We start from the raw sequence: 64,531 nt of genomic DNA, 5'->3' as shown, positions 1-64,531 counted from the left end.
ATACTCTATCTTCATATATGTTTTAAACTGGAAGGTACACAAAAGGACAACAACACCAACAACCCAGAATAAACCCTAAATGTTATTTACACTCACTTTTTTCATCTTTGTTTACCAATCCTAAATAGCATTGTTAACTCGCCGGATGACCCCATTCCAATTGACAGAATCCTAAATATCTTCAGCAAAAAAAAGAGCATGTCAAAAATATACGCAATCTTAAACCAGTCCGACACCTCGGTGTCATTACCGATATCAAAATGGGAATCAGATCTCTCAATAACAACTAACTGTGACTTCTGGAATCGAATCTGTATATACAACTTCAATAAAAGCATTAGCAAAAACTTACAACTTATCCAGTATAAAACCATCCATAGGACACACTACACTGTGGCAAAACTACACAAAATGGGATGATCAGAAACAGACAAATGCACCAACTGTATTCAAGATACAACAGACACATATCTCCATGCATTTTGGACCTGCACACCGGTCCGCCAATTCTGGCAACAAGTCATCGACAGATTGTCAACCATGCTCAACTGCAACATCCAGCTGTGCCCAACAACTTGCATCCTTGGCGACATATCGGAAATAACACAACATAATAAACATTCCACCATTCTCTTAACGGCCCTAATCATAGCAAAGAAGACTATCCTCTTAAATTGGAAATCAAAGAGAAATCTAAACATTAAGATTTGGGAGAATCTACTAATGGACCAAATATCAATAGAGAAATGTTGTGCGACAGTTAATAATACACTGGACTCATTTGAAAGCAGCTGGCTACCAATCATCACCAAATTAACAGCTTTAACTAACTGATCTCCAAACAACCACAAAACAAAACAAAACAAAATAGTAGACTGCCAAATATTTCCATGACTTGAGTTTTCCCATATACTTCTCTCCAACCTATTGACTTACACCCACATTCACAAACACATGGACACCCTCTTACCAGGGTTCATCATATACACACAATCACAAACCACACACATACACGTTTATATGATCACACCCGCATACATATACAGAAGCTTTAAAGGGGCCTTGCGGTAACTCTCGGATGGCCCTTGGGATTCGACCTGGCACGGGTGGTCGGCCCCGCGCCCCGGGGTGGTTGGGGCGTTGGGTTTGGTGGGGCCCTTCGCGGTGTGGGTGGCTGGGGCCTGTGGTTGGGCTCGGGGCCTTTTGACGGGGGGCTGGCGGTGCCTGCCGGGTGCCTGCGCGGCCTCTGGTTCTACTGGTGGGGGAGGTGGGGGGGTCGTGGGGTTTGGTCCTGGGTTCCCCCTCTGGACGCTTCTGCGCTCTGTCCCTGTGGCTGCCTGGGGCGGGGCCTGGGGGGCCTCCTGGGTCCTGGGGGTTCGGTACCGGGGGCGGGTTGGGTGGGCGGTGTCCTGGACTGGGGTTGGCCGGCCGGCGTGGTGGTGGTGGGGGGGTGGTGGTGGGGGCAGGGGAAGGGTCCATTCATTGGCCTGCCTTTCCCTTCTGGTCTCCCCGGTTGGTTTTGGCCCTCCTCTGTCCTGCTGCGCCTACTCTGCTCGTGCGGCCTGCGGCGGGGTTGGATTGGGGCATCACGTGGTGCCGGGTTCCCCTCCCGGGCTGTGGGCTCCCTGCCTCCCTGTGGGATACTGGGGGGGATCTCGGGTCGGGTGCCACGCCCTGCCGGGCGGCTGTGGGCCTTGTCTATCACGGGGTGGGGCTTGGGGGGTCGGGGACTGCTGGAGAGCGACCGCCCTAGGGCCCCCTGGAGTGGGCTTGCTGCAGACGGGCCCTGCCTCTTTTAACGCACTTCACTAGAACAGTGGAAAAAAAAAAAAAAAAAAAAGACAATAGGGTTGGGGGTGCGGGTTTTATACAGGGGGGAGGGGCAGATGATGGGGCATTGGTGCACCAAGGCTCTCCCCCCGCCTCCCTTCCACCCCCTTATTTTAATGCACCTCACTAGATACTGATATAGGTAAAGACATGGGGTGGGGGGTGTCGGTTGGGTGGACCGGTTTTATACTGGGGGGGGGGGCAGATTGTGGTGCAGTAGTGCGCTACAGCTCTCCCCCCTCTCTCCCGCCCCCCCATCCGCCCCCCCCCCCCCTATTTTAATGCACCTCAGTAGATACTGATATAGGTAAAGATATAGGGTCGGGGGGGCGGGTTTTTATACGGGGGGGGGGGGGGGGGGGCGGCGGATTGTGATGCAGTAGTGCACTACGGCTCTCCCCCCTCTCTCCCGCCTCCCTTCCTGCCCCCCCTATTTTAATCCACCTCCCTAGCAAACATACATACAACAAAAAAACAAACAAAACAAAATTCAAATCATATCACACACACACAGTTCAGGTTTGGCGGGGCCTAAGTGTTTGGCTCGGCCCTACTCGTTGGGGGTCCATCGGGGCTGGGTGGGTGGCTGGTGTCCCTGTCACCCTCCGTCCCCCTGCTGCCCCCTCCCCTGTGGGGGCCTGGTCCGCGGCTGCCCTCGGGGCCGGGTTTCCCGGGGTTCCCTCGCGGTCCTCTTGGGGGGGTGGGGTGGTGCGCAGCTGGGGGGGTGTTACTACGGCAGCCATTGAGGTGTCCCTCCATGCCATCGCGGCCTGGTCCATCAGTCGCAGGGCGTGGCTGGGGGGCGTGGCTGGGGGGAGTGGTCAGGCCGTCTGGGGGGGGGCGGGGGGGATTGGCCCGGCCGCCTCCGCCCTCCCCCCGCTTTAGTTGAACAATGAAATGTGGTTTTTTTCACCTCTAATATTTTGTGCTGTCTGAATATTTTATATTTATATATATTTACATTCTACTGACAGAATATTCCTTTTGATTAAATCATTGAAACATATTTTCATCACTGGTGAGGTTCACTTTTAATTTAAAGTTTAAATATTCAGCAGAAAAGAGAAAAATCAGCTGACTCTGAGATTCATGAAATGTTTCTAAGTTGTCCCTGGAGGGACTGAACTAAAGGTAAACACAGCTTTCACCTTCAGTCTGAGTTCTTTCACCTGTATGTGTTGAGTTGTTCCTTTATATCAGTGGATGTAAAGGCGGGTACACACTACAGGATAATGGGGCTGATTTTTGTCCCGATCTCCTCCTTACGATCAAAGCCAGCAAAGGCCCGATTGTCTGATGTTTGCAAACGACATGGTGTGTGATGTTCCTGTGGTGTGGGGTGTGTTAAGAGTGATTTTGTCCGGTCGGAGCCGCTCAGAAGGCCTCAGAAGGAGAGATCGTAAATAATGAACATGTTTAATATTTGTGATTAGAAATCCTGTAGTGTGTGTGATGCTCCGAGAGGAGCCGAGCACACACAGTGTGTAATGTCATGTGTATTGGAGCAAAAGCCAATCAAGACGTGAGCTGACTCAGATGACAGACGTAAGAGGAAGTGAAAACAAACAAAAACATGGCGCCAGTAAAAAAAAAGTCTCTTGGACCTCCAAAATGGAAGACCAACTGGTTGATTTGTGGCAACAGCATGAATGTTTATATAACGTTTTGTCCAAAACCCACCACAACATCGTCATCATGTTCGTCTGACATGTTTGTTGACACCGAAGTCACGTTTTACTACGCGAGATTTGGAATATTGAGCATGAAGAACCTGATACTCTGCTGAAGAACCGGTTAGAGAGAGAAGAGAGATATCTTGTGCGATCTGTCTCTTGTTATCATCAAGTGTGTGGTCTCTAAATGTGTGAAGCTTTGAAGAATCCTGTAATGTGTGCCAGCCTTTAGAGAAACCTGCAGACTGGATCTCTGTTCTCAGCTGTTTGCAGGACACACATGTCCTGATTCTGCAAAGACTAAACTCACCTCCATGTATTTGTTAACACCTGCTGATATTAAAGCACATTTTTAATCACATGTTCAATTCTCTTGAAGTAGTTTACTGCAGTTATCAGCTCGTATTACAGTGAATAGAAATGTACTCCATCCTGTTCAGATTGAAACCTGCACACTGCTGCCCCCTGGTGTCTGCTCCACACACTGCTCCAAACTCTTCAGTTCACTCATGCTCAACAGTGTGTGTGTGTGTGTGTGTGTGTGTGTGTGTGTGTATTGTGTTTTTAAATCTTTTAATAAAGTATATGTATTGTGTTTATATTCTTTCTATTTCACTCCTCGTCTTTGTCCTTTGTTTCTGTTTTTCTTAAGTCAAGTCAACTTTATTTATAGCAGATTTTAAAACAAACAATGTTCCCCAAAGTGCTTTACATGGTAAAAACAAACAAACAAACAAAACAACAATAAACAACAGCATATTGATAAGTCAGGTCAGGTCCTTTTATTTCTGTCTTCGCCCCAAAAAGCCTCAATGACCTGAGAGAAACACCTCTCTAAGAGCCCTTTGAAGAAGAGAGAGGATGAGAAGCTGGATCACCAGGACAAAAACCAGATCAGTTTAGAGCGCCCTGAAATAAAGGACTACACCACTAAAGGAAAGTAGAGAAGAGGAGAGGAGTTCAAAGTCTGGATCAACTCTCTCAGCCTGATGTCTGTGAGGAAGTTCATCCTGACGTCTGGAAACAACCCTGCAGCAGGCGGACATCTGTTTCACTCTGAGGACAGAAACCTGGAGAGCTGTTTCCATAAAGACCAGCAGCCTGTTGCACCAGCTGTGACAAAGCTGATTAAATATTTGATGAAGTTTAAGACAAGCTTTTATCTTTTAATGACAGCTTGTTGGACACGACTTACAACAGACACATTCAAATAGAATATGTAGATTTTAGTGATGATGGTGACACAGGTCTGTTAATGTTGTTATTCAATGAATGAAATGTGTAAAAGGCATTCAAATATAATCTGACTTCAGTTCTCCCTCTCACCAACTGTGTCACCAATTTCCCCCTGCCTCTAAAATGTACGTACGCCTGGGTCACAGTTTGCTTACCGGTAGTCACATTTTCACGTCAAGTTTTTTTTATAAATCACAAACTTGGTGTAAAAACTGGCGTACGCTAATTTCAGGCCCGTTTTGTGCGTAAGCAACGTTTATAAATGAGACCCCAGGACTGGACACCAGGTGAAGGAGGTCAGACAGGTCTGAAGGAGGGAGATCACTCATTCATTCACAAAAACTATTTGATCGTCAAGGAGCGAGTGAAAGAAAGCTGAACTGAAGCAACAAGGTCACATCCTCTTCTTCAGTTACAGGCTTGTCTCTAGACGTCAGGATTAACCTTCTTACAGACTTCAGAAAGTCTGACTGAGTTGAGACCTTTAAATTCAAACTTTGAACTCATCTAGAGGTTTGTGTCTTTATTTCAGAGCTCTGTGGTCTGATCTGGTCTTTGATGATCCAGCTTCTCACCTTCTCTCTTTTTCCACATCAAAGGAGTTCAAAGACGTTTTCTTTCCAGTGAACTGAGACTTCCTGGGACATCACACACACACACACACACACACACACACACACACACACACACACACACACACACACACACACACACACACACACACACTGTTGAGCATGAGTGACAGGGACATGAGGAAGCATGAACAGTGGAAGTAGAAGCAGTTGTAGTGAACTGAAGAGTTTGGAGCAGTGTGTGGAGCAGACACCAGGGGGCAGCAGTGTGCAGGTTTCAATCTGAACAGGATGGAGTACATTTCTATCAAGCGGCAACCTCCGGTCTCAAACTATGAAGCCCATTAGGAAGTGTTATAAACTGCAATACATCGAGAATCCGCTTGAGGCTGGCTGCAGAAACACCGGAAACCACATAGACATGAATGGGAAAAAGACGATCTTTGCAGCATTAATAAACATGTTTACAGCCTGGTTCAAAAAACGGCTTGGCCCTATGTAGCTAATTTCTCTATCGTCACACACTGTACGGGGGGTGAATTATCTAACGTGACGGTTCAGAAGATATTAAGATTACCAGTTTTGCCCAAATAAGGACATGACTGACGTGACTTCCGGTCGGGAACACATAGCTGTTGGCTAAGAGGCTCACACTACCTCACACTCTGCCTGGTTGAGTTCCGCATTTCCAATATGGCTGCCGCCGTCAATTGGCTTCAAAACAGCTCTCAGGAACAGATGGGTGACGTCACGGATACTACGTCCATATTTTATACAGTCTATGGCTGACACAGACAACTCAGATTTCTCATCTCAGTGTTAGATCACTCTGGGCCCGATCTACTAAAGGTTTGCGTGTATAAAAAACGTGCAAACTTGATAGCGCACGCAAAGCTGACGTACTAACCGGGAGCACCGGGGATTGCGTCTTTCAAATGAGCAAAATAGCTCTCGCAATCCATTTAGCGTGTTTGCCTTCATGAATATGCAGAATACATGTAGATTATTAGAACGCACAAAATACTGGGAGGAGGAGATGCAAATGTGATCATTTAGCACACGCAATGTGATTTATCAAACCTGAAGCAGATAGGGCGCGCTGTATTTGCGTCTATATTTAGCACGTTTGAAAGGCAGGTGCAAACTGGCACAGCGTTACGCACACATGGCTGCGGTCACTGTAAAGCTCATCATAACATCGCTTTACAACATGCCCACAACAGCTGGGCTTACAAGCATTACTAAATGTTTTAGTCAAACAAACCAAGAGAACAAAATAATAATAATAAAACAACACAAATTCAAAGCAGTTCAGCACCACGGATAGCGACCGCATCATTCTGACACCCACTTTAACTTTTTCATATAATGAGAGCACAGTAGGTCACTGTATCAACAGATATACAGTTTAGTATAATTAGCACAGCGGCCCACATCTTCACATACAAACAAAAAATCAATATGAAGTACTCGGCCTACTCACCACTGTTTGGACGAGCCTTAAGCTCCGCGGATTTGTCCACGATGCACTGTATGTCCATTTTCTTTGATCTGTCATTCTCAATAAATAACATGACATGTCCACTCAGTCTATTCTGTCCCATCGTGCTCATCAAGGGGTTTTTAGTTAGTTTTAACTTGGAGAATGAGCGCTCACTGAGCTGCGCCAGGCAGCTCTGCGTAACTCCTCATCTCGTGCTTGCAGCAGTGTGTTGGAGTGAATTGACTCAAACATGTTCCCAGTTCCATTTAAGCTGGTGAATCTTTGGGACAGTTGCTGGATGATGATATCAGGCATTAAAAACGTTCACCTGAAAGTTGCTCCCTGGGACAGTGAGGCGACTGTCTTCATCCAAGTGACGCCTAACTTTTCTAGAGCAAGAGTGGCAGACTAAGCCTCATCAAATCGCTCTCTAAACTCCATCAAAACACTGATTGAGTTTTGCAGTAGAGTAGATGTGTTTATTTCATCGGCAGATCTTCTGTTTTTTCTCACATCATTCACCTTTTCACAGATGACCTCCAAAGTCACGTTTCTAACGCTGAGATGTCTCTGCTGGAGTTCACCGATGTGTTTATGTCCCTCCTCCACAAAGACCTCCAACTCCATGTCTTCAAACTTCATTTATCGCTTAAGACCGCTCTGCTCTCTCAAACTCTCCATGGTGACAGCCGATAGCACACGCAAAATCCTCATTAAAATAGGGCGGTCCACACCACTTTTGCACTTGTTATCATTTGCGCATGCAGTCTTAGTAGATCACCCGCAACACGCCCAGAAATAACACGTGCAAAATTATTATTTGCACACGCAAATTAGCGCTCCTTATTTGGAATCTTAGTAGATCAGGCCCTTTGTGTTTTCAAAAACAACAACCAACCACCAAAACACATGTTTCTGTTCAGGAATATCAGTCATTAACTGTAATTTATTGATCAAGAAATAATGAAGTGCTTTAGCTTTTGGCAGCAGAGTCCGCTCATTCCCCGTCAGCCTGTAGCAGTAAGAAGCCTCTTTCTGCCCTCAAGCGTGTGACGTCGTTGTCAGGAAAGCTTCTGTGTTTGTGAAGAGATAAGTTGTTGAAACAGAAATGATAGATCTTTGTTCCCTTGTATTTCACCAGGTTTCCCTGAAGCCATGAGTCTGTGTGTGCTGGACGAGAAGAGTTTCCGTCTGTGTTGCCGGCTCCTCCTGCGTCAGTCGGAGCAGCTGAACGACAGCTGGGGCTGGGAGAGCGTGCAGGTGAGGAGGTCTTGGATAAAACAGGGTCTGAAAGTCTGCTGTGGTCCTTCTATGTGGCTGATGGCAGATTCTGATGTGGGTTCAGGGTTCAGAGGAGGGCTACTTGAAGAAGACCGCTCTCAGGTCAGTCATCATGGACTTGAGCAGAGTGTGGGACCTGGACGGATTAAATTCAGACTCAGAAACACACAGGTCCTGTCAGGACCAGGAGCAGGACCAGGTGAGAGACTGAAGTGTAAACCACATTATTCCAAAAATGCTTTGACCAAATATCACCACATATTAAAAACACGTTACCTGTTACAGCTGCTTCACAAAGAGCCTCTCCTCCCTCACAGTCAGCTCCTGCTTCCACTGATGATGCTGAAGATGTTAAAGGTGACATGGAAGAAGATGAAGACGATGATGGGGTCTGTGCAGAGTCTGCAGGAAGTATCCAGGCGCTTCAATATGAGTATCACTTCCTGTTCTCCTGCAGCTGCTCCTGTGCTTTATTTCAGAGCCTGCACCGTAGGTGAGTGACATGTTAGGCACACACACACACACACACACACACACACACACACACACACACACACACACACACACACTGACTGAAGAGGGGAGCTGATGTTGAGACAGTCATAGCTCGGTTCTCAACTAACAGCTGTTTTCATTATTGATCCATCTGATGATTATTTGCAAATCGACTGATTCTGAAAATGTCAGAAAATTAAAAAACTACTCGTCAGGATTCCACAGAACACAAAGTGACATGTTGATAAGGCGTTTTATTTTCAACCAAATGAACAGTTCAAATGAAACTCTTCTTTTCATTTCATAAATTACAAAGAAAAGCAGCAAATCCTCAGATTAAAGGGATATTTCAGTGTTTTTGAAGTGGGGTTGAATGAGTTTTATGTCACTAGTAATTGTAGCAGCCACAACAGATGCCGCTCGGCTCGGCCCCTTTAATGAGAACCTACATGAGAAACAGCATGCAAGCTACAGAGTTCTGCAGACAACACAACTAATGGTCTCAAGCACATGAAGAAAGTGATTCATTCCACAAATGACAGGGGCTCAGCTGTTCATTCAAAACCACTCCAGGAGACGACCTCATGAAGCTGACTGAGAGAATACCAAGAGTGTGCAAAGCTGTCATCAAGGCCAATGGAGACTCCCCCAAAATGTAAGGTCATGTAAAAGATGTTTCTCTAAAGTCAGCACTTCAAGCACCAACTAAAGAAAATGTTCCTCAATGAAATGCAAAGAAGCTTCTAGCAGCCTGTTAACACACAGCTCAGTTTATGTCAATAGAACGTAGAATTATGTGAAGAAGATGCACTTTAACACTTTATCATCTAAGTGCTGCTGTGATTCAGTCAGTCACTGCTGGATGAAGCTCTCCTCTTCCTCTTCCTCCCAGGAACACAGTCCAGTCAGAGCCTCTCCACACACAGGCTGCTGCTGCTTCAACCTCTCTGGATTATCTCCTCTCTCACTGAGACCACTTCAATCTGAGGAGAGAAGAAGGCAGACAGCAGAGGTCATGAATCAGTGTTTACTCCACAGACTGTAGAAATAATGGAGGAAGCTAACGTGACGTCCCCCACTGTATCCTCCACTGTGAACATGGACTCTAAAATTCACCATGTGGTCTTGTTGGAGCCCAAAGTGAGCACATGTGGACAGAGGGTGGAGCTGGAGAGGAGTGAGGGCTTTCCAGAGGCTAACTTCTCCAAGCTAAAGTCAACACCTGGTGGTTCATTCAGACTCTACTCATGAGCTAGTTTCCCCTGGTGTTTCCACAGAGTGAGATGTTCTTCATGGTGGGAGCTGACCACAGCTGTTTCTTCATCAGACTAAAGAAGCTAAGAGAGCTCCTGGAACAGAGCCGACTCTCCTGAATCTCCAGAGAGTGAGCGGTTGGTAGACCACACATACTGGGTACCTTACATGAACTTGTCCTCTCATTACTGCGGTCCACCAGAATCTCTCAGGAGCAACGACAACAACAATCCTGACTCCTACACACCAGGTAAAAACATCCCTCCAATAATCCTGGAGTTTGACACAGTGAAGAAGCTGCAGCAGAGACTTCTTGGACGGACAGTTAGTGTCATAAACCTCACTGAATGTTGGATTATTTGTCAGATTTTAACATGAAAGAAACTGAAAACGGCACCGACAACACAAACACGTCTGAGAGGACAGAGAGGAAAAAGACTGTGTTGATATCAGACACACAGAAAGCAGCACTCACCTGTCACTCAAAGAGGCCACGCCCCTAATTCTGCACACCTGAAGGCTTATTCTAGTTGAAATAGGTGAGTTCTATAAAAACTGGACCCTGTATGAAGAGAAAAGAGCTCCAGAGACTAAAAGGATCTTTGGACCAGTCTGTCAACACCTTTATTTCTGCTCTAAATATGGACTTTTGAAGACGGGGACATTTTCATTTGGGATCTTTTAGTTTTTACTGCCTCTAGTGGACAGTTGAGGAACTGCAGCTTTGTGCTGGCATTCATGAGCTTACACACGTGTTTACGCTCAAATCTGAGTTTCCCGCGTCGTTCATGAATCCGGAGTGGAGTTTTAGTAGCATGAGCTTTTATGTGCAAATCTACACACAGATTTACTCACGTTTCATTAATGAGACCCAATGTGTGCAGACCAAGGGAGAGGTTCCGGTGTCTGGTGGTGAGGCTTTCAGCAGTGTGTCTGCCCCCTGGTGGCTGGCTGCAGTATAGGTCAAAAAATCCGTCTCCCCCATTCATTTGAATGGGGGAACAGTCAACTTTAAAAAATAAATACACGTCGTACGAATGTTTCTCACATCCGTATGCTGTGGTGATATGTAGTTAGTATTTGACTGTGTTGTGTCCAAGGCCTCTTTTCTCTGAAAACTTTCTTTTTCGTTAGTTATTAGAGTTTAAAAAAGGGGATTTTACTTCCTGTTTCCTTTGATTCACAGCCGCCGTGGAGTGAAACTTCAAAGGACACACAGCGTCTTGTGACGTCATGCTGTAGGGCGGAGCTTATTACAGTGGCTTTAGAGGCTCTGGCTGCACAATGGCTGCGCCCAGGAGAGGGATTTTTTGGCTTCAGAACCGTACAACGGGAAGAGGCGGAGCAACGCTGTCCATATTTATTTACAGTCTATGGTGCAGACTGGTGGAATTACCTCTGGCACGCTTTTACTTTCTAAAGGTGTGCCTCAAGGGTCAGTCTTAGGACCCCTTTTATTCATTATTTATATAAACATGAGACATCATAATGTTTTTAATGCAAATTTCCACTTTTATGCCGATGACACCGTAATGTATTGCTCTGCACCCACCCCGGATCAGGCTCTGACACAGTTACAAACTGCTTTTAATACAATTCAACATAATTTTTAGGATTTAAAACTTTTTTTAAATGCTGATATGACAAAAACTATGCTGTTCTCCAACAAAAAATCAAAGCCTGCAAACCTGCCATCAATATGCAACCGTGAGGGGCTGCAGATTGAACTTGTTTCCCACTATAGATACCTTGGCATTTTAATTGATGATACTTTAACCTTTACCCCTCACATCCAGCAGCTCGCTCAAAGGTTGAAATTAAAGCTGGGTTTTTATTTTAGAATCAGAACCTGCCTTTCTTTTGAAGCAAAGAAAAAACTGGTTGCTGCTACTTTTCTGTCTGCGCTGGACTACGCTGATGTTTTATACATGCTCACCTCTGCTCAAAGCTTGCACATACTTGATACTGTATACCATGGAGCTTTGAGGTTTATCACCAATTTGATGACTCATCACTGTGTGCTGAACTCAAGAGTAGGAAACACATTTCTTTCATTAACATTAGTGTTGGAGCTATTTCCATTATTTGATGTCATAAATATGAATTATTCTAATATATTCATAATTATTTTACTTTATGTCATTTATTTGTTTTTGTTTGTATTAAGGGCAATGTCATGTGCATTATTATTACTTTATTTTAGTAAGCATTTTGATAGTTTGATGGTTTTCACCTGGATGGGCAGGTAAGATATGAAAGGCGGACACAGGGAGAGGTGAATGTTGTTGTTTTTTTCACCAGAAGACGTTAGAGCACGAGGACGCTACAGACTGGTGAGAAAATATCTTGTTTAATATGACATCAGAGAATCTGCAGTTTTTCCTGGACATTTAGAATGTGTCTGATCCTGTACGATCCGCTCTCCCCCAGCGCTGTGGCCGGTTTGATTTTCAGTTTTGATTTTAGTATTGGTGGTCTAACTGCCACTGCAGTGAGATCTTAATGAAATACGTCCGGTGTGTCTGGAGATTAGTTTATGAATGAAGCCACAGCTCTGTGTGACGTGCGTAAATGCGCACCGTGCTTCTGTTGATGAGAGGACGCGCTCAGAGATTCTGCTGCACTGGGATCACTGCCGGTGTCCAATAAACTCAACCATAACACTATTAATCAGAATTTAACTAACCAGTCAACTCAGATCCGATGGTTTAGTTACTTTAGTGGCTAATATTACCGTTAGCATGCTAACACAGTAAAGTGATGAACGGTCTCAAGAAACTTTAGCATCTCTCTCAATTTTCGGTTCATCCTGTACAGATGTCTGTTAAAGTTTGAGCTGGTCTCTTTCCTTGATGGGTCTCTTAAATCTCCAACATGTTGCTCTGCTCTTACTGCATTTAATGTGAAATCTTTGAAAGAAAAATGCTCAGCTGGTAGCGTCTCTTAATCCTGGCAGACGTCACGTGAACGCGCAGGCAGGGGAACGCTCGCGCCAGCCCTCGCTCTGAACGGAATACATTTTATGAAACATACAAAATCTAACATGAACATTAAAACAGTCTGTATCAATATAGAAGCTAGAGTCCTCCTCTGTATCATCCGGGTCCTTTTGCAGTCAATGCTCGAGTCCGAGATCAAATCCGAGTCATCGGTGCTCAAGTCCAAGTCAAGTAACAAGTCATCAGTGCCCGAGTCCAAGTCAAGTCACGAGTCCTGCAAAATGTGACTCGAGTCAGACTCGAGTCCGAGTCCTGGACTCGAGTACTACAACACTGCCTCCTCGCATATATTGCACAAAAGAACTCAGGAAGTCATAATCTTCGATCTCAGGATCTTTTATTACTATCTGTTCTGAGGGTCAGGACTGAACTTGGGAAAAAGGCATTCAGGTTTGATGCTCCTTCAAACTGGAATGCTTTACAAAAGGATCTAAAACTGTCTGACATGATATCTTTGAATGCTTTTAAGCGGTCCTTCAATGACTTGGAGGCTGAAGCATCTGCCTGTGGATGTCTTGTTTATATGTGACATGCTTTTTTATGGAGGTACCTGTTGTGTAGCTGTTGTATGCGTCTGCTATTTGTATTTATGTCTATTGTAAAATTGGAACTCTGAAACTGTGCTGCTGCCTATCTTGGCCAGGACTCTCTTGGAAACGAGATGTTTAATCTCAATGAGCGTTTCCTGGTTAAATAAAAGTGATAATAATATAATAATGATCACAACAAGCTTCCTGAAGCCCGTCATCGTCCTCTCACAGCTTCACTGAGGAAAGCAGCCGCTGAGAAGTTTGGAGGTTTACAGAGAGAAACCGTCTTTGCTGTGATACTAAATGTGTTTGTTACATTACATCTGAAACCAGCATGAACGGACCACAACACTGTACTGACTTCAGAGTCTGCAGTGTGTAGAGGGGACTCTCCACAAGATCAGACAGCTGCTTCACTTCTGAATCCTGCAGCTTGTTTCCTCTCAGGTCCAGCTCTCTCAGATGGGAGGGGTTGGACTTCAGAGCAGAGGCCAGAGAAGCACAGCTGATCTCTGACAAACTGCAGCAACTCAACCTGAATAAAACATAAATGATGAAGATTAATAACATTCATTTGATCTGAGTAATAACAGTGGGTATTTTAACAGGTTCTTGGAATCACACTGTCATCTGTGTTTATGCAGAAACTGAAAATAAAAACATTCTCACACTGCCCCTCATTTATCAAACGTGCGTACAATTGAAAGCTTGGTGTCCGATCATTTCCACGTAAAGATCGGCATTCATCAATCTGGACGTGGGCGGAGGATACGCTCAAATCCCAGGTCAGGTCTCAGCTAGTGTACGCAAGTTTTCATGTGAGTGTGGAGCGCGGTTCAGCAAAGTAAATCTGTCTGTGGAGGAGAATTATTAGATCATATTAGGGCTGAACAATTAATTGTATTTATGATAAAATCGCGATATGATAAAACAAGGTATTCTAACCGTAAAGGCTGCGATTTGACTGGTCAGTGATCGGGTCACGTGGCTTGCGAGCGGAGTGGAGCAGGCAGGGAGAGAAGTCAACATTGCTCTTTAACCTGTTGTACAATGCCCTCAGGCTCGACAGAAACTGAGTTACTAAGTTTAGTACCAAGGAAGGGCAGCACGTCAGTTGTGTGGATTTATTTTGGCTATAAAAAATAAGATGCTGCGCAACGTCAGGTCTTGTGCAGAACCTGCCTTGCTACTGTTTCTACCTCACGAGGTAACACCACAAACTTTTATCAACACTATCTATACAAAGTAGGGATGTTAATTTCAAGTATTTTCCATGATCGATCTTTCGAAATGTTAAGCATCAGCTATCGATTAATCATTGAATAAACATGAACGTTTTCCATTTCAAGAATAATTCCAAATGCGTTTTTCCCTAAATCAAAATTTCCTTCATGACACAGTGTATATAACTGACGGTATTAAAGAGCTACAGATCATACTGAGGTGTACAAAATAAGAAACATGGTGAATACCAACATGAAGACCAGGCTAGAGTAAAGACTCAGGCTACAACATGTGGATTTACTGTAACAGGACAACTGAACAGAGTCTTATTTCAGACTCACAGTGTCCAGTTTTCTGCCTACTTGTTCTTACTGAGAAAAATAAGCATGTGAACGCAGTAAGGTGTCAGCCGGGAGCGGAAACGGGCTAACCAGTTCGGTAGCGGAGGAAAAAAAGCGCTCGTGGAGACCTGTCACTCAGCTGCAGCCGCCAGCTGAGCGTCTCCGCTGTGCGCAACACCTTTAACAACTGATTCACATGAAACATGCTTTCAACTTAAAACACCTCCCTGATAGCTGAACCAAATATCAGACCACATGATGTTTGATATAGGGGATACAAAATTGAAACCAAAAAGTGTGTTCGAGTAAGTTCTTAACAATCAATTAATTGATACTTTATTAATTATTAACATTCTAACCACAAAGCCATGTACGATAGCTGCTAAAACGCCAGCGACCAGTGCTTCAATTTATTGGTGATTTATTACTAACTTATATACTAAGTAGTTGTGATGAACGCTTACAAGACTGTAAGTCAAAATATTTAGTAAGTTTACAACTGTAATCAAGTAGATAAATAAACCATCTTTCATATTAATTCATGCTTCATTTTCCTTTATCTTAAAATAAGCCTAGCCTATAAGAAAGAACAGTTTGTTTATAATAAATCTGATATTGTTCATTATAATACGGATTGATTTATTGCTTGTGTTTGTTGAAAAATACATGAGAAGAGGACCTTGACAAAATAATCACATATTAAATTGCAATACGGTATTAATGAAAATAATCACAATTAGATTATTTTCCCAAATCGTTCAGCCCTAGCACATATCAGTGTTTGCAGACTACATTTGGTACAAGAAGCACAAATATATGAAGAAAAGAAAGTGTTTGACTTCATGAATGTAAGGTGTGTATGAACAAAGTTCACTTCCATTGTTAAACATGTCAGACCAACAGTAATAACAGAGAGTCAGTGAACTGACCCCAGAGTCTCCAGTCTGCAGAGTGGACTCTCCAGAAAACCACACAGCTGCTCCACTCCTGAATCCTGAAGCTCCTCGTTGTCACCCAGGTCCAGCTCTCTCAGATGGGAGGGGTTGGACTTCAGAGCAGACGCCAGAGAAGCACAGCTGATCTCTGACAAACTGCAGAGACTCAATCTGAATAAAACATAAAAGATGTAACTTGAGCAATCATTCAGTGTTTAATGATCTCTTCAGAGTTGAAGAAGATTCAATCTGAGACTCCAAACACATGAAGCCAACATGATTCAGGTTCAAAGTGTCCAATACAACATGTGAAAAAGAGCTCTCATTAATGTTCATGTCAGTGTCTTGTTCCATTCCTCCAGAGATGAGTGTGTGACTGAAATGTGTTCATATGTGTTGTGTTGCTCCTCAGGCTCTGTGGGCCCTGGCTCCCCCTCCCCTCCTTTGTGTCATTGGCTGTTGAATTTGGAGCCTGCAGCCAATCACAGTCTGTGGGGGGAAATCTAAAGGATGAGGAGCTGCTCCTCAGGGCCTCTTTGCTGCTGCTGCCTGCATACACCCACAGTCTGAGAACTGAGAGCTGGTCTGAAGACCTACAGCCTGTTGCACCAGCAGTGCGCAAGTTGTGTCCTATGTTAGAGTGTAAAGTCCTCAGTAAACCATACGTTGAAACAAGTTAGTTTGTAACTTAAGTTGTGTCATTGTGTGGTTGCACCACAGAGACGTAAGGTTCATCTTAACTAGTAGACCTTAACATCCAAACTAACCAGTCCCTCCAGGATTTCGCGGGATTTTTTTGTGATTGTTGCGGCCCAAAAAGCCTGAATTTGCGACAGCTTTTTGAAAAAATGACGGTGAAAGTTGCGATTGTTTTGTTTTGCTTTTTTCCCCCAATAACATCTCAGGGGCAAGTAAATACACTAAATTACAGTTGTTTTTAGAAAACATTCTTGATGTGGCCACTGACTGTATTTTGATTCTCTTTATTCACAGAAAAATGCCATGAAAGGACTGTATTGCACATTTACGACGGTCCCTAAATGCACCTCGCAGCGACAGGGGCACTGGACAGTCAGTTCACGGCACTCTGAAATTAATCTGCATCTTTGACTAGGAGTTGATCAAAACTTACTGAATGTGTCTGATGTATCACCAAACTGGATTAAATCAAGCTGTAGATGCAGAGCTTTTTACGGTAACCACGGCAACAACGTCAAACATCAAATAGTAAACAGACGTCCCCCGGTTGTGTCTTTGTCACTAACACACACCGGGGGTAAAAATCATCAATGAAGATGAGACAGATGCATGGAGGTGAGGAGAGCTGGTTCATAAAGCCCACCTGCTGCAGGTAGAGACCAAGCTAACACTGAGCCCCTCAATCTATAAATAACAACGTTGTCATGGTCACTTGTCCTGCCTGCTGTCCCCTCTTTTCACCCGTTCTCTGTGCGTGTTTTGTTGTTGAAAAGTGCCGATCAAGTGAGGACTTATGTTTATGTTCCAAGGAAGTCAAATTGATGACAAAACCGATGACGTGCAGGGGCTGAGATTGAGGTAATTGGTCAAATTTGCGGGAAAGTTGCGCTGATTGTAAAAAAATTGCAGGGCCGCGAAAAAATCGCGCTGATTGGTTGAATTTGCGTTGATAGTTGCGATCGCGAAATCGTAACTTCCTGGAGGGACTGACTAACCAAAACACTGTTGCAGATATGACGTTGACACTTCCAGCAGCCAATCAGAGGAAAGCACCTGTTTTGATGCAGGGGTTATATGTGTTATTTTTCGTGCCTAATCTTCTCTGAACTGACCAGCAGCTGAAACAAACTAAAGTAAGGTGATAACTATAGCCTAAATCCTTAATCTGCAGTGTCTATAATAACAGTGACTTTGAGTGGTAAAATTATCAACTACAACATATGTTAATTCTCAGGAGAGCAAGTCTTGCTCATCATATTTTTCCAAAGGATGTAATCTCTCTCGCGGATATCGCGTTGCTGACATGATATAGCTTGGAGAACCCTCTGTATCTACTCATCCTCCAAATCATCCCACCGTTCAAAACGACGCCCCATGGCAGCCGATATACTCTACGGAGGACTTCACACCTTCTAGGAGCCAAGTGTGAGAATTACATTGTAACTTAGGTTTACATTGGAACCATCTCAGCTGGTGCAACGCCCAAAACGGAGTGTAAACTTCATCCTGAATGAGAAATTATGTTCAAACTAGGCTACGTTTCAGTTTACGCACAGCTGGTGAAACAGGCTGCTGGTCTGTTGCTCCTTTTGAATGTGTGTTCAGGCTGCTGGACTTTTCACTGAGTTAACTAATGACCCTAAACTACTGAGAGCTGTTGGTTTCAATCTGAACAAACTCTGAGGGTTTTCCAGGAGGACCTCCAAGAGAGAGCTGCACCATTTTGATCACATTATTAATATTCTTTGTCTTAAGGTGTTGATAAGGTGTTGGACTTTAAATCTCTAAACTCACAGAAGTGTCCAGAAAGGAAAGAGTCAGTCCTGAAACTCTGAATGTGTGATGTGTCAGATCTTTGGTCACAGGTGATCTTTTCAGATGAACTCTTTTTCAATAAAGACTGAACTGCTGATCAACACCACTCTTTACATTACTCCCTCTCCTTTGGACCAACCCCGGGATTTCACACAAAGGGGGACTTGTTGAGATCTACAGTGAACACAAATATAAACACACAACATGTTTATCTGTAAATAAAAAGAGTTGTTTGTATTCCATTGATGAAGGTTTTTTCACTGAAATGTCATTCACAGAAGTGTTTGAATCTGTTTTAGTGAGCATGTCTTCTTAGACCAGATCCTCCTCCACCTAACAGGTGTGCTGCATCAAGATGCTGCTTAAATATCAGGGTTAGTACTCAGGTGTGTTGACACAAAAGGACAGTCTAAAAGGAGCCCACATGCTTCAGGGTGACCCTGCATTGTATTCAAGTTCTGAAGGGGCTGCTTCACAGACAGTAAAGACAGAAGGAATGATGCCGTGTGTATGTGTGTGTGCGTGCGTGCGTGTGTACATTTGTTCAGGTCTTCACAGCACACCTGAACACATCTGAGCGCTGTGTGAGACGGCAGCATCTCCAGTAGCTCCGTAACACTGAGCTGTTTTTATCTTCTTTTACTCTTTCTTTCTGCTATTTCTGCTATCTTCGTGCAGGAGTAAGGTATTGTTTAATATATATCCAATGGATATAGCTGACTTTGCAATAAGACCAAGCGCTTACCGGCGGAGCTGAGGAGGAGATATCGGCGCTGCAAGGCTGGCGCTAAGGTAAAAGCTAGGCTAGCGGACCAGCGGAGGCGTTTTAAACCATCGATTCCCTCCGTCACAATGGGAAATGTGAACGCCTTACCAAACAAGATGGACGAGCTGTCCGCACTCAACAACCAGCGACTCTACCGGGAGAGCAGCCTGCTAATATTCACAGAGACATGGCTAACCCCCCACATCCCCAACGCTAACGTGGACCTGCCGGGTTTCATCGTAGTGAGAGCCGATAGAGACACAAAAGCCTGTGGGAAAAGCAAAGGCGGGGGACTCATCATATATGCCAACAACCGATGGTGTAACCCAGGGCATCTCCATGTGAAGGTAGTACTATGTTGCCGGGACCTAGAGCTGCTAGCAGTTAGCCTCCGCCCATACTACCTACAGAGGGAGTTTAGTCTCGTGATCGCTGTGTGTTTGCATTCCCAGCTGATCCAGCCACTGCCTGTGAGAAGATCCACACAGTCACAGCAAGGCTGCAGACACAGCACCCTGAGGCTTTTTTCATCATCTCAGGTGATTTTAACCATGCCACCCTGGACTCTACTCTTGCTTCTTTTTACCAGTTTGTGAACTGCCCCACAAGAAAAAACAGGACAATTGACCTCCTTAAACCTAATGTCAGGGATGCATACAGGGTCACCCCCCTCCCCCCACTTGGGAAGTCGGACCACAACCTGGTTTACCTGCAGCCACAGTACACCCCCCTGGTGCAGAGGCAGTGTCTCACAACACGCACCTTCAAGAGATGGACACCTGAAGCGGAGGATGCCCTCAGAGACTGCTTCGAAACCACTGATTGGAGTGTACTACAGAGCACACACGGGGAGGACATAGAGGGGCTGACACACTGCTGACAGATTATCTCAACTTCTGCGCAGATGTAGTCGCCCCTACTAGGACTGTATGCTGCTATCCCAACAATAAGTGAAGTGAAGGCTGTCCTCAATAAGAAGAAGGCTGCCTTCAGGAGCAGAGACAAGGAGGGAATCAAGAGAGCACGGCGTGCTGAAACTGTGCTTGAGGGAGGCAAAGGACAGCTACAGGAGGAAGGTGGAGCAAAAACTGGAGGAGAACAAAATGAGGGAGGTCTGGGATGGAGTGAAAATCATCACTGGCCACAAAGCTAGGAATAGCACAGAGGGAGGGACAGTGGAGAAGGCAAACCAGCTTAACACCTTCTTCAATAGGTTTGACCTGCCCCCTCCCCCCACTCAATGCACCAACGCCATGGCACCCTCCCTTCCTCCACCATCATCATGTGATCCCCCCTCCCCCTCACCACTGCTGATCCCCCTCTTCCCAACCCCTACCGGTCTTTCTTTAAACATCACAGCAGCCCCTCTTTCCCTCATGCCCTCACCCCCCCCTCCCTGCATCACTGCAGACCAGGTCAGAGGAGAACTGAGGAAGCTTCGCCCCAGGAAAGCTGCTGGCCCGGATAATGTGTGCCCTCAGCTACTGAAGACCTGCACTGCAGAACTGGGGGAGCCACTGCAGCATGTCTTCAACCTCAGCTTACAACTAGGGAGAGTGCCCACTCTGTGGAAAACATCCTGCATCATCCCGGTTCCAAAAAAGAACCGACCCAGTGAGCTGAATGACTTCCGACCAGTGGCACTCACATCACACCTGATGAAAGCTCTGGAGCAGCTCCTTCTCAGACACCTCCGGCCTCAGAGTGCTGAGGGCCCTTTACAGTTTGCCTACCGGAAAGAGGTTGGTGTGGAGGATGCCATCCTCTACCTTCTACAACAGGCCCACTCGCATCTGGATAAGGGGGGGGGCACAGTTAGGATCCTGTTTCTGGACTTTTCGAGTGCCTTTAACACAATTCAGCCCCCTATGCTACAGGAAAAACTGACTAACATGCAAGTGGACCCCCATCTGGTGTCTTGGATCTCCAGCTACCTCACTGACAGACCACAGTATGTACGGATGAAGGACATCACGTCTAAAATCTTGGTCAGCAGCACAGGGGCGCCCCAGGGAACTGTGTTGGCCCCTTTCCTATTCACTCTGTACACCTCAGACTTCGCCTACAACTCCAAATCGTGCCACATCCAAAAGTTTGCTAATGACACAGCCATCGTGGGATGTATCAGGGGTGACCAAGAGGAGGAGTACCGAAGTCTGGTGAGGGACTTTGTCACCTGGATCCACACAAACCACCTGCAGCTCAACACCTCAAAAACCAAAGAGCTGATCATAGACTTTGGGAAGTCCAGGCCACGCCCCCAAGCTCTGTCTGTCAAGGGGGCTGAAGTGGAGGTTGTAGGCACCTACAAGTACCTCGGTGTGTGGCTGGATGACAAACTGGACTGGGCAAACAACACAGACCATCTGCACAGAAAGGGACAAAGCAGAATGTACTTTCTCAGGAGGCTGCGCTCCTTTCACATCTGCAGGAAACTCCTGTGGATGTTCTACCAGTCTGTGGTCGCCAGTGTCCTTTTTTAGGACAGCACATCAAAGAGAGACTTTTCCAGACTGGACAAGCTGATCAGGCGGGCCGGCTCTGTGGTCGGCATGAAGCTGGACTGCCTGGTGACAGTGGCAGAGAAGAGATCCATGAACAAACTGCTGGCCATCCTGGATAACACCAGCCACCCTCTGCAAACTGTCATCAGCAACCAGAGAAGGTTGTTCAGTGACAGAATGCTCCTCCCCAGATGAAGCACAAATAGACTCAAGAACTCCTTTGTCCCTCGTGCAATTAAACTGTATAACTCCTCACTTGGAGGGAGGAGGGGGGGCGGGAGGAGGACAGAGGATGGGGGGGGGGAATCGTCTTAACTGAACTGACCACAACACAATTCAAACAAGCTTGCATTACTCATTATTTATAGTTAATTATCAATCTATTTATTATTGCTGCTGCTATTTTATTATAAACCTGCACCGGTATTCCTTTTTTTAGACTTGTATATTGCTGCTACTGTGAACTGTACTGTGTATATAACTTGTGATTTTTTATCTTTGATATTTGCGTGCTATTTTTTTCTGTCCTTTGGTGTTACCTGGCTGCTGGAATCTGAATTTCCTGAGGGAACCTTCCCAAAGGATTAATAAAGTTTCTATCTATCTATCTATCTATCTATCTATCTATCTATCTATCTATCTATCTATGGCTGCGAGAACTTTCCTCAGGAACTTGGACCTTTTAAGAACTGGTGTGAGGGAGTGATGTCTAAATAAAGTGTTGGGGGTTTTCTGTAGTACTGGTCCCCAGAAGGTCCCTGCTCCAGGTCTGGTCCTTCTTAAAGCACAGAGACTCTGGTGGTGGGCCCTCTCGGGCTTCACTCTTTGTATTGATGGGACCAGAGAAGAAAAGGTCTTCATGCTGAGTTCCAGGTGACGTGTTCATCTTTGGAAACAATAAAGCCTTTCAGCTTTGACACTTTTCATTGAGAAACAAACAGCATGACTGTAAACTGTAAAGCTGTGTACAAAGTGAAGCTTTGGGAGACGGAGACACACACTCACACATACACTACACACAGCTGGGAAACAGAAAGTGAAACTTAAGAAACACTTTTCAGAAAATGGTTCGGACGCTGGACAAACGTTACGAAATACCATCCCGAACATATTTTAATGAAGTGGCCATTCCCAAACTCTACAACAAATGTAAAAGGAAAGTTTAATGTGAGCTCTGTGAAATCGATCATTTAGCCACAACCACGGACCTGTGGTCGAGCCGGACGACCTTACATCAGTTTAACAGTCCATTCCATAACAACAAAGACCCGATGTCTGAAGACGTCCTTCTTCCCTGGGGAGCATACTGGGGATATTATAGCACATGAGATGAGAGGTGTTTGATGCGTCAGGAAAACTCCCAAAATGTACAAACAGAACATGTGAAAGTCAGCAACAGATTTAAACACAACCTAAACAAAAACCAGAATGAGCTTCAGACAGTGAACTGACCTCAGAGTCCCCAGTCTGCAGTGAGGACTCTTCAGTCCAGCTGACAGAAGATCCACTCCTGAATCCTGCAGGTGGTTGAGAGTCATGTCCAGCTCTCTCAGATGGGAGGGGTTGGACTTCAGAGCAGAGGCCACAACTTCACAGTGAGTCTCTACGAGGTCACAGCCTGTAAGTCTGTAATAAAGTGAGTTAGAATGAGAGAGGACTCTTTATATTTGAACCTGTTTGTCTGAAACATCTCAGAAACATCAGGGGCAAAATACATCATCTTTGAATAAACACAAGGATCAGTATCTCCAGAGTCCTCATGATTTTATAGTGTGTATATTTTTATATCTGAACTATTATATCAAACTGATTTATCATGTTGATCTCAGATAAACTTACCGAGCCTTCCTGCAGTTCCTCACAGCTGGAATCAGTCTCCATCGTCCCTCTCTTGATGTGTTGTACTTCTCCAGATCTAACTCATCCAGGAACTCCTCTGACATCTGAAGCATGTAGGCCAGAGCAGAGCACTGGATCTCAGAGAGTCTGTCTGATCTGTTCTCTGACTTCAGGAACTCTTGGATCTCCTGATGGACTGAGAGGTCCTTCATCTCTGTCAGACAATGGAAGATGTTGATCATTCTGTCAGGAGAGATCTGATCACTGTTCATCTCCTTCAGGTTGTTGATGACTCTTTGGATCATCTCTGGACTGTTGTCTGTGTGACCCAGCAGACCTCCTAAGAGTCTCCGGTTTGACTCCAGAGACAGTCCATGAAGGAAGCGGACAAACAGGTCCAGGTGACCATTTTCACTTCTCAGGGCTTTCATCATAGCTCCTTTCAGGAGGTCTTCTAGAGTTGAAACTTTGTCTTGTTCCTCCAGTAAAGCCTCCAGTGCTGCTTTGTTCCTTTCTTGTTCCTCCAGTAAAGCATCCAGTGCTACTTTGTTCCCATCTTGTTTATCTAATAAAGCCTCCAGTGCTGCTTTGTTCCTGTCTTGTTCCTCCAGCGAAGCCTCCTGTGCTGCTTTGTTCCCATCTTGTTCCTCCAGTACAGCCTCCAGTGCTGCTTTGTTCCTTTCTTGTTCCTCCAGTAAAGAATTCCATGCTGCTGTGTTCCTGCCTTGTTCCTTCAGTAAAGCCTCCAGTGCTTCTGAGTTCCTGTGTGGTTCCTCCAGAAAAGCCCCCAGTACTGCTTTGTTCCTGTCTTGTTCCTCCAGTGCTGCTTTGTTCCTGTCTTGTTCCTCCAGTGCTGCTTTGTTCCTGTCTTGTTCCTCCAGTGCTGCTTTGTTCCTGTCTTGTTCCTCCATTGCTGCTTTGTTCCTGTCTTGTTCCTCCAGTGCTGCTTTGTTCCTGTCTTGTTCCTCCAGTGCTGCTTTGTTCCTGTCTTGTTCCTCAAGTGCTGCTTTGTTCCTGTCTTGTTCCTCCAGTGCTGCTTTGTTCCTGTCTTGTTCCTCCAGTGCTGCTGTGTTCCTGTCTTGTTCCTCCAGTAAAGCCTCCAGTGCTGCTTTGTTCTTGTCTTGTTCCTTCTGTGAAGCCTTCAGTACTGCTTTGTTCCTGTCTTGTTCCTCCAGTACTGCTTTGTTCCTGCTTGTGGAACAGTGGAACATGTAGACTGCAGCCAGAAACTCCTGAACGCTCAGATGAACAAAGCAGTAGACTGTTTTCTGGAAGATCACAAACTCTCTTTTGAAGATCTCTGTACAAAGTCCTGAGTACACCGAGGCCTCTGTGACATCCAGACCACAGCGCTCCAGGTCTTCTTGGTAGAACATGATGTTTCCTTCCTCCAGATGTTCAAACGCCAGCCTGCCCAGCTTCAGGAGAACTTCCCTGTCAGCCTCCATCAGCTCCTGAGGACTGGTCTCAGGACCCTCAGCGTACTTCTTCCTCTTCCTCTTGGTCTGGACCAGCAGGAAGTGTGAGTACATGTCAGTCAGGGTCTTGGGCAGCTCTCCTCTCTGCTCTGTGCTTATCATGTGCTCCAGAACTGTAGCAGTGATCCAGCTGAAGACCGGGATCCGACACATGATGTGGAGGCTCCTGGAGGTCTTGATGTGTGAGATGATTCTGCTGGACAGATCTTCATCCCTGAACCTCTTCCTGAAGTACTCCTCCTTCTGGGCGTCAGTGAAGCCTCGGACTTCTGTTACCCTGTCAACGCGTGAAGGAGGGATCTGATTGGCTGCTGCGGGTCGAGAAGTGATGCAGACCAGAGCTGAGGGGAGCAGATTCCCTTTGATGAGGTTTGTTAACAGCAGGTCTACAGACGACTCCTGTGTGACGTCAGACACAACCTGAGTGTTGTTGAAATCCAGAGACAGTCTGCTTTCGTCCAGGCCGTCAAATATGAACACCAGTTTAAAGACAGCCAGCGTCTCTGCTGGGACCTTCTGTAATGTTGGATGGAAATCATGGAGCAGCTGGAGGAGACTGTACCGCTCATCTCTGATCAGGTTCAGCTCCCTGAATGAAAGCAGAACCAGCAGACTGAGGTCTTGGTTCTCTGAGCCCTCTGCCCAGTCCAGAGTGAACTTCTGCACTGAGAAGGTTTTTCCAATCCCAGCGACGCCGACTGTCAGAACCACTCTGATGAGTTTCTGTTGACCAGGTAAGGCTCTGAAGATGTCCTGGCACTTGATGGGAGTGTCCTGGAGGATCTTCTTCTTGGAGGCGGTCTCAAGCTGGCTCACCTCATGTTGGGTATTCACCTCTTCACTCTGTCCCTCTGTGATGTAGAGCTCAGTGTAGATCCTGTTGAGGAGGGTTCTACTTCCTGTTTCATCACTTCCTTCAGTCACACGTTCAGATCTCCTCCTCAGACTGGTCTTGTGTTCCTTTAAAACCTCCTGCAGACCACCAGGCTCTAAAAAGACCAATCAGAGAGAGAGAAACAAAGACTGTTTGAAGATGAAGTGATGCTTCATGACCTGATCAATATGAAAGATCTGCACAGAGTCCATATAGCTCTCTATGTCCGTCTGTGCAAACAGAACTAACACAGAGAGAGAGAACACAGTGACAGTAAAGACAGAGGGCCACCTCATTAAACCAAAACCTGATCCACATGAACTCTTCTGGGTTTGAGTTCTCTCTGAAAGGAGAGATCAGATCCTAAAAGAGATCTGCTGCAGCAGAAAAACCATCAAGTTCCATTTGACTTGTGTTTGAAATGTGATGATGATCCTAAAACTCTTTGTGCTGTGTGACAGGATGATGTCAGTGTTGAGCCCTGTAAAGGGGTATGTAAGTAAACAAGCCACAGACGCGATGCTTCCTCTCTGGCAGCTTCACCGGGAATGTTTAATATCTTATCAAAATCAGTCAAAATCATATTATCATTACATTCACATTTACATGCACCAACACTGCTACCTTGTGGCGCCATAGCAGCGGCATATTAGACAAAGCTAAACTAGCTTCAAACACTTTCAGTAGCCTTAGAACTTTAATAAGCTCCTCAAAACGGTTATAAGATTAATAAAACACAAGGAAACAGGTAAGCAATGATAACTTACGGTAACAGAACATTAAATGCTTATATTTTACCTGTAAAGGGGTAAATAAGTAAATAAGCCACTGGCGCTATGCTTCCTCTCTGGCAGCTTCACCGGTAATGAAGCATCGACGCCAAGGGCTCTCACTTCCGGTCATGACAGACATAATCAACCAATCATGAGCACTATTCCTCAGAGATCCAACAAGTAGAGCACAGACAAGTTCACTGATAACATTTAAATGTTTTCAACACATTTTTAAAGTGTTTAACCTCTTTTAGGACACATATAACATCATAAATTATTAACATTTTTACCTTTTTATGAATTTTCAGTTATGACATTTAACAATGAATTTCAATTATTTGTCACTAAAACTGCTTTAATTCACAAAAGATCTATCTATCACATCAGCATGTTGAACTAACAGCTCGAGTTTTCAGGCCGGTTCACAGAAACACACAAGTGGACAATCTTACTGTGTTCAGGGCTGCTCTCACTGGCTGTCTCAGATCCAGGTCTTGTTCTTGACCCGTTTACACACTGAGGACAGGAGGAGTCTCCTGGTGAACCAGACTGGTCCCAGTATGAGGCGAGGCACTGTCTGCAGAACCAGTGTCCACAGCTGGTAGAGACCAGATCCTTCAGGACGTCCTGACACACAGCACAGCAGGACGGCTGCTCCTCCACAGAGACAGGACTCCTCTTCCTCCCCCTGTGAAGACATGTCCATATATTTCAATGATTTGTTGACTGATGCTGAAAAAGATGAAGATTGAACAAACAGGATCCAGAAGACGAGACCATGAGGGAAGTTCAAGTCTGAGTTCCTTTCCTGTCTGAATTCAGCCTTCAGTCTGTAATGTGTGTTAGATTTGAACCCTCCTAGTTTCATCAAATCAAATCCTCTGATTTTCCTCTCTGACTGTTTGATCAATCACAGACCGGCATTCCTGTCATCTGGTCTCAACACAAACCTCATCCTGTCTGACGCTCTGCAGCTGCTTCACAGTCAGACCTTCATCTGAAGACAGCTGATGTCCCTGACTGATTCACAGGCTCTTTATTTAGCTCTGAGACTCACTGACGTCCCTCTCCTCCTGTCAGACAGGGAAGACTCCCCGCTGTGAGGGACAGACCAGAACCAGTAACCCACAAGACTTCAGGGGTTTCAGCAGTCCTAACATGTTCTACAAACGTTCAGGAGTACATGTGTGGAGTAGAGGGGGACACGGGAGTGAGTTTCCACTCCTGTCCCATCCCACTTCTGGTAAAATGACTCCTGCTCCCATCCCTGCAGCGGCAGGAGCACGCTGTGACAAAAATACAACTAAACTTAATATTGAGTGATTCTGACAGCGACGATGCCATGCCGTTTACTGCTGACTCACATGGACACCATTATGAGCCTGAGTTTAAAGAGGAAAAGAAAATTCAATGCATTGGAGGAAACAGAGGAGAAACTTCTGAGCTAAACTGGAGAGCAAGAAATATCCAGAGTTACCTGGTGATGCAGATGTGTACACTGTGAACTAATGCACACAGTTTACACACAATGAACCGAGAAAGCTACTTGCTGTCACGAGTAAGACTTGGTAACAACAGTCCCTCAGACATTTGGGAATTAAGATATAGCAGCAGATCACAGTGTGGCTGGTATAATTAGTGGCATAGAACTCATACAACCCCACTTCAAAAACAATGACATACCCCTGAAGCCCATAGCAGTAAGAAGCCTTTTTTGCCATCCAAGGGGGTCGTTCCATAAGTGTGTGGCGTCAAGTAAAAACTATGAATTGTTTGGTTTCTGTTCCCGTTAAGTTTTTTATCCTGTACCATCCCAATTACGTGATTAATAGTAAAGTTAACTCCCATCATGTGGGAATCCTGTGACCCGTGGGATGTCAGCCTCTAGTGTGGAGATAGCGTCAGAGTCTTACTGTGAGTCTGAGGGTCCCGGTTCATTACTGAAGAGCAGAGGTTCATCTTTGGACAGGTCAGTCTTCAGGGACACATAGCTGGTTCCAGGTTCATTACTGAGGTCTGGAGGATGATCTTTAGACCAGTCAGTCTTCAGAGCCCCACAGCTGGGTCCAGGAGACTCTGCTCTCTGTCCCTTTGACCTAAATCTGCAAACACAAACATGATTTACAGAAATCTTTGAAACATTCTCTGAGGACAATACTCTTCAATAAACTGCTGCTGTTAATAACAAAGAGCTTTAAAGTCTGTTCTTCATGTTATCCAGCTTTCTTACTCATCACCAGGCTGTTAAATACTTCATTCTGATTGGTCAAAATCCCTCGACGACGGTAACTAACTCTGACTAACATGAGCAACGCCAGAGACAACCAGATCACACACGTCACTTCAAATCAATCCACAGAAAAGAGTTCAGACACATTTAGCTTCTGCTTGTTGACACCATGGACCGTAAGGTAAGGTCAAACTGTTAGCTTCTGTTAGCTTCATAATGGTAAACAATGAGGCAGAAACGCTAGTTTGAGTTAGCATGCTAATACAGCGAGCTAAACAACACAGATGTTTACATATTGGATCCTGTCCATCAATATGATGAAGGAGCAGGTGAGAGAAACTTTATGTCAGCGATCTCTACACAGAAACTTAAACCATGAGCGGTGGTGATGATAGCAGCAGGGTTCAAAGTTCAGACATTTCTGGTTTCTTTTTAAAGGTGTGTGAACCACAGAGCTCAGAGAAGAAGGAGAGCTGGATGAGGACAAAAGAGAACATTTATAATCTCCAGGAGACTCGTTCATCTGGTCTAACTTCACCGTCCGTGGAAATGTTCAATGTGATGTGAACAATAAGAAATAAGCAGACTAATGTTTGACCGGGACTTGACTGTGAATTGAAGTGTTCAGTTTAAAGTTAAATCCGCCTCAACAGGCAGATAAGAATCCATCACCATGGAGCGCTGACTGCCGGGGAATCACTGGGACTATTTTTTTAAACTGTAAACGTAAATCATTGAAATCAATGAAATCATCTTTAATCTACATTCTTAACAACGTGTTTGTATCTTAAGTTGGTAGGCGGGTAATAAGCGGGATGATGTACAGTTAGCGGGTGGTTATGTGAAACAGAATCCCTATAGGGGGGACAAGACCCCAACGTGAAGCGGGGGGAGTATACTTAGTAGTCCTAATTTGTGTCTGAGGGTTCAGGTGGATTTGTAAAGCCCTCAGGTTTTGGAGCCATCACTCTCACAGACAGAGCGCTGGGTACAGGACTCTCAGGACCTCATTCTCCAACATGTGTCCAAAGAAATCTATTCTTCAGACCCACCTGCACAGGTTTCAAGAAGAGTCTGGTAATCTAGTGAGAACTAAATCTGTGAGACTGAAAAGCTCTCTGAAGAACATTTGAGTGCTCCTAATAATGGTCACAGTCTTCTCCTTTATTCTGCTCCTTCAAATATGACATCAGATACATACATTTGTGAATTTCAATGATTCAATGAGTCTGAAACCAAAGTGACATTCTGAATATGAACTGAGAACTTACAATCATGTTGAATACATGTTGACTAGTGAACACTCATTCACAACAACACTAACCTGACTTCATTCACTCCAGTTTAAAGGACTAATCTGTCTAATGTGCTTTTGTTGTACAGCAGCAGCTTTTAGAATCAATGTCCCGTTAAACTGGATCAAGTCTGCCACAGAAGCTCTAAAGACAGAGACGCTGCTGTCCAGAGTGAGGTCGTTTAAAAGTTAGTACGAGTCCTCTTTGATTAGACCTCAGCTTCTCTGGCTGATAGACAGCTGCTGCAGACTCTGAGAGAAAGAGAGCATTCACCAATTTACATTCAATCACTTCACATCAGGTCGCAAATACAGCTGAGCAGCAATGTTTCATCACTAAACACCTGAGCTGAAGTGAGTTAGGGAGTTCTCTTACTGTGAGTCTGAGGGTCCAGCTTCAGGACTGAAGTTTATAAAATCATCTTTGGACCGGTCACTCTTCAGAGACAGACAGCTGGGTCCAGGAGACTCTGCTCTGTCCTCCTCCTCCTCTAAACGAACACTCATGTTCTGGTCTGAAGTCAGTCTGAGAGGTTAAACACAAACACTCAGTGAGAGAGGAAGACACACACACACACACACACACACACACACATACACACACACACACACACACACACACACAAACACACGCACAAACAGAGGGACACAGACACACACACACGTACACACATATACACACACACACACGCACAAACAGAGGGACACACACACACACGTACACACATACACACACACACACAAACAGAGGGACACACACACACACAGAGACAGACAGACAGAAAGGAAGACACGCACACCTACACACGTACACACGTACACACATACACACATACACACGTACACACATACACACACACGTACACACAGACACACACACACACACAAACACACACACAAACAGAGGGACACACACACACAGAGACAGACAGACAGAAAGGAAGAAACGCACACATACATACGCACACGTACACACACACACACACAGACAAACACACACACACACAAACACAAACAGAGGGACACACACAAACAAACACACCCACACGCACTAACACACATACACGCACAGACACACACACACACACACACGCACAAACACACACACACACACACACACACATGCTCTGAGCCTTTAGAAATGATACAAATGTTGGATTAACACTCACCATGCTTCAGTTTATATAGATTAACACTCACCATGCTTCAGTTTATAAAGATGAACACTCACCATGCTTCAGTTTATAAAGATTAACACTCACCATGCTTCAGTTTATAAAGATTAACACTCACCATGCTTCAGTTTATAAAGATGAACACTCACCATGCTTCAGTTTAAACACTCACCATGCTTCAGTTTATAAAGATTAACACTCACCATGCTTCAGTTTATAAAGATTAACACTCACCATGCTTCAGTTTATAAAGATGAACACTCACCATGCTTCAGTTTATAAAGATTAACACTCACCATGCTTCAGTTTCTAAAGATTAACACTCACCATGCTTCAGTTTATAAAGATGAACACTCACCATGCTTCAGTTTCTAAAGATGAACACTCACCACGCTTCAGTTTTCTGCTCTTTTCTGGGACTCAAGATGGAAAGGGACCTGAACACTTTCACTTTAGAGCTCCCTGTTCCCAGAGATAACACCATCAGTGTAACTCCTCCCTTCTCCAGTTACAGGAAGTCAGCTGGCTTCGTGTGTGTGTCTGTGTGTGTGTGTGTGAGTGTGCGTGTGCGTGTGTGTGTGTGTCTCAGTCTCTGAGCGTCTCTCTCTGCTCTGTTCCTCTTCAGAGCTTCAAACTAAATCAAAGTGGAGAAATGTTTTCTGTGAAGACTTTTAGAAACAGAAACACAGTTTGACATCAGCTCCTTCAGGTTCTGCTGGATCTGGATCTTTAAAGGGACAGGAGTGTTGTGATTTGTTTAATTGTGATAACAAATACAGTGTTGATATTTTACTTAAATGATTTAAGTTTGTGTGTCCTGCTCATAAAATGACAGGAACAGACACAGAATATATTTTATGTGGGTCTTTATTCCCAGACTGGACTTATTGAAAACATAAGAACAGTATTAATCCTTTTTGGATGAGAACTGTAGAAAGTCCAAGTTTTAACAATAGTGAATGCCTATCCTATCTCACTTCTGTTCCAGGAGAATGTTCAAAACCATACACTCCAGATAACTAAACCTACATCTGTAACTTGCTCTTTAGACAAATGTATTAAACACTAAAGACAACAGTAGTGGCTTTCTACTCATGTGTATACTCTGAGTCTGCACACATACAGACACACACCTGGATCTCAACTCCACTATCTCCCCTGCTGCACTGCTGTTCAGCCTTTCCCTCGGCGTGGCAGAAATCAAACACACACTCAGCACGTTCTCTCGATCCTTTTTGGGTTACATTAACTTTTATAGGTATTTCTCCATCTTTATGGAGAAAGATAGACACCTTCGGTCTAACATTTCGCGGTCTTTCTGTTTACTTTTTCTCCCCGGAGGCTACAGTCTCGTGAGATCTCGTGAGATCTCGTGCTCTCGCGGGTCTAATCCTTCGCCGCTCTTAAAGGGACAGCGTTACCTCAGTACTGTGGAGCAGCTCTCATAATAATTATGGCCATAGGTTAACATATCAGGCTATCAAAACACCACGTAACAGTCTTTAGTTCACCCGGTTACATTTAATTTCCGATGTTGACAGGAAGTGCTTTTATTTTAAAGGACAAAAGTAACACGTCACTGTTTTCCAACTTGATTCTTGTTTTCAGATGTTGTTTAGACGTTAGGTGCTGAAGACCGTGATTTTATCTTCTTTCTGTTACTAGAAAATATGAACAGTAAAGGTTCAGCTTGAATGGTATCTGTTTACGTCTCTCATTGAAGCTTCCACTTCACAACATTTTGGTGCCGAAACCCGGGAAGTCAGGATTCATTGGACTTCAAACTTTGACGAAGTTGGAAGCTAAAGCTAGCAAACATTAGCTTCAGAGATGACGGAGACGTTGGAACGGTTGAGAAGGAAACGGGGAACGATTCGTGCCTCGACATCCAGACTGTTAGCTAGGATAGAAGAGGAGGTGAGCAAAGATGCACCCGATTGTGAGAAACTCTGAAATGATATCAGTATTGTCAGTGAAAGAAGAAAGTTTAATGGACTTAGACAAAGGCATTGAGGATAAAACGGCGCTGGATGATTTGGAGGAGATTGAACTCACTCAGGACTACCAGGACCCAGTGGCGGCTGGTGGAGTTTTCTCCAGGGGGGGCTATAACTCCAAAATAGTACATGTTTGCTTGCTTTTTGGTAAATGTCTGAGGTATCACACCAGTGTATTTACATACACGAAAACAGCAAAAGCAACATTATAATGTCATGTACTGTTCTATTTTTTGTACATAAATTTTGCTCTTCTTTCCTTGAGAGAAGCAAAATTTCTCAATGACTCTATGGTTAAAGTCAGGGATGCTTTTGACAAGTTTCTTCTCCATATAGAGCATGGCCAATGCATTGAGACAATCCTGTGACATTGTGTTCCTGAGGAAGGTCTTGATTCTCTTCAGTGTTGAGAAGCACCTCTCAGATTCAGCGAGATTCATTTGATTGTCTTGCTGCATCACCTGTAATAGATAAGTGACCATGGTGATGGTGTCTCGTGACTGTAGTATTCATGCTGCCACTGGTGCAGTAGGCTAAATAGCTTCAGTAGATCATTGATTAATAAGATTTGTGTTTACCATTTGTATAAGCTGTGTAAGCTAATCATTGTCTCAGTACTTATTTAAAGAGGTGTAGATATTATTCATGTATCACCAATTAATGTGTGTGTAGTAATGATATTACATGCTCGCCAGCAGAGGGCGCTGTTACACTGTGTATAATGCTTATTAACAAATAATCTGTCAAATAATAGCATTACTAATCCTGACAGTTTAACTTTTCTGAAAAGTGCTTTAAATCAGTAATACCTGTCTTTATCCATGCTGGGTCAGATCCTGACGTTTGGAAAAGGAGGCAGGGAAAGCAGAATGAAGCATTAGCATCACTGCATGCAGTTAGCCTTGTTGCTAAACCAGGTCCTGGAAAAAGACTGGATGTATTGTGTCCCTCTGTCTTTGGACTGATGATTAATGTTGATGTTCGGCTGATCAGGTCCGCGCTCTTTCACGTGGAGCTTCTCCTGGTACGTTCTCCTCTCTAAAGGTGATGTTTTGAGTGACTTCACTGAATTATTTACTTTCTCTCCCTCCATTTTGCGTCTCTGTCCGATCGTCTCCGGCCCGAGCTGTCAATCAGCCGCGCGGTATGACAGACAGCTGTGACGTCAGCCCCATGACAGGAGGGTGATGGTTTGTAAATCAAGCTGCATTCAGCTCTGGGCGCAGGGAAGGTGCGTCCCGACACGGCCCTATCTCTTGTATTGAAGAGGAGCTACTGCGCATGTACAACTTTTAACGAGAGTCTATGGCCAAAGATTTCTGCGCCTCGGAGGAAAACCGGGGAAAACCAGTCTATGGGGAAACCCCATGGGGAACACACAGACAACATCAGACAACACAGATGAACAAACAGCTTTAATAATTATTTAACTATATAATATTTATCTTGCTCATAAAAAAAACATATATACATACACTTCAGAATATTATTATTATTATTATTTTTTTTTTTAAATGTCTTGTGGTGGGTGGTGGGGCGGCGCCCTAGCGCCCCTATTGTGAGATCTTGTGAGATCTGTAAAAACATGCCTGAAAAGGGTCCTGGGAAAAGCTTCATTAAACTTTGAAGAACTAATGACCATTCTTGCAGAGGTAGAAGCTGTGTTAAACTCTAGTCTCATGTGTGCTCAGTGATGAATCAGAGCCTCACCCACTCATTTCCTGGTTGGAGAAAGACTGACTTCCTTACCACCACAGACTATGCTTCCACCACCTCAAGCGACCAACTTAAGCAGAGAGGACTTGGGTCGTAGATGGAGGTACCGTCAGAGACTAAGTTGGAGAAAAGACTACTTGTTGGACCTGAAATCAGCACACAAGTGTGAGACACCTACACCCACTGTGCTAAAGGTGGGAGATGTCCTGATTGGAGAGGATAACGTGCCCAGGCAGACCTGGAAAATGGGCAGAATAGCAGAGATGTTTCCAGGGAGAGATGGAATGATTCTGCCAGGCTGCGACGAGCATGTGCAAATCACTCTACCTGGCGTACGCTTGTGCATCATCATCACTGCACCGGCTTTCTCCTCTACATTGCTTTGTCAAACTTGTTGTTGAAAAAACAGTCTATGGTTGAAAATGACTGATACAGGCTCAAAGTTTAACTCGGCTAGGTGCGAGCAATTTCCTTTTCTTTCTGCCCACCATGTAGATGTTAACCATGCGTTTTGTAAAGTTTGCAGGTCCGATTTTAGTATTAAACATGGCGGTAAGAATGATGCTAGCAAGCATATTATCTGTGCCAAACACAAACACAATGTTGAGGCACAGAGGGGGACGAACAGCATCGGTGCGTTTTTTTGTATGCGGTCAATCTGAGGCTGACCAAGTCACCAAAGCGGAAGTAAGAATGGCCATGCTGGTGGCAAAGAATAGAATCCCATTCTCCTTCTGACATGTTCCCAGACTAAGCAATCGAACGCAAGTATTTGTCTGGGAGAACAAAAACTACACAGATTATTAAAGGTAAGACTTTTTTTTTTTCAGAGTATGGATAACTGTAATCACATTCATGTACATTATTGCTAATTGAAAATATGCTGGTTTGAATGTATTTGCCCATTTAAAAAGGGAATGTGTGGACTTCAGTAAAGAGGAAAACTACAACTCTGGAACCTGTTGTCTCATGCTCCTTATTTCTCCATCTGGCTCTACACTCTTCTCCCTCGATTTCCATCCAGCTGGTAGGGGTTTTGTTATGCCACACCGGCACCGGTCGTGGCTGTAGTTATACGGCAGTTTTGCGACAGTTTCCGATATATAGGTTGGTTGGGGAGAAGCTACACATGTGTGTCATGGAGTATAATGTGTAGCGCACAATAAAGTTATCTCATGTAAATTGAGACGGTGGTCCGCAAGTTATTTATATTCTTTATTCTTTATTGATATTCTTTATTGATCCCCCATTGGGGGAAATTCTTTTGTTAATAATAGTAATAGTAATTAATAATAATAGTAATGAGAAAGGTAAAATAAAATAAAGTATAGCAAATATTACAGATATATACACTCTATGTATACTTCATACAGTCCAGGACAGAACTGGCCCTGATGACCGGTCTGTTCAGTCTTTCTCTGTCCCTCTCTATGCTCCCTGCTCCCCAGCAGACCCCTACATAGAAAAGTGCAGACACTACCACAGAGTCATCAAATGTCTGTACCAGAGTCCTGCACACTCTGAAGGACCTCAGTCTTCTGAGCAGGTGCAGACCACTTTGGCCTTTCTTGTACAGGATGTCTGTGTTGAGACCAGTCCAGTTTATTGTTGAGGTGAACACCCAGGTATTTGTAGGTCTCCACCCTCTCCATGTCCAATCCCTGGATGTTACCCGGTGCAGTCTGGGGTGTCTTTCTGCAAAAGTCCATCACCATCTCCTTGGTCTTGCTGGTGTTGAGCTGAAGGTGGTTTAGCTCACACCAGTCAACAAAGTCCATGATGACCTCCCTGTACTCCAGCTCGTCCCCCTCAGACACACACCCGACGATGGCTGTGTCATCGGAGAACTTCTGGAGGTGACAGCTCCCAGAGTTGTAGCTGAAGTCTGAGGTGTACAGAGTGAAGAGGAAGGGGGAGAGCACTGTCCCCTGTGGTTCTCCTGTGCTGCAGACCATCGTGTCAGACACACAGTCCTGGAGCCTCACATACTGTGGTCTGTTGGTGAGGTAGTCTGCAGTCCATGCAGCCAGGTGACAGTCCACGCCCGCTCTCTCCAGCTTCCCCCTGAGCAGAGAAGGTTGGATTGTGTTGAATGCACTGGAGAAATCAAAGAACATGACTCTCACAGTGCAGCCAGGGTTCTCCAGGTGGGACAGGGATCTCTGAAGCAGGTCCAAATGTCCGGTTGGTAAGCAAACTGCAGGGGGTCCATGTTTGTGCTCACCAGTGGGCGCAGGTTTTTGAGGATGATTCTGTCCATGGTCCAGTTGAGAGATGAGGGCCACAGGTCTTTGGGACTCGAACCACGCAGGAAGTTTTCCACAGATACGGGACCCTCTCCAGACTCAGGCTCAGGTTGAAGATGTGCAGAAACACCTCACAGAGCTGGTCAGCACAGTCCTTCAGGAGTCTGGAGCTGATGTCGTCTGGACCTGTAGACCTTATCCTTGATTGGACGAACAGGAGGGTTAAATGAGTTAAAGGAGGCCCATCAAGGTTAACAAACACCACTGCAGTAAGGCTCCTGGCTCAGAGCTGGGTCCTGGTCTTACTGTCAGTGTTATTGCATACAGCCCCTCTCTCTCTCTCTCTCTCTCTCTCTCTCTCTCTCTCTCTCTCTCTCTCTCTCTCTCTCTCTCTCTCTCTCTCTCTCTCTCTCTCTCTCTCTGCAGAGGGCGGGAGAATACTGCTGCTTCACACGTGAAGTCTCTTCAAGGTTTGACCTGTAAAATGTCCGTGCCTTGTGATTTCTGGTTGGCTTTTACAGTTAGACTACATTTGACCCTTTTGAGGATATTGGACAGTTTGAAAGTCTCTCTGGATTTGGTTTGATCTGATCTGGGAACTCATCCTTCTTTTGTTTTATGGCACATTTGCTCTACTTAGGAAATGTTGCTTCACTACCCAAATGACCCTGCTTCACAATGTGCTTCATAAATATGAAAATAATAAGATGATAATCATAATTCAGCTGTTTAATGAATCATTTTTAATGTGACCTTGTTTTTGTTTGCTAGCAGGGTAATAATCAGGAGAATGTAATCTGTGGTTATTAACAGATCTCTGCATGAACACAGGATCTGTAGAAGAAGAGATGTGGAGTCTGAGGGGTCCACATCTGTTTACCACTGTGTGTGTGTTTTTATCCACTAGAGGTCACTGTGCCTTTAGAAGCACTGAGGTAAGAGCACCATCATGATGTTCTTCCTCTTAATGGGACTAACCATGGGGTGGTGGTCTCTCTCTCTATTTCAAGAGAAACATCAGCAGTAAACACAGAAATCTGCCTCTGATCATAAAATCATGATGACAGATTTGATGTGTTCTGTCAGACAACAATCTGACTCTGTATATGTTTAAGTGGTGGAAGCAGACTTTCATTGTCTTAAATAATTATAACAATTGTAAAACTTGATTTTAGTGTCAGAGGCAGTACCATGACTCAGCAGTGTGTCTGTTGTTTTAATAACACTCATGACACAGGATGGCTGTTGTGTCCCAGTGTGTGAGAATCAGAATTTATACACACACACTTCAAGTGACCTCCTGTGCTTTTTAAATGATTCACAGTAGAACAGTATAATAATAACTAAATCCACTGTTGAAGGGGAAGAGGATGAAAAGAATATCAAATAAAAGTCTACATTTTGTCATAAAGTGGACTGGTCCCGGGCTGAAGATGAGTCCCACTCCGGCCCGGTTCTCTTCTGTAATGTTGGATCAATGTGTCATCAACATTTCCTTTGTCAATACTTCAGTTCTATCTAATCTCACTTCTGTAATAGTCCCACAGCTCTCTTTACCAACAGAAGAGAAGATGATCTCATGAATCCAAACTAGAGAGCAGGAAAAATTGCTGGATGGACTTTTCTGGCTTCAGCTAAACCAGACCTCCATTTCATCTGTTAGATCCTTTGATTCACCTTGATTTATTTAAAGGGGATCTGTGGCTTTTTAACCTCTTCACCAACAGTCAGTGAAGCTCTTTGCTACATCTCCTCCACATGTTGTTGTGTGTCTGTGTCTCTTCTAAGAAACCAAACTCATCCTTTACCTTTTGGAAGAAACCGTGACCAAAGAGGAACGTTTGACTCCAAACCACGCTTTGAAAATGACTCGTGTTCAGAATATAAAGAGACATGTAGAAGAATAAATCCATGCTGCCTCTCTCTAGATTAACAAACTCTAGATTATCTCTGAGGTTTCATTTCATCATTGCACATCAGAGTACTGTTTTTCATTTCATGAAGTGAAGTTACATTTTGTTATAAACCTGTGTTTTTAAAGCCGGACCATGGGATGTGATCCATACAGACAACAGATCAACTTCATTTAGTAACATCTGTAAATAAGTCCAAGCTCTTATGGACATGCAGAGGATAGAGGAACAGGAACAGAGAGGTAGAGGAGTGGATGAGTGTGAACAGCAGCAGCAGCTATGTTTCTGCTCTGGTTGGTTCCATGGACTCATAAAAAGTGTTGGTGGTGAATCAACGCTCTCTTTCTGGCAGCAGACGAGCTGTGTGGGTTTCCTCTCTGCAGCCTCCTCACCGTCAGCTCAGGGTTTTCACATTAATAACACAATGACAGTTACACACTTTGAATGTGGTGAAACTAGAACTCAGGAAGTTTAGTTTGTGAACTCAGAGCTGAGACAGTGAAGAAAGGAGACACACTTCTTCAGTCTGATACTTCTTTACTTCTCATCTTCATTAAAGAATCACAACAGAACAAAGTCCCACTCCAGCTGGAAGCTAGTTTATAGGATGTTTGGGTGGGATGTTAGTGTCGTAATAATACAAATAGAAAGCAGCAGAAGAACATTTTTAATCACCTTAAAAACAGAAAACATCCTGATCATTAGAAAAGTCATATTTACATGAACACCACTGTGTCTCTTTTTGTATATGTAATAACAAAACTCTGTTTCCCATCAGGCCGTTCTCCTTCCCTTCATGTCACAGCCAACATCCTCTTATACTCTGTGTCTCTAAATGTTTCTTTGTGTGTGTTATTGTGATGCTGCCTGTGGAAGCTCTTTGTGCTCATGCTCTTTTATTATTATTATTATTACTCATAAGTTAGCCCTCTGTGAATCTACAGGATCAACATGTGAGCCCTGTTTCAGGTATTTGACCTGCTGACGCAGAAAGATGAGAGTCTGTCTGAAACTGAAGTCTGGGCCAGAGACATAACAACAGAGAGCCTCTGCACTGGAGACCGGGGTTCAACTCCTGTGTGCTGTTAGACCTCCACATAACAAAGCCTAAACTATGGAGGGATTTCTCTTGAATCTAACAGACTGAGAGACATGAAGCAGGCTATAATGAGTCTGTATGAGCTGATAGGGCTTCAACAAGGTGTCAGTAACCTGGGATAAGAACGTGTCAGAGTCACAAACAAAACAACACAAACATCTCCTTTACATAAAAAGGAATAAAGCAACAAAGAGTGGTGACAACATATCAGACTGAAGACATACTTACTTTGATTGGTATTAACTCCTAAACCTCAAATGATTCAAAGCCTTGTTTCTATAAATCATTAGATAGTATCTGGAGATAACATGTGTCATGAAATGTCTCCAAAAACATTGATTACATTGAATTATAGAGAAATGATACGTTTCTGTCCTCAGAGTGTTTTTAAAGTCACCATTACTTTGACAGCATCATTATTATGACTGCTCCACCTTCATCCTTAGACAAACACCATTCAATGTGCTGCACATGTTCCCACTGATGAGACTAACAGCACATGAAGCACTCAACACAAACATGAGAGACTGACAGCTCCTCTGGTTGTTCATTCTGCTGATCAGAGTCATCTGTTCATCTTCAGCAGAGGTCAGTGTACCACAGATCACCTTGTTAACCCCACTGACGCTCTGTATTCAGTCAGAGCTTCAGTCCGGATCACTATAGAAGTCTGGACTGCACACACAGGTCGTTCATGTTCATTTCCCTCTGACTTCCAAACAGAACTCATCTCAGGTTTCATGAAATGACCTGTGAGTGATGTTCAGATGTCTGTGTTGAACTGCTGTGATCACACAGCCTGTGTGGACTGAAGCTGAGTCACCTGAAAGCTCCATTAGAAATAAAGCAGGTGTTGAAAAGTACAGGGCGAGCTTTTAGTCAGGGTTTGTTTGGATGGAAAACACTGAGCAGCTTATTTTGAAACCATGAATAAAGATCAAACATCAAAGTACTCTATGCAGACTTTTATTTAAGAGTGACAGTGAAATGTACATTTGAACAACATCAACACAAAGATCATTTCTTTGAATCTGTGCTTTGATTTCATTTGAGCAGGCTTCAGATCAGAGTTTCAGTGTGAGCTGTGTGACTTCAGAAAAAGACAAACACAGATGTTGAATTACTTTGTGCTGCAGTTTGTGATCCTGTGTTTAAATGTTTGACAAAATATCAGTCTACAAAAACTCACTTCAAACCAATAACTATAAAAATAACTGTGATAGAACATAAAGATAAACAATATATTGATTCAACATTCAGCCTTCAGCCTCCGTTTGTTCTTTTTGTTTTGTCCTGTAAACGACAGCGTCATCAGCGTAAAGATTCAAACTCACACTGAAAGAACTGTGAGAGGGCTTTACAATAAACCTGGGGACAAATCTACACTTACTGACATTTAGACCTTTCTTTTTCTTCTGTCCATGCTGAGCTACTTGGTCCTACTTCATGTGAAAGCTTACATTTATATCCTCCTCTACATTTGTTCTCGGCCGTGTGTGAAAGGAGAGCGTGAGCTTCTTTCAAGACTCTGATTTTTACTCCACTGAGAGTTTGACAAACCAGCCGTACTCTGTATGATGTGATAAAAAAGAACCCAAGATCAGAGAAACACATAAATCCTACATTATCTACAGACACTCAATGATTTTAGATTATAATACAAAACAAATGACTTCAAATACAGCAGAGAGAGAGCTGAGATCAAACTATACTCAACATATGTGCTCATCTTCACTGCAGCTGCTTCTATGATCAACTCTGATCATCACAGAGCTGTATGAGATGAATTCATGACATGATGGAGAGAAACAGTGGGTGGAATATGGTCATCAGCATGTGTGCAGTTTGTGGACGGTCACTTGTCTCTGAGGACGGTCTGCAGAAAGAGTCCACAGCAGAACACCAGACTCTTCACTGTCAGCAGCGTGTACTGCAGCAAGAGCAGCCTTACCTCGTACTGAGTAATCGTAGGACCTTCAGGAAGAGAGAAGAAGTAAAAACAGTGTGAGTCTTCTGCTCCTCGGCCCTCTTTTAAAGAATCATCAGATGAAGCTGGATCAGTGTGGACCACGGTCACTAAGCCTTCATTACCTGTGTGGATCTGAGCCTCCTCTGTGCCCCCCTCGTGCTGCACGTTGCAGAGGTATTCATACAAGCTGGTCCCTTGCTGATGGATCTGTAAGACGGAGGCCGTACATCCAGACTCTGTGAGCTTCAGCTGCTGTGTGTCAGCAGAGGGCAGCTCCTCCGGAGGATCACGCCCCTTTTGTCTTCTCCAGGAGATCTTCACCAGAGGAGGAACCATGGCTGAGGCCACACACAGCAGGGAGCTCTTCTCCTCCTGGTGGACTCTGGATGCAGCCGGGTACACGCTCACCACGGGCTTCACCACCTGCTCATCTGAAGAGAAACAAGTAACACACACATATTCACAAAGTCAGCAGCTCCCAGCTCTGCACCTCGTTGGTCTCTGGTCTCTAAACCAGTCAACAACAGAGACCAGATCCTACAGACTTGAATTCTCTCCAATAAACACATCACTGATCTAATCTCACATTAGTGTTTATTATAAATGTACATGAGCAGTATTCTCCTCTGCATCATCACCTGCTCATTCAGGGCACTTTGTTACGTTAAGTTTACTACATGGGCATCGAGAGTGAACTTTCAGCAATGGGGCGTTGTACATGTAATTCAGCACAAAGCCCTCCAGACAACAATAAATCCACTTTGAGATGAATCCCCCCCACGGCCCCTGAACACACCAAGGCTTCCAGAAAGTACCAGCAGCACCTGTTTAAGGTCCTCACCACTGCTCATTGTCTGTTGGTGTCTTATTCTCACTCGCTCCTGTAAGGCTGCCAAAACCCAAACCGTGGCATGGTTTGTGGTCTCTTCAGGTCTGTTTGGTCCATGTGTCTTTGCTCCTTTTGTATTTTAACATCCATCACAAGCTTCTTCTTCTTCTCCTCTTCTTTTCTCTGCTGGTGACTGGTCCACTAACCACCAATCTAAAGTCTTTGCTCTCCAAATGAATCCATAGTTTTGTTAAAGATATCCTCAAGATGATCTTCATAAAAATATAAAGTATAGTTTTATTTTCTATTTAAAGGGACAGTGCATATTAATGAACATTTCAGCGGAGCATCCATGGTAAATATGCCCGAGTTAGCCATGAGGCTAATTTTCATCTGTAGTCCCCGGCAGGTCAAAGCAGAGTTCAGAACAAAAGATGAAAATAACAACAGATAAAAACAAACATCATGACAGCATGACAATGAAAACACAAAACATCACAAGAGAGTTAGCTCCAAGCTTTGAAAAACACCACCATGACGAAATATTCAAAGAGTTCATTTGAAAAAACAGATAACTCACTTTTTCATTTTTAAAAAATGTTTCAAAACGTTTTTTTTTCTGTTATAAGCTTTAGGTATTATAAATGAAACAATGTATTAAAGTCTTTATTTATTAATATTATTATTTATCACATGTTTTCTGTGATTTGGTAACAGTGCATATTAAAACAAATGACATATTTAGAGTTTCAGGGCCGCTGTATTAGACAGTCTCTTACTCTCTCAGGGAAAATTAGATATTTCATATCAATATATTTTATATGTACTGATGTAAGATTTTGGCTCTCTATATTATTTATATGTGTGAAACATTTTTCACCCAAAGACATACAGAATGTGCCAACATATAAAATACAGTTGTTGTTCTGTTAATGCTACTGAATTATTACATTATTATTATTATTATTATTATTATTATTATTATTATTATTATTATTAATATTAATATTATTATTATTATTATTATTATTATTATTATCAACTAAAATCTAAAAGTCAAACATTTTTCATCTGTTTACTGAAACATATTTATGTTTATTTTAATGTATCATTATTATTTGTAAATGATCTCAGTTATAAAAGAATGACAGTTCTTCACAAACTGGATGTCTGTAGTGAGATTTAATCCTCTTTAAGAAGTAATGAAACTCTGTGATGTCTCAGGAGCTTCGTAGCTTTAACTTCTTCTCTACTAATAATACATTTTTTAATATTTAATGTCTCAGCATTGAAAACTAATGAAAAACACACTTGTTCAATAAAAAAACTAAAATAAATGAATGTTTGTTCTTACCTGAAACATACAGTCTAGTTCCAGAGCCAAAGAGGTAGTAGTTGTTGTATCCATACCCCCACAGTGAAAAGAGCCAATACAAAAACCTGTCTGCAGGAGAACAACCCAAACCATGAACCAGGATCAAACTTCAGCTCCAACACATCCTTCTCTGATGTTCATATCTAAACATAGCACAACAAGAATGGAAATGTGTGTTTGTTAGATTATTCCTTTGTTGTAACAATGCTTCTTGGTAATAAATCTTACTCTGTTGGAAAGCCTGTTTATGTCCCTTTTAAATGGAGCCACATTTATATGGAACAGGCATTTGTGGGGTGAGCAGAAGAGCTGAGTTTGTGGGCTGCACCCATGAAATATGTGACAAACCTTCTCTATCAATGCCAAACATCTTATTCTGCCATCGACTCTTGTTTGGTGTTGTTTGGTGGATTAGATGATTGAAGTCTGAAGAAACAAGACTTTTTGGAAATGTAATAATTCTTCATCCAGCACTTGTCTCAAATCAGCCAACCTTGTTGTGTAGGTAACTCTGGCATAAACAGCAAGCCCAAGCTAATCCCACAAGTTTTCAAGGGGGTTGAGATCAGGACTGCTGGCAGGCCACTCCATCCTCTCCACTCCCAAATTCTGAAGGTAGTCTCTGAGAAACCCTGCTCTGTGGAGGACATTGTTGTCATCTTGGATGGAGGATGAGTTCGGTCCCAGATTGTGGAGATATGAGATTGCCACTGGTTGCAGAATCTAATCTCGATATCTCTCTGTATTGAGATTTCCTCCAATGATGACAAGCCTTGTTTTTCCAGTGAGGGAGACACTTCCCCACACCATCACACTGCCTTCACCAAAAGATGTTACTCTATCGGTGCAGCAGTCAGCATACTGTTCTCCAAATCTTCTCCACACTTTGAGCGTACGATCCACCTGCTGTAGACAGAATCTGGACTCATCGCTGAGCACTCATGAGCTGGCAGCCCTATGAGACTGGAGACCGGCTGTTTTGAATTGTCTGGGCAGAGAGCCGTCTGTCATATCGACCTGCAAACCTCGACTGCAAGTCTGTAGAAGACAGCCTACAGGTCCTAAGTGCTCTTCAGGTGTTGTCTTCCTAGGGCACCCACTTAGGGGCCAGACTCTGACATCCCCTGTAATATGGAGCTTGGTCTTCCCTTTGAAAATGGTACCAGGGCTCACTCCAAATAATGCCCCAACTTGATTTTATGGAAATCTTTTCTCCTTATAATAATAATAATAATAATAATAATAATAATAATAATAATAATACATTTTATTTAGAAGCGCCTTTCAAAGCACTCAAGGTCACTTTACAGACAGATTAAAACACAATAAATAAAAACAACGTGATGAAATAAATAAAAACAAGCAGAGTTAGATCAAGTCAAAATGAAACAGTACAATCAGACAAGGAATGCATTTTGAAACAGGTGAGTTTTAAGTTTGGATTTGAACAGGGGTAGTGAGTCGGAGTTACGGATGTCAGGTGGGAGTGAGTTCCAGAGTTGGGGAGCAGAGCGACTGAAAGCTCTGCTCCCCATGGTGCTGAGACGGGCAGGGGGCACAGAGAGGTGGAGGGAGGAGGAAGACCTGAGGGAGCGAGAGGGGGTGACAATGTGGAGGAGATCAGACAGATACGGGGGGAGAGGTTGTGAATGGCCTTGAATGTGTAAAGGAGGATTTTGAAATTAATTCTGAGTTTGACCGGCAGCCAGTGAAGCTGCTGGAGGACGGGGGTGATGTGGTGAAAGGAGGGGGTTCTGGTGATGATGTGGGCTGCAGATTTTTGGACCAGTTGAAGCTTATGGAGGGATTTGTGAGGGACACCAAAGAGGAGTGAATTACAATAATCGATACGGGAAGTGACAAGACTGTGGACCAGGATAGCAGTGGTGTGAGGGGTGAGAGAGGGGCGGAGACGGTTGATGTTGCGGAGATGGAAGTATGCAGAGCAGGTTATGTTATTGATGTGAGAGTGGAAAGAAAGTGAGCTGTCGAGGATGACACCCAGACTCTTTACCTGAGGGGAGGGGGACACTGTTGATCTGTCTATGGTGAGGGAGAAACTGTCGGCTTTGGATAGGGTGGATTTAGTACCTATGAGGAGGAGTTCTGTTTTATTGCTGTTAAGTTGAAGGAAGTTGGAGGTGAACCAGGACTTGATCTCAGAGAGTCAGAGGGTGAGGGAGGAGGGTGGGAGAGTGGAGTCGGGCTTACTGGAAAGGTAGAGCTGGGTGTCATCCCCGAAGCAGTAAAAGTGAATGCCAAATTTGCGGAAGAAATTGCTGAGTGGGAGAAGGTAGGTGATGAAGAGGAGGGGCCCCAGGACAGAGCTCTGGGGCACACCTGAAGTGACAGGGGAGGGTTGTGAAGTGAAGGATTTGAGTTGGATGAACTGAGTGCGGCCTGTGAGGTAGTGAAACCAGTGCAGGGGGGTGATAGTGATGCCTGTGGAGGAGAGTCTTTTGAGGAGGATGGGGTGAGAAATGGTGTCGAAGGCTGCACTCAGATCGAGGAGGATGAGGATGGAGATTAAACCAGAGTCGGCTGCCATGAGGAGGTCGTTGGTGATCTTGAGGAGGGCTGTTTCTGTGCTGTGGTGGGGACGGAAACCGGACTGGAATTGTTCGTAGAGGTTGTTACTGGTGAGATGGGAGTGGAGTTGGGAGGCAACGTCTTTTTCTAGAATTTTGGAAATGAAAGGAAGGTGAGAGATGGGGCGGAGGTTGTTGGAGTAATACGGTCTGAACCAGGCTTCTTCAGGGTGGAACTGACAGCTGCAGATTTGAAGGGGGCGGGAACAATTCCAGTGGACAGTGAGGAGTGGATAATGGCTGATATGAGGGGGAGCAGAGGGGGGAGGCAGGATTTGACCAGGACTGTGGGGAGGGGATTGAGTTGGCATGAGGAGGGCTTGGACTTGGTGATGAGGTCAGAGATTACTGAAGGATGAGGGAGTTCAAAGGTGGAAAGTGATTGACAGGGGGGAAGAAATTCAAAGGAGGGGAGGGGGGTGGAAGAGGAGGCCAGGTGCTGGTGGATTTTGTTGACCTTTTGATTAAAAAACAGAAGGAGAGAGTTACATGTGTCTGAGGAGTATAGGTGGGGTGGCAGGGAGTCGGGAGGTTGAATTATGCTGTTAAGTACTGAGAAGAGAGTCCTGGTGTTGCCTGCATTGGAGCAGATGAGTCTGTAGTAATATTGAGATTTGGCATGAGAGTCCTTATAGAGAGAAAGCTGGGCTGTGTAGATGTCTTTGTGGATGGTGAGACCAGATTTCCTGTAAAATCTTTCAAGCTGTCGTTTTTTTTGATTTCATGGAGCGGAGATCAGGGGTAAACCAGGGGGCAGAGCGGGTGAAGAAAACGGAACGGGATTTGACAGGGGCAAGTGAGTTGAGAATGTTAGTTAGGCCATTGTTGTAGTGGGTGACAAGATCATCAGGGGTGGAGGAAGGGTCAAGAGTCAGGGTAGTGATGCAGGAGGAGAGGGAGTCCATGTTAATGTCCTTAATATTACGGAAGGAAATGACACGGGGTGGTTTGGAGATGGAGAGCCGGAGGGTGACGTTGAATGAGAGGAGGAAGTGGTCCGTAATAGGAAGTTCAGCAGTACAGTTGGAGGGGGTGAGACCAGAGCGCAGATTAAGTCCAGGGTATGACCTTTAGTGTGTGTGGGGAAGTCTGAAAACTGTTGGAAGCCAAAGCTGTCAAGTGATGAGGTGAAGTCAGTGGTGAGGGGAAGAGCAGTGTTGTCCATGTGTATGTTAAAATCTCCCAACAGAATCACATTAGGTGAGAGAGTGGAGAGGTGGGTGAGGACGGCAGAGAATTCATTTAAAAAGTCCTTGTGTGGCTTAGGGGGACGGTAGATGGTGGCAATGATTGTGGGAATGGGTCCGGGTATTTGACAGATAAGGCATTCAAAGGAGGAGGGGGAGGGCACAGAGACTGGAAGGACCTTCCACTTCTCACGGTGGAGTATTGCGATACCACCACCGCGACCCGAGCCACAAGGTTTGCTGATGTAAACAAACCCCGGAAGAGTGGAGCTATTCAGCTGGGAAAAATCACCAGGAGCTTGCCAAGTTTCAGTTAAACACAGAAAATCAAACTTGCGGTCGGTCAGGAAATCCTGGACGAGATGTCCTTTGCCCGTGAGGGAGCGGATGTTCAGGAGACCGAAGGTGACGCCGGTGTTGTCGCAGCTGAGGGGAGTGTTAGCCGACCGAGCTAGGCTGGCTAACACTCCATGGTTCACAGACCGGCAGGTGTTCCTGGTTGGACGGCGGGTGGAGGATCAAAATGACGTAATCCCCTTGGAGCCGCCGAAGTGGAAACCCCGACGAGATGTACCTCCGGTGAGGCAGGAGGGCGATGTCCGGGTGGAGGCGCAGAGCTACCAGTGGAGGTCCGGTCCGCTGGGTGCCGCTGGAGAAGTCCTTCCATGGTTAGATGGAGGAGCGACAGGACAGCCCAGACCAGCATGAGCCATACATAGACCCTGCTAACCCACATCGTGAAGCACGGTGGAGAGGCGATGACACGAAGCCGGGCAGTGAGTCAAGCAGGTAGGCTAAGTAATCCAGGTGTCAGCAGGACACGGAGCTATGGCAGCACAAGTGAGGATCAACAGACAAAAGGGAAGGGTTGAATCACCTGTACAATTTCAAAACACGGTCATGAAGTTGCTGGAGAACCGTAGAAATGTGTTAAAAGTTGCGGGAGAGTAGCGGCAGCAAGAAGCGCCAGCGTCCACTAATTACATCTTACCACTCGGACACATTATCTCAAGTCATCACATCAATCACCATTTCTATGCAGATGACACTAAACTATAAATATCTGTCTCACCCCATGACATAAACGCTCTTCACTCCCTCACTGCCTTTCTGACATCAATGTATGGATGAGTAAGAACTTTTTAAAATTAAACAAAGACAAAACTGAAATTATTTTAATAGGACCCAAAGCAGCCTGAGAACAACTCCAGACTACTCTGAGAGATTTTAACAGTCAAATTAAATCAAAGGTCACAAACCTGGGAGTGGTTTTAGATTCAGATTTTAATTTTAATGCTCATTTTAACAAGGTCGTAAGTACTTCATTTTATCATCTTAGAAACATTGCAAAAGTCCAACCTTTTTTATCTCAGAAAGATGCCCAAATTTTAATTCATGCTATTATCATAAGCCGCATCGATTACTGTTACTCCCTTTTTACTGGTATGCCCAAAAAGTCTCTCAGAAAGCTGCAGCTTGTTCAGAACACTGCTGCCAGAGTTTTAACAAGGAGAAAGAAAACCAATCACATCACCCCTCTTTTAAAAACTCTGCACTGGCTCCCTGTTTCTTTTAGAATTGATTTTAAAGTCCTTTTAATTGTTTTTAAAGCTCTTAACAGCCTTGCTCCTCCCTACATCACTGATCTCCTGTCATTTTATGTTCCAGCTCGATCACTGAGGTCCTTGAATGCTTTCCTTTTAAATGTTCCTCGTGTGTCTCACACAGAGAGAGAGAGCTTTCTGTTTTTATGCCCCTAGGCTGTGGAACTCTCTGCCTCTGGACACCAGAACGGTGAGCTCTCTGAGTGTTTTTAAAAGTAAACTTAAGACTTTCCTTTTTAATCTAGCTTTTAATTTGGAGTAATTTATTTTAGCCCTGGACTGCGTTATTATTATTATTATTATTATTATTATTTAAATTCTTATCCTAATCATTATTATTTTAATCATTGCTTTAATATTTATTTATCTTATTTAATTATTTATTGATCTATTTATTTCTTGTGTTCATCTGATCTTTTTAACTACCTTATTTTTATCTTTTCTTTCCACTCTTCCTCTCTTTTATTAATTTTATTATATTGATTTTATTTTATTTTTAAGTATTTCATTTATAATCCTGCCTTTTATTATTTTACCATTGCTGTTGTTTTCTGTCTCTCTGTTATTCTGTGAAGCACTTTGTGCTACATGTTTTTATATATGAAAGGTGCTTTATAAATAAAGTTGAGTTGAGTTGAGATTTAGTGAATGTTAAAAGTTCAGTGGCAGCACCGTCTGTGGCTTCATTCATGTGCAGATTAGAATCACCAGATAAACTAAGAGCTGGTCCAAGCCTGGTCTAGACCTGATCTGTTTGTAAAGAGTCTTCAGATAACATTTTTTACTCACTGAATAAATCCTGTTACAAGTTAAAAAAAACAGAGCTGAGCTGAGGTTCACTGCTGTTCCCCTGACACAGACATGATCTGTCATCTGTTCATCTGCTGGTTTTTGTTCAGCCTGCTCAGATCATTTCTCACTGTGGGGATTTCCAGCAGGTGCAGTAGTAGGTGGCTGAGTGAGAGAGTTTGACTTTCTGGATCTGTAACTCACAGCCGTTCTGTTTGTTCACAGCTGAGAAATCTTCTTTCTGAGGATGATCATAAGTTTGTTTCTTTATAGCACCATTACGCTTATCAATCCTCAGAACCACTCTGAATGTTTCTGTGTCTTTCTTCTGGTACCAGTACACATAATCAGAACCACACTGGTCAGTGCCTCCACAGCTGAGTGAGACTCGTTCTCCAGCTCTCCTGGTCAGTGATAAGCTGTCCTGTTGGAGCTCTGCTGCCATGACGACCAGTGCTGTAGAGAGTCAGATGGAGTCAGTGTGACGGTGCTGCTCAGAACATGTTCATACATTTTGTAGACAGTGATCACGTCTCTACCACCAAGATGTTAGGTTCAATGTTCTAACTTCATTTCAAGGAGACAGGGCTCATTTGTTAAAGCTGGAGTTTGCTGGCTCCTGATTGGCTGGAAACACTCACCTGACCACACACAGCACAGAGCTGCAGCTGGGAGGAGAAGCATTCTGTGCAGCGTTGTTTCCTCTGGTGAACCTGAGGAGGAGTGAGGCCAAACCAGGTCGAGCTGAGAGACCAGGACCAGGTGCTTTCTCACAGGTCCTCAGAGCTCCCATCAGCCCCTGCTGCACACAGATAAGGCCCCTCTGATGATTGACAGCTGGGCTGGAGGTGTGTGGTTTCCTGCAGAGTCTGAGGTTTGAAGGAGGAGTCCCAGACAGAGCACAGTTACCATGGAGACAGAGGACAGTTTCCTGTGTGCTGTTGTGAAACACTAATAATAGACCTGTTGACTTCAGCTGTTACAACCATCACCATCAGTCATATGTGTGTTATCATGTCTGTATCAGTGACTGGACACATATTTGTTCCACTCTTACTGTCTGTAGTGTTTGTTGTTGTTGTTGTTGTTGTTGTTGTTGTTGTTGTTGTTGTTGTTGTTGCTCTGTCAGTCTGTCTCTGTCTCTCTGTCTGTCCTCTGTCCCTCTTTCTCAGTCCAGTCTCAGCAGGTCTCTGGTTAACATGAGTCTGGTTCTGCTCGAGGTCTCTGCCTGTTGAAGAGGTTTTTCCTGGTGGTACCAAATGTTAAAGGGACAGTGTTTTTAGAGCTCTCTCTGTCTTCTGACCACTCAAAGCACTATCACATTACATGTCACATTCAGCCACAAGTTAGAGGCTGCTGTGCAGAGCGCCCCTCAGTTTGAACTGATCCACACACACACTCAGACCGGCACAGACACGACAGCTGGTTTGGGGTTCAGTGTCTAACCCAAAGACACTTCAACACTTTCAGTCAAATATCACATTACACGTTAAACGCCACGCTGACATGAATCTTAGATCTACATATTCAAATCAAAAACACAAACTTCAGTGATTGTTGTTTTAGTAAAAACAGCAGCAAACAAAGTTTAGTCAACATGTTTGTTCAAATGTTTTTTAGGGTTAAAAACAAACAAAGAAGAAAGAGGACTCAAAGATTTGAACAGAATATTTGATTGAAGGGAGAGGCTGTTCTTTGTATCTGAAGTGTTCAAAGTGACTCTGTATTTAATATTTAGAAGTCTTTATATTTATTTTCATGAAAGAGAAGATGACTTCACAGAACAGGGGATGTATTTATGTTCTGTTGTTTTCTTTGTTGAATTATTATGATTTCATTTTGAATGTTTTTGACTGCAGAATAAAATATGTGGCTCACAATGATTCAGAAATAAACACACACAGGGTGGAAACACAGGCGGTCTGCTGTCTGCTTTTATCTCCTGTAGAACTGATGATTGTACCGCTCTTCTTTCTGGTCTTCTTAAAAAGAACATCTCTCAGCTTCAGCTGCTAGAACGCTGACAAAGACCAGAACGAGAGCCCACATTACACCCGTTTTAAAGTCTCTGCATGGCTCCTGTATCTTTTAGACTTAAGATTATTTCATGGGTTTTTAAATCTCTTAATGGTCTCACTCCTTCTTATTTATCAGATTTATCATATGAGCCTGTGAGAGGCCTCAGGTCTTCAGGTAGTGGACTTTTAATGGTACCAAAAGTTAGAACAAAGACTCACGGTGAGGCAGCTTCTCATCATCACGGCCCACGTCTGAGGAACACCCTGAAGATCTGAGGGCTGCACAGAGCATCAACATTTATAAAATCAAACTCAAGACCGACCTTTTTAGTCTCACTTTAACTGAGTCTTATTCTTATAACAGTTTTATTACACCTTACTTTATTCATTTATTATCTAGTTCAAATTTTAGTCACTTTTTAAAGTGTAGCATCTTCTAGTCTCTTTTACTGGTTTAATATTTTAGTGTTTTATTATTTTAATAATTTATTCTATTTTGGTGAGTTTAATTTCCTGTGTTGAGTTTTAACATCTTATTTTACGTTGAGTGTTTCCTCAGTTCATCATTTTATTTTTCATTTATTTAATTATTATTATTATTATTATTATTATTATTATTATTATTATTATTATTATTATTATAGACATTGTGAATCTCCGGGTCAGTCTTGGTTGTTTTTGTCTCTTGTTTGTGTAAAGATATTTTTTCTCTCCAAACTGCAACATGAACAAGATGAAATCTGAATGATCCCACTGATTCCTTTATGTAGGTTTGGACCTGTAATTGACCTCAAAGGAACAGAAAACCCTGAACTCTGTTCTTACTTTTGATTTTGTTATTGTTATTATTTATTAGTGTTTATATCTTGTTGTATTCCTTCTTTCTGTTCATGTTCTGATATTCTTTCTGTATTGTGTTTAAGAGCAGCTGGAATGACTGAATCTCCCCCGGGATGAAGAAACTCTTTGTGGTTCTGAACAGAAAACCCTCTGTGTGTTTTTCAAACATCACTTTTTGTCATCTTTATTTCTTTTGGACTAGAAGAGGGCTGAGGATCAGATCAGATTATTCTATCTATTAAATATCTTTCTTCTCTCCAAATATTCTCTCCTTCCTGAATATTTGGCTCTGATCTGATTACATTTGTTATTTTATTTAATTCATTCAATGATTCTGTTTTAAATGTTTGTATAAATTCAATACCAGGAAATGAAAGCTGTTATACTCTGCTTCTAAAGTTCACTTTGTGATTTAAACTTCAGTTTGATTTATTTCAAGTCAACTTTATTTTTAGAGCACATTTCAAACCATGTCAATTTAAAAAGATGTCACATTTCAACAAAACAAACGTCACATTTATCTGACTCTGAGATTCAGTCAAATGTTTGAAAGTGACTGAACTAAAGGTAAACACAGCTTTCACCTTCAGTCTGAGTTCTTTCACCTGTATGTGTTGAGTTGTTCCTTTATATCAGTGGATGTTAGAGAAACCTGCAGACTGGATCTCTGTTCTCAGCTGTTTGCAGGACACACATGTCCTGATTCTGCAAAGACTAAACTCACCTCCATGTATTTGTTAACACCTGCTGATATTAAAGCACATTTTTAATCACATGTTCAATTCTCTTGAAGTAGTTTACTGCAGTTATCAGCTCGTATTACAGTGAATAGAAATGCACTCCATCCTGTTCAGATTGAAACCTGCACACTGCTGCCCCCTGGTGTCTGCTCCACACACTGCTCCAAACTCTTCAGTTCACTACAACTGCTTCTACTTCCACTGTTCATGCTTCCTCATGTCCCCGTGTTTTTATCCACTAGAGGTCACTGTGGCTTTAAAGGCACTGAGGTAAGAGCACCATCATGATGTTCTTCCTCTTAATGGGACTAACCATGGGGTGGTGGTCTCTCTCTCTATTTCAAGAGAAACATCAGCAGCAAACACAGAAATCTGCCTCTGATCATAAAATCATGATGACAGATTTGATGTGTTCTGTCAGACCACAATGTGACAATGTATATGTCTAAGTGGTGGAAGCAGACTTTCATTGACTTAAATAATTATAACAATTGTAAAACTTGATTTTAGTGTCAGAGGCAGTACCATGACTCAGCAGTGTGTCTGTTGTTTCAGTAACACTCATGACACAGGATGGCTGTTGTGTCCCAGTGTGTGAGAATCAGAATTTATACACACACACTTCAAGTGACCTCCTGTGCTTTTAAATGATTCACAGTAGAACAGTATAATAATAACTAAACCCACTGTTGAAGGGGAAGAGGATGAAAAGAATATCAAATAAAAGTCTACATTTTGTCATAAAGTGGACTGGTCCCGGGCTGAAGATGAGTCCCACTCCGGCCCGGTTCTGTTCTGTAATGTTGGATCAACGTGCAGTTCTATCTAATCTCACTTCTGTAATAGTCCCACAGCTCTCTTTACCAACAGAAGAGAAGATGATCTCATGAATCCAAACTAGAGAGCAGGAAAAACTGCTGGATGGACTTTTCTGGCTTCAGCTAAACCAGACCTCCATTTCATCTGTTAGATCATTTGATTCACCTTGATTTATTTAAAGGGGATCTGTGGCTTTTTAACCTCTTCACCAACAGTCAGTGAAGCTCTTTGCTACATCTCCTCCACATGTTGTTGTGTGTCTGTGTCTCTTCTAAGAAACCAAACTCATCCTTTACCTTTAGGAAGAAACCGTGACCAAAGAGGAACGTTTGACTCCAAACCACGCTTTGAAAATGACTCGTGTTCAGAATATAAAGAGACATCTAGAAGAATAAATCCATGCTGCCTCTCTCTAGATTAACAAACTCTAGATTATCTCTGAGGTTTCATGTCATCATTGCACGTCAGAGTACTGTTTTTCATTTCATGAAGTGAAGTTACATTTTGTTATAAACCTGTGTTTTTAAAGCTGGACCATGGGATGTGATCCATACAGACAACAGATCAACTTCATTTAGTAACATCTGTAAATAAGTCCAAGCTCTTATGGACATGCAGAGGATAGAGGAACAGGAACAGAGAGGTAGAGGAGTGGATGAGTGTGAACAGCAGCAGCAGCTATGTTTCTGCTCTGGTTGGTTCCATGGACTCATAAAAAGTGTTGGTGGTGAATCAACGCTCTCTTTCTGGCAGCAGACGAGCTGTGTGGGTTTCCTCTCTGCAGCCTCCTCACCGTCAGCTCAGGGTTTTCACATTAATAACACAATGACAGTTACACACTTTGAATGTGGTGAAACTAGAACTCAGGAAGTTTAGTTTGTGAACTCAGAGCTGAGACAGTGAAGAAAGGAGACACACTTCTTCAGTCTGATACTTCTTTACTTCTCATCTTCATTAAAGAATCACAACAGAACAAAGTCCCACTCCAGCAGGAAGCTAGTTTATAGGATGTTTGGGTGGGATGTTAGTGTCGTAATAATACAAATAGAAAGCAGCAGAAGAACATTTTTAATCACCTTAAAAACAGAAAACATCCTGATCATTAGAAAAGTCATATTTACATGAACACCACTGTGTCTCTTTTTGCATATGTAATAACAAAACTCTGTTTCCCATCAGGCCGTTCTCCTTCCCTTCGTGTCACAGCCAACATCCTCTTATACTCTGTGTCTCTAAATGTTTCTTTGTGTGTGTTATTGTGATGCTGCCTGTGGAAGCTCTTTGTGCTCATGCTCTTTTATTATTATTATTATTACTCATAAGTTAGCCCTCGGTGAATCTACAGGATCAACATGTGAGCCCTGTTTCAGGTATTTGACCTGCTGACGCAGAAAGATGAGAGTCTGTCTGAAACTGAAGTCTGGGCCAGAGACATAACAACAGAGAGCCTCTGCACTGGAGACCGGGGTTCAACTCCTGTGTGCTGTTAGACCTCCACATAACAAAGCCTGAACTATGGAGGGATTCTCTTGAATCTAACAGACTGAGAGACATGAAGCAGGCTATAATGAGTCTGTATGAGCTGATAGGGCTTCAACAAGGTGTCAGTAACCTGGGATAAGAACGTGTCAGAGTCACAAACAAAACAACACAAACTTCTCCTTTACATAAAAAGGAATAAAGCAACAAAGAGTGATGACAACATATCAGACTGAAGACATACTTACTTTGATTGGTATTAACTCCTAAACCTCAAATGATTCAAAGCCTTGTTTCTATAAATCATTAGATAGTATCTGGAGATAACATGTGTCATGAAATGTCTCCAAAAACATTGATTACATTGAATTATAGAGAAATGATACGTTTCTGTCCTCAGAGTGTTTTTAATGTCACCATTACTTTGACAGCATCATTATTATGACTGCTCCACCTTCATCCTTAGACAAACACCATTCAATGTGCTGCACATGTTCCCACTGATGAGACTAACAGCACATGAAGCACTCAACACAAACATGAGAGACTGACAGCTCCTCTGGTTGTTCATTCTGCTGATCAGAGTCATCTGTTCATCTTCAGCAGAGGTCAGTGTACCACAGATCACCTTGTTAACCCCACTGACGCTCTGTATTCAGTCAGAGCTTCAGTCCGGATCACTATAGAAGTCTGGACTGCACACACAGGTCGTTCATGTTCATTTCCTTCTGACTTCCAAACAGAACTCATCTCAGGTTTCATGAAATGACCTGTGAGTGATGTTCAGATGTCTGTGTTGAACTGCTGTGATCACACAGCCTGTGTGGACTGAAGCTGAGTCACCTGAAAGCTCCATTAGAAATAAAGCAGGTGTTGAAAAGTACAGGGCAAGCTTTTAGTCAGGGTTTGTTTGGATGGAAAACACTGAGCAGCTTATTTTGAAACCATGAATAAAGATCAAACATCAAAGTACTCTATGCAGACTTTTATTTAAGAGTGACAGTGAAATGTACATTTGAACAACATCAACACAAAGATCATTTCTTTGAATCTGTGCTTTGATTTCATTTGAGCAGGCTTCAGATCAGAGTTTCAGTGTGAGCTGTGTGACTTCAGAAAAAGACAAACACAGATGTTGAATTACTTTGTGCTGCAGTTTGTGATCCTGTATTTAAATGTTTGACAAAATATCAGTCTACAAAACCTCACTTCAAACCAATGACTATAAAAATAACTGTGATAGAACATAAAGATAAACAATATATTGATTCAACATTCAGCCTTCAGCCTCCGTTTGTTCTTTTTGTTTTGTCCTGTAAACGACAGCGTCATCAGCGTAAAGATTCAAACTCACACTGAAAGAACTGTGAGAGGGCTTTACAATAAACCTGGGGACAAATCTACACTTACTGACATTTAGACCTTTCTTTTTCTTCTGTCCATGCTGAGCTACTTGGTCCTACTTCATGTGAAAGCTTATATTTATATCCTCCTCTACATTTGTTCTCGGCCGTGTGTGAAAGGAGAGCGTGAGCTTCTTTCAAGACTCTGATTTTTACTCCACTGAGAGTTTGACAAACCAGCCGTACTCTGCATGATGTGATAAAAAAGAACCCAAGATCAGAGAAACACATAAATCCTACATTATCTACAGACACTCAATGATTTTAGATTATAATACAAAACAAATGACTTCAAATACACAGCAGAGAGAGAGAGCTGAGATCAAACTATACTCAACATATGTGCTCATCTTCACTGCAGCTGCTTCTATGATCATATTTCAACTCTGATCATCACAGAGCTGTATGAGATGAATTCATGACATGATGGAGAGAAACGCTGAGTGGAATATGGTCATCAGCATGTGTGCAGTTTGTGGACGGTCACTTGTCTCTGAGGACGGTCAGCAGAAAGAGTCCACAGCAGAACACCAGACTCTTCACTGTCAGCAGCGTGTACTGCAGCAAGAGCAGCTTCACCCCGTACTGAGACGGGACAGAAGGTGACGGAGGCAGTGATGGAGGAGCTGATGGAGGAGATGATGGAGGCAGTGATGGTGTAGGTTCTGGTGTAGGTTCTGGTGTAGGTTCTGGTGTAGGTTCTGGTGTAGGTTCTGGTGTAGGTTCTGGTGTAGGTTCTGGTGTTGTAATCGTAGGACCTTCAGGAAGAGAGAAGAAGTAAAAACAGTGTCAGTCTTCTGCTCCTCGGCCCTCTTTTTAAAGAATCATCAGATGAAGCTGGATCAGTGTGGACCACGGTCACCAAGCCTTCATTACCTGTGTGGATCTGAGCCTCCTCTGTGCCCCCCTCGTGCTGCACGTTGCAGAGGTATTCATACAAGCTGATCCCTTGCTGATGGATCTGTAAGATGGAGGCCGTACATCCAGACTCTGTGAGCTTCAGCTGCTGTCTGTCAGCAGAGGGCAGTTGCTCCGGAGCACCACGCTCCTTTTGTCTTCTCCAGGAGATCTTCACCAGAGGAGGAACCATGGCTGAGGCCACACACAGCAGGGAGCTCTTCTCCTCCTGGTGGGCTCTGGGTGCAGCCGGGTACACGCTCACCACAGGCTTCACCACCTGCTCATCTGAAGAGAAACAAGTAACACACACACACATATTCACACAGTCAGCAGCTCCCAGCTCTGCACCTCGTTGGTCTCTGGTCTCTAAACCAGTCAGCAACAGAGACCAGATCCTACAGACTTGAATTCTCTCCAATAAACACATCACTGATCTAATCTCACATTAGTGTTTATTATAAATGTACATGAGCAGTATTCTCCTCTGCATCATCACCTGCTCATTCAGGGCACTTTGTTATGTTAAGTTTACTACATGGGCATCGAGAGTGAACTTTCAGCAATGGGGCGTTGTACATGTATTTCACCACAAAGCCCTCCAGACAACAATAAATCCACTTTGAGATGAATCCCCCCCACGGCCCCCTGAACACACCAAGGCTTCCAGAAAGTACCAGCAGCACCTGTTTAAGGTCCTCACTACTGCTCACTGTCTGTTGGTGTCTTATTCTCACTCAGTTGCTCCTGTAAGTCTGCCAAAACCCAAACCGTGGCGTGGTTTGTGGTCTCTTCAGGTCTGTTTGGTCCATGTGTCTTTGCTCCTTTTGGATTTTAACATCCATCACAAGCTTCTTCTTCTTCTCCTCTTCTTTTCTCTGCTGGTGACTGGTCCACTAACCACCAATCTAAAGTCTTTGCTCTCCAAATGAATCCATAGTTTTGTTAAAGATATCCTCAAGATGATCTTCATAAAAATATAAAGTATAGTTTTATTATCTATTTAAAGGGACAGCGCATATTAATGAACATTTCATTGTAGCATCCATTGTAAATATGCCCGAGTTAGCCATGAGGCTAATTTTCATCTGTAGTCCCCGGCAGGTCAAAGCAGAGTTCAGAACAAAAGATGAAAATAACAACAGATAAAAACAAACATCATGACAGCATGACAATGAAAACACAAAACATCACAAGAGAGTTAGCTCCAAGCTTTGAAAAACACCACCGTGACGAAATATTCAGAGTTCATTTGAAAAAACAGATAACATACTTTTTTTTTAATTTAAAAAATGTTTAAAAAAAAACATTTTTTCCATTATTAGCTTTAGGTATTATCAATCAACTGAGGTTTGGTGGCTTTACCCAAGTCAACATTACATTACTAAAAAGAGGTATCTAAAAAAATAACTTCATTAAAAATGTATAAAAACTGAGTTATCTGTTAGTATTATTATTATTATTATTATTATTATTGTTATTATTATTATTATTATTATTATTATTATTATTAGTAGTAGTAGTAGTATTAGTATTATTACTGATACAAAAATTATAAGTAAATAATTCAGAAGATTTTTTAATTCAAAGGTTTTGAATAAAACGTCAGTAAAATAAAATTATTCAAAGTTACTGATTATTAAAAACTATTAATAATTAAACTGTTTACAATGTGATCATTAAAAACTAAAGTGAGTGAAACATAAGACTGCATTATGAAACAATGTATTAAAGTCTTTATTTATTAATATTATTATTTATCACGTTTTCTGTGATTGGGTAACAGTGCATATTAAAACAAATAACATATTTATCTGAACATACATTTTACAAAGGTCTAAAATATTTAATGAAATTAGAAAGATGCATTTTGTTGTGAAATGTTTTTTCTGTCATATGAAATATTTATGTGTTTTAAATTGTGTTTAGTGAAATGTGTTTGCACAAAGTTTTTTCATGACATGTTTGTGCTGCTGAGCTTCAGGGCCGCTGTATTAGTAGAAATAAGAACCTTTGAGTTCATTTATAATATCATGTAGAAAACAGACAGTCTCTTACTCTCTCAGGGAAAATTAGATATTTCATATCAATATATTTTACATGTCATGATGTAAGATTTTGGCTCTCTATATTATTTATATGTGTGAAACATTTTTCACCCAAAGACATACAGAATGTGTCAACATATAAAATACAGTTGTTGTTCTGTTAATGCTACTGAATTATTACATTATTATTATTATTATTATTATTATTATTATTATTATTATTATCATTATTATTATTATTATTATTATTATTATTATTATTATTATTATTATTATTATTATCATTATTGTTATTATTAACTAAAATCCAAAAGTCAAACATTTTTCATTTGTTTACTGAAACACATTTATGTTTATTTTAATTTATCATTATTATTTGTAAATGATCTCACATATAAAAGAATGGCAGTTCTTCACAAACTGGATGTCTGTAGTGAGATTTAATCCTCTTTAAGAAGTAATGAAACTCTGTGATGTCTCAGGAGCTTCATAGCTTTAACTTCTTCTCTACTAATAATACATATTTTAATATTTAACGTCTCAGCATTGAAAACTAATGAAAAACACACTTGTTCAATACAAAAAACTAAAATAAATGAATGTTTGTTCTTACCTGAAACATACAGTCTAGTTCCAGAGCCGAAGATGTAGTAGTAGTTTCCAGACCCCCACAGTGAAAAGAGCCAATACAAAAACCTGTCTGCAGGAGAACAACCCAAACCATGAACCAGGATCAAACTTCAGCTCCAACTCATCCTTCTCTGATGTTCATATCTAAACATAGCACAACAAGAATGGAAATATGTGTTTGTTAGATTATTCCTTTGTTGTAACAATGCTTCTTGGTAATAAATCTTACTCTGTTGGAAAGCCTGTTTATGTCCCTTTTAAATGGAGTCACATTTGTAAGGAACAGGCATTTGTGGGGTGAGCAGCAGAGCTGAGTTTGTGGGCTGCACCCATGAAATATGTGCCAAACCTTCTCTGCCAATGCCAAACATCTTATTCTGCCATCAACTCTTGTTTGGTGGATTAGATGATTGAAGTCTGAAGAAACAAGACTTTTTGGAAATGTAATAATTCTTCATCCAGCACTTGTCTCAAATCAGCCAACCTTGTTGTGTAGGTAACTCTGGCATAAACAGCAAGCCCAAGCTGATCCCACAAGTGTTCAAGGGGCTTGAGATCAGGACTGCTGGCAGGCCACTCCATCCTCTCCACTCCCAAATTCTGGAGGTAGTCTCTGAGAAACCCCGCTCTGTGGAGGAGAGTGTTGTCATCTTGGATGGAGGATGAGTTCGGTCCCAGATTGTGGAGATATGAGATTGCCACTGGTTGCAGAATCAAATCTCGATATCTCTCTGTATTGAGATTTCCTCCAATGATGACAAGCCTTGTTTTTCCAGTGAGGGAGATCCTGCCCCACACCATCACACTGCCTCCACCAAAAGATGTTACTCTATCGGTGCAGCAGTCAGCATATTGTTCTCCAAATCTTCTCCACACTTTGACTGTACGATCCACCTGCTGTAGACAGAATCTGGACTCATCGCTGAGCACTCATGAGCTGGAAGCCCTATGAGACTGGAGACCGGCTGTTTTGAATTGTCTGGGCAGAGAGCTGTCTGTCATATCGACCTGCAAACCTCGACTGCAAGTCTGTAGAAGACAGCCTACAGGTCCTAAGTGCTCTTCAGGTGTTGTCTTGCTAGGCCACCCACTTAGGGGCCAGACTCTGACATCCCCTGTAATATGGAGCTTGGACTTCCCTTTGAAGATGGTACCAGGGCTTACTCCAAATAATGCCCCAACTTGATGTTATGGAAATCTTTTCTCCTTATAATAATAATAATAATAATAATAATAATAATAATAATAATAATAATAATAATAATAATAATAATAATAATAATAATAATACATTTTATTTAGAAGCGCCTTTCAAAGCACTCAAGGTCACTTTACAGACAGATTAAAACACAATAAATAAAAACAACGTGATGAAATAAATAAAAACAAGCAGAGTTAGATCAAGTTAAAATGAAACAGTACAATCAGACAAGGAATGCATTTTGAAACAGGTGAGTTTTAAGTTTGGATTTGAACAGGCGTAGTGAGTCGGAGTTACGGATGTCAGGTGGGAGTGAGTTCCAGAGTTAGGGAGCAGAGCGACTGAAAGCTCTGCTCCCCATGGTGCTGAGACGGGCAGAGGGCACAGAGAGGTGGAGGGAGGAGGAAGACCTGAGGGAGCGAGAGGGGGTGACAATGTGGAGGAGATCAGACAGATACGGGGGGGAGAGGTTGTGGACGGCCTTGAATGTGTAAAGGAGGATTTTGAAATTAATTCTGAGTTTGACCGGGAGCCAGTGAAGCTGCTGGAGGACGGGGGTGATGTGGTGAAAGGAGGGGGTTCTGGTGATGATGTGGGCTGCAGATTTTTGGACCAGTTGAAGCTTATGGAGGGATTTGTGAGGGACACCAAAGAGGAGTGAATTACAATAATCGATACGGGAGGTGACAAGACTGTGGATCAGGATAGCAGTGGTGTGAGGGGTGAGAGAGGGGCGGAGACGGTTGATGTTGCGGAGATGGAAGTATGCAGAGCAGGTTATGTTATTGATGTGAGAGTGGAAAGAAAGTGAGCTGTCGAGGATGACACCCAGACTCTTTACCTGAGGGGAGGGGGACACTGTTGATCTGTCTATGGTGAGGGAGAAACTGTCGGCTTTGGATAGGGTGGATTTAGTACCTATGAGGAGGAGTTCTGTTTTATTGCTGTTGAGTTGAAGGAAGTTGGAGGTGAACCAGGACTTGATCTCAGAGAGGCAGAGGGTGAGGGAGGAGGGTGGGAGAGTGGAGTCGGGCTTACTGGAGAGGTAGAGCTGGGTGTCATCCGCGAAGCAGTGAAAGTGAATGCCAAATTTGCGGAAGATATTGCTGAGTGGGAGAAGGTAGGTGATGAAGAGGAGGGGCCCCAGGACAGAGCTCTGGGGCACACCAGATGTAACAGAGGAGGATTGTGAAGTGAAGGATTTGAGTTGGATGAACTGAGTGCGGCCTGTGAGGAAGGAGTGAAACCAGTGCAGGGGGGTGATAGTGATGCCTGTGGAGGAGAGTCTTTTGAGGAGGATGGGGTGAGAAATGGTGTCGAAGGCTGCACTCAGATCGAGGGGGATGAGGATGGAGATTAAACCAGAGTCGGCTGCCATGAGGAGGTCGTTGGTGATCTTTATGAGGGCTGTTTCTGTGCTGTGGCGGGGATGGAAACCGGACTGGAATTATTCATAGAGGTTGTTACTGGTGGGATGGGAGTGGAGTTGGGAGGCAACGTCTTTTTCTAGAATTTTGGAAATGAAAGGAAGGTGAGAAATGGGGCGGAGATTATTGAAGTCATTGGGGTCTGAACCAGGTTTCTTCAGGGTGGAACTGACAGCTGCAGATTTGAAGGGGGCGGGAACAATTCCAGTGGACAGTGAGGAGTGGATAATGGCTGATATGAGGGGGAGCAGAGGGGGGAGGCAGGATTTGACCAGGACTGTGGGGAGGGGATTGAGCTGGCATGAGGAGGGCTTGGACTTGGTGATGAGGTCAGAGATTACTGAAGGATGAGGGAGTTCAGAGGTGGAAAGTGATTGACAGGGGGGAAGAAATTCAAAGGAGGGGAGGGGGGTGGAA

General features: G+C 43.3%; 2 protein-coding genes, 1 long non-coding RNA gene and 1 pseudogene across 3 annotated transcripts; all 4 read right to left on the bottom strand.

Annotated features, from left to right (window-relative positions):
* Nucleotides 1-8,804: 8,804 nt before the first annotated feature.
* LOC117826733 lies at nt 8,805-10,746 on the bottom strand. Its single transcript, XR_004634081.1, has 2 exons — nt 10,680-10,746; nt 8,805-9,553 (listed from the first exon to the last, which is right to left on the bottom strand). It is a non-coding gene; the product is annotated as an uncharacterized LOC117826733 (long non-coding RNA).
* Nucleotides 10,747-13,528: 2,782 nt separating this feature from the next.
* On the bottom strand, nt 13,529-31,849 carry LOC117826711 (NLR family CARD domain-containing protein 3-like). The gene is made up of 8 exons (XM_034702969.1): nt 31,690-31,849; nt 30,502-30,651; nt 28,515-28,703; nt 27,054-27,289; nt 23,477-25,943; nt 23,090-23,263; nt 15,848-16,024; nt 13,529-13,888 (listed from the first exon to the last, which is right to left on the bottom strand). The coding sequence occupies exons 2-8, from the start codon at nt 30,630-30,632 to the stop codon at nt 13,666-13,668; spliced, it is 3,597 nt and encodes a 1,198-aa protein (XP_034558860.1). The 5' UTR covers nt 30,633-30,651; nt 31,690-31,849; the 3' UTR covers nt 13,529-13,665.
* Nucleotides 31,850-41,966: 10,117 nt separating this feature from the next.
* LOC117826159 lies at nt 41,967-54,281 on the bottom strand (annotated as a pseudogene).
* Nucleotides 54,282-57,478: 3,197 nt separating this feature from the next.
* LOC117826158 (protein TsetseEP-like) lies at nt 57,479-59,798 on the bottom strand. The gene is made up of 3 exons (XM_034702036.1): nt 59,512-59,798; nt 58,788-59,096; nt 57,479-58,669 (listed from the first exon to the last, which is right to left on the bottom strand). The coding sequence occupies exons 2-3, from the start codon at nt 58,999-59,001 to the stop codon at nt 58,395-58,397; spliced, it is 489 nt and encodes a 162-aa protein (XP_034557927.1). The 5' UTR covers nt 59,002-59,096; nt 59,512-59,798; the 3' UTR covers nt 57,479-58,394.
* Nucleotides 59,799-64,531: the final 4,733 nt, after the last annotated feature.

The sequence above is a fragment of the Notolabrus celidotus genome, chromosome 15, assembly GCF_009762535.1.
Source record: "Notolabrus celidotus isolate fNotCel1 chromosome 15, fNotCel1.pri, whole genome shotgun sequence".
Taxonomy (NCBI): Eukaryota; Metazoa; Chordata; class Actinopteri; order Labriformes; family Labridae; genus Notolabrus; species Notolabrus celidotus.
Note: the sequence above shows the minus strand (reverse complement) of the source record. Positions and strands in the feature narration are given on the sequence as shown.

Coding starts and splice junctions, on each gene's coding strand:
- LOC117826158 (XM_034702036.1), bottom strand. CDS start 59,001: ATGGTTCCTCCTCTGGTGAAGATCTCCTGGAGAAGACAAAAGGAGCGT. Junction 58,670..58,787: donor GGAGGCTCAGATCCACACAG/GTAATGAAGGCT, acceptor CTCTTCCTGAAG/GTCCTACGATTACAACACCA.
- LOC117826711 (XM_034702969.1), bottom strand. CDS start 30,632: ATGAGTGTTCGTTTAGAGGAGGAGGAGGACAGAGCAGAGTCTCCTGGA. Junction 27,290..28,514: donor CCGGGACCCTCAGACTCACA/GTAAGACTCTGA, acceptor ATGTCTTCACAG/GGGGAGGAAGAGGAGTCCTG. Junction 16,025..23,089: donor TGCAGACTGGGGACTCTGAG/GTCAGTTCACTG, acceptor TGTTTTATTCAG/ATTGAGTCTCTGCAGTTTGT.